The sequence below is a fragment of the Mytilus trossulus genome, chromosome 11 (genome assembly GCF_036588685.1).
Source record: "Mytilus trossulus isolate FHL-02 chromosome 11, PNRI_Mtr1.1.1.hap1, whole genome shotgun sequence".
NCBI lineage: Eukaryota > Metazoa > Mollusca > Bivalvia > Mytilida > Mytilidae > Mytilus > Mytilus trossulus.
Genome location: NC_086383.1, coordinates 15,403,727 through 15,475,815, shown reverse-complemented (window position 1 = coordinate 15,475,815; position 72,089 = coordinate 15,403,727). Strand labels below are relative to the sequence as shown.

Genomic DNA, 72,089 nt, shown 5'->3' with positions numbered 1-72,089 from the left:
CGGTCTTCAACAGAAACAACCCATACTGTATAGTCGGCTGTAAAAGGACACGACAAATAAATTATGAAACAACTCAAACGAGAAGCTAACGGCCTAATTAATAACAAAAAATATACGAATAACAAATATGGAAGACATGAACCAACGACAACCACTGGCTCCTGACCTCGGACAGGCACATGAAGAATGTGGTGAGCTCCACGTGTTTGTTAGCGATGTTCCTCTTTGTCTGGCGCAGTGGTGTAACAGCACATCAGAAGATCAAAACAGATTTTAAAAATCCGTTGCAATTGGCTTAACTTAAATGATCGACACGAAGCACAAAAACAATTAACATAAAAACAATTGAAACAAAGCACCGATAAAACAGTTACTGAATATAAAAAAGAAGATGTGGTATGATTGCCAATGAGACAACTATCCACAAATCACCAAAATGACACAGACATTAACAACTATAGGTCACCGTACGGCCTTCAACAATGAGCAAAACCCATACCGCATAGTCAGCTATAAAAGGCCCCGATAAGACAATGTAAAACAATTCAAAAGCTAGTTTGAAGCCAATTTAAACTAATAAATAAATCATATGCTCTTAGAAGAAAGAATCAATAAGTACACATCCAACTGATTAAAGACGTCATAAATAGTCATAAACACATGACCTTGTAATGATTGTTTTATTTATCACCGGCCATACTTTAACTCAATCAGATATACTAATTTCCAGAAAACCGTATGCTCCAATTTCATATTATCAGATAAAACCATTTGCGGAAAATCCTTTACTTCCTTATAATATTTTACGAAAAAAGAAAACCAGAGAGAAGTTTTCCGCCATGCAGGTGAAGGTCTGTCATGTCAACTTTAAACATAATATTGCTATACCCACTTTTGACTAAGATAGGCACTACTACTTTTAATGCTCCATTCAGGACCACATAAATAATTTGAAAAGAAAATATATACACATGGAAAAAAGTATTGCGACACCTTGATTTTTTAAAACTTGAAAAATCAGCCTCTTTTGTTGGATGAAATACAATACAATATGTGTATAATATTATTGAAACATAGTTTATGATAAGTTAACATTGGCATTGAAACGAACAAAAAATATTTGAAAAAAATGATTTATATAACCACAATTTTAATACCATAATGGAGTGTGTTTTGTACAAAAAAATGCATTTTACAACTTTTACTGTAGTCGAACTTTACAATGTCAGACATTACAAAATTTATCCTCAGATGACTGTTAATATCATGGTTGTTTGTTATACGCCAAAGAATTAGTACTTTGTGCGCAGCCTCCATTCAAACGGATAACCGCATCTAAACGTGTTCTGATTCCTGCCATAAATCGACTAATTTGTTGCTAAGGTAGCAGCACCATTTCTGATGAAGGGCATTGTTTATTTCATGATGTGTTTGAACTGGGGTGCCCTTTCGCGCACTTTTCGCCCAATAGTTTCCCAAATATTCTCGATATTCTTCATCCTTGTGAACCATCTGATTGTAGAAAAAGTTGGTTGGTTTAGTACTCACGATGAGAAGTGTCACAATGCAGACACAACACACTTGGTCGCCGTTTAGTAATTTTGTCATTTCCGGAGTTTTAATTTCCGTTGAGGTCAATCACACTATGGCTTCACTTTTGGCAATGAAAAGATAATCAGCAATCGATCATTAATGTTAATGATTTCCAGTACAGTCGGGTATGCCGATGCCTGTACACTTACTGATGCCTCTCCATTTAACCTTCTTCTTATGTTTATTCTCAAGCTAACCTTTCTTTTGATCATATAGCTCCTAACTGTTTTACATATTTATCTTTGATGTTAGTTCTAACTGTTGAACAATCCTGATGGAGGTTCATACCGAAAGGCACATCGGACGCAAGTAAATTATCAGATAGCAGGTACATCAATACATTTTTGCTTTATTTGTACGCTTCCGTATTGAGGAAATGGTAAATTAAATATTTCTTTTCCGTGAAAGTACATTTTGGGGTCTACGCTAAAACTAGATGTAGATTTCTAAACATTGAAGTGTCGGTTGTAGATTACAGAATATAAACAATATATGTACATTAGCGGAAAATAAACATTATTTGTACTTGCCGTGAAACAGGAAAAATGCTCGGGAAGCCTCGCTTTTCGTCTTGTTTCTAAAGCTCGTACAAATAAATTTTATATTCCGACAATGAACATAACTTGAACATTCATTTTTATTTCGTACGTTCAATATATATTTCACAGATACTAAGCCATCGAGAGGTACACACACGGTCTTCAACGACATCATTGGTTCCTAAACAATACGTCAAGTTGTAAATCGTTCAAAGTTTTATTAGACTGAAGTTATGAAAACAACTAATTTTTAACATCTCCGAAGTTTATTTATCATCGAAATTGTACTCACCATGATCAACTTGACTGATGTTACATGTGGAGCAGGATATGCTTATCCATTCGGTGCGCTTTAGATAAGGCGTGATTTTTGTTTGGGTGTATGCTGCTCAATCGTTAGTTTTCTGTGTAGTGTTTAATAGTAGTCAAAATAATTATAGTATTGCCTTTCAATACCAACATTGTCAGGAAAATATTTTGGAATGTTGTGAAAATAATTGTATAAAGTTCGAGATTGCATGTTAGTTACGTAAGCGCGTCACTGATGTTGATATCCTGTGGTTTTGGTTGTTGATATCCCGTGGTTTTGGTTGTTGATTGAATATGTTCGTTGTTGTTCTGCGGTTTGCATGTTGTGTCGACTACTATATTATTTGTTTGTGCGTTTCTCTGTTATGGATGTTTCGTGTGTTTGTACTGTATTTCTGTCACGTAGTGTTTTAGCGATATTTTTTTACATTGCCATAATTTTTGTTAAGGTTGATGAAGTGTGTTCCTCCATCTTAGATTTAGAAGTAGCAGATAACAAATATTGTAAATGTGCAAATTTTGAAAGTAGTAAGTAATTCATTTGTAAGACTGTTCATGTTAATATAGATAATTATATGTTTTATCATATTTGTGGTTGTATTTTCTATAAAAACAACTAGTATAATATTTTTGTTTGATTAATGTTTTATCAATTTTGCCACATAAAGGGAGATAACGCAGATAAAGTAAAGAAAGTGTTGTGTTGTTACATATCTTAATATGTAGTACGAAAACAAGGTCCGGTGACCCCATTGTTTTCTTTTCTGAAACAAAGTCCGGTCATCTATTCTCTTTATTATATTTTGGAAAAATAGCATGATCAAAACTACATTTTGACAAATTATCAAACAATTCTATGAATTTGAATTAAGACACCCCATTCGCCTTAAGCACAGATAAAATAGATGGCATCAACAGCAATCAGTGTAAAAAGAATGCATTAAACAATCAAACGATATGCTTCATCTTGATATAACTCGCCATTGAAGTTTCTGCGCCTTTTACAAAATATACTACGGTCAACACTTTTATATAAAAAGAAACATTCAATTCTTTAATGCAAGAAGATGAATATCTATGGTTGATATGAAAGAAACAGTTTAAAAAAATAAACAGTGATGTCTAACAAACAAATAACGTCATTTGAAGATTTAAGTAAAGTTATTATATGTTCAAACCTCATTTACTTGTTCAATTATAACGCAAAATGTTAATTGTTACTAATTTGTCCATGTATATTATATTACCTAACGGATTACAAAATATCTAATTTATTAAATGATGTCTGATTTTTCGAAGTGGTTTTTGTAAACTGAAACTTCAATAGTCACGGTGGGTAAGGTTGTCCTGCGAGAGAACGTTCTCTGCTGGTGATTCTGTCCTGACTGGTACTGGTGGGTCCTGATTCTGTGCTGGTGGGTTTGTTTAATTGTGTAATTGATAGAAAATATACTTAGTATCCCCATGGGCACTAATTGTGCCCCTTTAATAGCAGACTTGTTTTTGAACTGTTACGAATCACAGTTTATGACTAAACTCAGTAAAGACCCGTCGAAATAGACCACTTTCGAGTTCATCCATCACCGGAAAAAACTCGTCAATTATACGCGCCTTTATCACCGTCATTTGTGCATTTAGGGGCGTCGTCACTTCCATTCCAATGTTGAGCGAGTGGTTGGAAAACTATAATTCTATATTGTACGAATTATTCGGCAAATTGAATTCTCAAAATTGACAACCAGCACTGCTGTCATTAGGGAATTGTCATTAAGTACCTACAGAACAACCATTATTTCAATTTTATCCTACACAATGACGATCACTAAGACGCTTGATGAATGTAAATAGTGCAGGGATACAGGCGACCCCTCTATCTGGTAAATGACGTCATAAAGGTGCGTATAATTGACGATTTTTTTCCGGTGACGGTAATTTCAACAACACTTACCGTTATCTTGATGATAATTTTTCGTTAAATAATCAAGAATTTTCTCAATATACCGCTGAAATTTACCCCAAGGAACTTACTTAAATAAATCAAATGTATTCGGTAATAACTGTCCTTTCCTGGATTTAGATATTTTGGTTTTAAACGGGAAACTAAACACTAAAATTTACGACAAAAGAGACGATTTTTCGTTCCCTATTGTTAATTTTACATTTTTAGATGGTGATGTTCCTTTGGCACCATCTTACGGTGTTTATATTTCACAACTTGTTCGCTATGCCCGTGTCTGTTGTGACGTTTTTGATTTTAACGAACGCAACCTATGTATTACTGGTAAATTATTAAATCAGGGATATCGTTACCATAAATTACTTAAAACCTTTACTAAATTTTTCCATAGATATAAAGATTTGGTTTTGAAGTTTGGTTGTACCTGTAGACAACTTATTTCAAACGGGATAGCACATCCTCATTTTTACGGAAATGTTGTTAACCGTGCCCAGAAATTTAGAAATGATCCATGTAAACTTGTTGCTCCTTTAAATACACTTATTCTAAAAGGTTACCTATTCTACACTGTAATAATATCATTGAATATTGTTTTTATTGGTATAAATATTGATTTTGTTATCAGTAGATTAAAAGCTAACTAAGTATTACTAGTATGTTATATACATAATATACATTTTCATGGATCAACAATCTGTCGAAACCTGTAACTTGGCATTGCACAAGGTCATTTTTTTCTTTGGCTGTTTATGACGTCTTTACACTAAATCCATTGTATGTTGGATGTGTACGGATTGAGTGTTTAGTCTTAGAGGCATGATTTTTTTATTAGTTGTAAGTGGCTTTGAACTAGCTGTCAGATACTTGCGAGTACTCTCAGATCTGTTCATTGTGTCTTTTTGTGTCGGGATGTATAAGTACCCGGCCACGTCCACTTGTATTTTTTGTCTATCTGATGAGTTAAGCCTTTTTCAACTGATTTTTTATAGTTCGTTCTTATGTAGTACTTTTATACCACTGTCCCAGGTTAGGGGAGGGTTGGGATCCCGCTAACATGTTTAACCCCGCCACTTTATTTATGTATGTGCCTGTCCCAAGTCAGGAGCCTGTAACTCAGTGGTTGTCGTTTGTTACATATTTGTTTTTCGTTCATTTTTTTTTTTACATAAATGAGGCCGTTAGTTTTCTCGTTTGAATTGTTTTACATTGTCTTAGCGAGGCCTTTTATAGCTGACTATGCGGTATGGGCTTTGCTCATTGTTGAAGACCGCACGGTGACCTATAGTTGTTAATGTTTGTGTCATTTTGGTCTTTTGTGGATAGCTGTCTCATTGGCAATCATACCACATCTTCTTTTTTATATTAGCATATGTTTGGTGAATATTTCATATGAGCAAAGTTGAGTCTATTTTGTTTTAATTTGATTTTGAGAGGGAGCAAGATCTTTTCTGTTAAGGTGTGTTAGTCATTTTAAAACTTTTGTTAACTGTTATTTTGAAAATATATGTGCCGTTAACCGTTATTGACTAATTAGATGTTATCTGTTTTCTAAATATTGACATTGTTGTGAACTGTTATTATAAAAAAAAAATGACCCCTGCTAACTGTTTTTTTGATTTTTGAATTCACTGTTTTCTGTTTTCTTATTTAAGATCATTTAAATTCCTGTTATCGGTTATAAATAATTTAAATTTACTGTTATCTGTTTTGAGCAAAATAAAAAAAATAAATGACCTGTTAATTGAACCCCTCTTGCCCCCCTTTTGAGATAAGAAAATATGCATATGATTTGCGGAATTACAATCCTTTTGCACGACCGTCAAAATACGGTGTAAAATATCCAATACCTATATAAAAAATTATGTGGTATGCTTGCCAATGGAAAAATTTTCTTCTGAAATCATATGAAGTAGGTGTTATCAACTATACGTCATCGTAAGACTTCAACAATGACCCGACATATTAAAATGTAAAAGATTTTGCATAAAAATGGAGAGCATACATATAGAATAAAGGACTTTTTTTACTAAGTTAATCACGGCAATCAGGTGAGCCTGAACACTTCTTAGATGAGTTTAGATAAAAAATTCAGTATAACATAAGCATCCTGGATATTATTTCTCTGACACATTTGGACGATACTGTAGATACCTTTCTTTTTATTCAACCAAATGAATCACAGCCTTGTTTCTGCGCGTAAAAATCGTGTGTCCTCAACAGCTAAAATCAAATCCTTTGTAATAATTTAGTGTTTACTAAATGGATGACAATAATATTGTGGCTTTGTTTGTTTGGAAAAAGGGAGAGCTAGGTCAAGGTGAAAGTTGCTAAATTAAGCTTGGAATAGTTTTGAAATTCTAAAATTGTCATTAAAAAATAATTTGATGCAGATGATCAAGAACGATTTTATTACTGCAGATGATAATTTAACCCTGAAAACATTATTCTCCAGGAGGGGAAGGGGGTTCCCGTAATATATAAACTTGTACTTTAAAAGAAAAATGTTTCGATTAGCTATTAAGCATCCTTTGTTGTACCTTTAAGCCTTTTGTGAACATAAAAATATTGTCTGATCTGTTGTCAGGGGGAATTTTCGAAAGTTCAATAAAACACTAAAAATATTTCATGGAAGGGCATACTAAAATTTGTCAGTAAATGAAAACTATATAACCTAGATAACACGCACACAAATAAGTTTGTTTAAGTTAGGCTTTTTAAGATCAAAGTAAAGTCTGTTGTCAAGGATTTTTGATAAAGAATTACGGGGGGGGGGGGGGGGGGGTAGTGAACGATGTGTCCTACATCTCTTCTTCTTTTTTTCTAATAAAATAGAGAATGGAAATGAGGAATGTGGCAAAGAGACAACAAACCGACAAAAGAGTAATAAAAAGCCGAAGGCCACCAATGCATCTTCAACAAAGCGAAAAAAATCCCGCACCTGGAGGCGGACTTCAGCCCTTAACAAAAATGTGTACTAGTTCAGTAAACATGAACGTCATACTAAACTCCTAAACATATAAATGAACTAAAATTTAAAAAAAAACAAACCTACAAGACGAACTAAATATATTTCATAAATACAAATAAAATATGCATAAATTTTAATTACAAATGAGGGTTAAATGATTGAACGAAAAACAAAATACCAGTAAGAAAAACACCTTTAGTTAAATATTTGTAACAGTACGAAGCATTTAATTTTTGTGTTTCAAACACACCTTCTCTGAAGTAAAGACTCATTACAAAGGTATTTCACTTCACCCATTTATTTTATTTTTTAATACTGTCAATTATCAATGTTATTATATTAAGGACCATAAGGAACATATCTAAAAATAGAAGTTGAGGGTTTATTTATTTATATACTGACGTCTGATGTAACTGATGTATAATTAAAAATCGAAAAATAGGTGGTTTTATATTATCAAAATGTTGAGGTAACTAAAGGCCTAACTACACTGTGAAACTATTTTTTGGATCGAGCAGGCGTTAATTGTTTTTGTTGTTATCTGTTATAGATAAATTCACTACATCATAACTGTTTTCTAGGACCAATATTTGTTATATGTTTGTCTTGTTTTACTGGCGTCATTTTGTCGGGCTGTTCAATGCAGTTCTTATAAGAATTCTTCGACTGTTTTATCAATCCATTATTGATTCAATATAACGACCTTCAGCCTCATTTTACCTTCTCTCAACCATTTAATTAATCAAGAATTTACGAAATGGAAACATCAATCCATAATGATATTCACGTGCTCTAAAAACCTCATTCCAAACATTAATTCAATCGCCGTCAATCGAACTTTTCCATTCAAATTTAGCACTTTTTATTATTATGATAAAGGTGGCAATGCTGCTGCAGCCAGAATATTCAATAAAAATGCACGTGGATATCAACTATTATTTCCGTGCAATGCAAAAAATGCCACTCCTGTTCTATATTATCTTCTGATAATAATGTAAGGTCAACAGTAAACGGGAGAGCTTTTTCGCTTTTTCGCTTTTCCTGTGACATTACATGAAAAACACAAAGCCTCATTTATCTGGTTACATGATCAAAACAAAAGTGAAGTATACAATATATAGGACAAACAGGACGGGAGTTTTGTAATCGAACACAGGAACGGCTCTACCATTTCCGAAAACCTAAGAAATTCAAAAGTATAATTTATCAACATTTAGGTAAACACAACTGCAATATTAAATTCATTAGATTTTAACCGATCGAAACGATCCAGAGACAGCAAGGACAATCGCATAAACAAATTGAAGATTCCCATAAAATTATCGAACTGTCTTGCACTAAACGACTTCAAACAGTTTATCCCCTGTCTTATTGACAATATACTTGGACAAAGGAACATATCTATTACTTCTTCTATTGCTATCATGAATATTAGACATACTTTAGACATGTTAACATTTTGTGCGTAAAGTTTGCAGTTCAGACTGTTTATTGCTAACATCAATAACCTTTAGAAAAAGTGTTAAATCCTTAAACACTGTAATTCTAAATTCTGAATCTAAATCTTTATTATTTACACAGTTTTGGGGAAATAAACATAATACAACTCAAATATCCATTGCATTCTTCATATGTATTACATTTTGATATATCAACGTTTTGGAAGTGTTAACAAATTAAGCTTGAGTATTGGTTGATATGCAAATTACTCAAAATAGTGAAGGGATGTAAGAAAAGGAGTTCAGAGTAATTTACTAGCAGTAAGTCCATTATTCATATGTAAATTTTCCACATTAATGTTTCAGTTGTCTTCTTGAAATTGTTACAGAACGATATTTAAGCCTGTTTAATCTCTTTCAATAATTTCAGTGCATAGCCTAACACTAATCAATCATCTGTACTGACTTGGCTTAGAACGGTTCCAAAGAACAAATGGTAAACATTTCCGTTGCTGTTTGTCGATGTTATAAATTACAAATCCATCTTAATTTATGACGAAACTAAGTAAATATACGCCCGAAATAAAGATCATATATATTCTGTTAATATAATTTTAAAACTTTTTTTTATAGACCCAATCTTTCTTTCTATCCCTCCGACTTTATACAGATTCAATTGCGTAGGTTGAAAAAAAATCCGGAAGTAATATAAACATGTGATGACGTATGTTTTGCACATGGTATGCGTGTATGAAATTCTAATGGTCATAGTGCATGTAGTGGTGTGTATTGGTTATCAATCAAATCTGCTCACAATTTTATTACATGTGGTTAAAAATGTATCTATAATGTGGTATTATGTCGTCGACCAAGTCATGCAAAAGAATACCAGTCCAATATGGAATGAAATCTTATCAAAGACTAATTGTTAATTTGAAAGCTTTTTATGAGACCCATATGGCGAAATTTGGGGTACTTTACTATAGATCTTTCATAGATGTCATTTTACCGTATCCTGACTACAGTAATTAAAATATGATTATATATAATTCTTAAATATAGATGCCAATAATATGCCAATTCCTATGTCGAATCAACAATTTGTCCGCATATACAGTTGGTTGCAGACCAAGGATTACATAAACAGGATAAAGTAAATGCCGGTTAACGCCGCGTACACATATTTCGTTAGTTAACTTCACATTTCGTGTTTACTAGTAAATGCGCTTTAACTGTAATTGCGTTAACGCGGTCGACATAGAAATTTCTAATGTCTACACGAGTAAACGTGCATTTATTCGATGTATGTTTTGTCAGTCGTAAACAGCGTTTATTCAGATTTTACAAGTTTTATTTACGTGCACCTAAAAGGAAACATGGTAAACGTGTGTTTACCTCAGTATTTTTTTTACGTGCACTGAAAAGTAAACGCACGACTACTGTATGCGTTAACTAATTGTGTAAATTGACGTCTTGGCGTATCATCAGCTAAAACATCAAAACAAAATGACAACCATGAATAACTATTTCAAGACTTGATATTTAGGTGTATCATAAGCCAAAGATCAAGACTGCATGACTATCAGAAAGTACTATTTCATGACTAGGTTTTTATGTGTATCATAAGCCAAATATCAAAACTGCATGACTACCATGTAATACTGTTTCAAGACTTGATATTTAGGTGTATTATAAGCCAAATATCAAGACTCAATGACAACCATGTACTTCATAAATAAGTAAAACATCCTATACCAAATGCTAAAGCCCAAATTTGAGTTATATCGTTAGGTCACATGTTTACCGTATCATGTAAATGTTTTTACCGTAACATGTCAACATTTTAACTTTAACATGTACATTAACTAAATAAAGATTTATGTAACCATGAACATTCTACTTACTCTGATCCGCCGGATAACTGAACCGCCGGTTAAATCTGAACCGACGGTTAACGGAACCGCCGGTTAACTCTGAACCGCCGATTACCATGGTTACCGTATCTACATGTATAGATATAGGGTGCAAACATTAATCCACCATTCTGCCTCTGATGAAGGTCCCTTTGGGACCGAAACCGGTCAGGCTATGAACATCACCAGGCGCTATTAATTATGTGTTTTTGCATGAACTATATTTTTATGCTTTCACATTTATCCCCGCTGATACACATAATTAATATGGCTTTTACTAACGAATACTCCATTTGGAGTTAATGTTTTTAGATACCTCTTATGTCAGAACACCTCTCCTATATTGCCTTTAAAATAAACTCCACTTGTATTTGTAGTATATGTATTTTTTTCAACTGATTGTTATAGTTCGTTATTATGTTGTACTGTTACACCACTGTCATAGGATAGAGGAGGGTTGAGATCCCGCTAACATGCTTGACCCCGCCACATTCTGTATGTATGTGCCTGTCCTAAGACTGGAGCCTGTAATTTAGTAGTTGTCCTTTGTTTATGTGTAACACATTTGTTTTTTGTTCTTTTGATGTACATACATTAGGCCGTTACTCTTCTCGTTTGAATAGTTATACATTGTCATTTCGGGGCCATTTATAACTGACTATGTGGTAAGGGCTTTTTTGGAAGGCCGTACGGTGACCTATAGTTGCAAATTTCCATGTCATTTGGTCTCTTGTGAAGAGTCTCATTGACAACCATACCGCATCTTCTTTTTTATATTCGTGTACATTTGTTCAGTTTTTTGATTTGTTAGAACGCTTTGTTTAATCTTTATATTTTACGTATATGTGTTTAAAACCGTAAGAACTAAAACTCACTTTTAATTTGAAATATTAATTTTTATTAATTGCAAAAAACAGTTCCAATAACTTAAAATAGCAGATTGTCCATATTTTCTTTTCAAAAGTTAAGTGTACAAATATCAACTCACAAAACTATTTTCACTCTGACTGAAATTTCGTAGAAATGTGTAGAAACTCCAAACTTATCCTCTCACGAATGTAAACTAAAAGTCTTGTATGTTTTACAGTTACAGGATAGATATCCATGTTGTACTTAAGGATGTACTTAGGTGAGGTTAGGTGAAAATTAATAAATTCAGAAGTTAAAATTGATACTATAAGCTAGTAGAGCATCAATTAAGGATAAAATAAGCTAAACATATTGATAGGTCATGGACACCTTTCTCGAGATATTTGAGAATTAAAATATATGGCGGGAAAAGGCTGACTCAGACTTTTACCTTATATTTGCATTGGTATTATTGGGTCTCAAAACAAAAGAAAGAAGATTAAGAATCTTCTAAAATTTTGGTAAATGACCTTTCATGAGCTATTTAGTCTTATTTGAAAAAAAAAAAATTGGTGTTATGGGGCAAACTATTTTACATTGTATTGTATGGAACAAACCCAAGGATTCTGAACATTTGACACAAATTCCAAAACCTCACCTAAGTACATCTATATACTATGATTAATTTCAATTAATTAAAGAGTTGTAATATCATCGTATATATATCAATCGAATATAGACAGTTGGTCATTTTGATGTACCTTAGCATGTCATATGTTAAGTCAGTGTATCAAGGATGCGATGCCAATCTGCGTTGATGCGTGTTCTTTTTTTTACAAAAATAGAAAACGCGCCATTTTTGTTTACGTTAACGCGGAAGTAAACGCAAAAGTGAACGCTCGTTTACTTTTCATGTTTGCTTAATATTTTAATTAAAGGCAACGTTTACATCAAGTGCATGCGAATAAACGCCGTGTTATCTTTTCCCGCTCGTCTACATGTAATGCTGGTCTGCACCCAACTGTAGATGACTTGTACATGTTTTTGACTGACATGTATGTCCGTGTACAAAATGAGCATTGTCTACTTTGAAACCTTTTGGCCTTTTTTACTTGAAAATCGGAGGCGTAACCGTACAAGAATTGCTATATGAAATAACTAATAAAAATAGTAAGAAAGAAAGATTCAAAATAGAAATAAAGATAAAAGATAATGTTGTTCACCTTGTTGGTTGAATTTTCAGGTTTAATAACTGTTATCTTAATTTGGCTTTCTTAAGTTTTCGGCCAAATTCTTTTAAAACCATGATGATTTCATCCTTCCCATTTATTAAAAAGTCCTTAGAACTACAAAACAGTGTTGTAAATATCCGCCTAAGGAAGTTTTGAAAGACACATTAGTTTTAGATCAAAGACGCAAAAGGTATGGATTATCCACAAATTTGATCAAATTTATATTTTCAATCTACAAGTAAGGTAAGTAATTTAACCAAAAGGGCCAAAGTCATGTAGTGCAAATCATAAGTACCTAAGATTTTGCCATACTGTGGAATCATTATTATTCGTTGGATACCAATTTCGTGTTTATTTATTGGAACAGATGAATCACGAATTCAAATGTTAAACGAATAACATATACTCAATAAGCTCTGTCTACAGAGATTGGCAAAACAACGAAATTAAATATCCACGAATATTCAAGTTTTCAGCAATCCACGAAAATTGAAACCCTCGAAAATAAATAAATCCACAGTATGCAATAACAAGCATTCTATAAAACGCAAACAATACATGATCTTCCAATTTCTGCTTTTTCGATCAAAGAAAATTGACGTAACAAAGCATATATCCATGTCACAATGTCATATGAAGCGTAATTGCTTCATTCATAAAATCGAAATTAGAATATCGTACATTGGTTACTATTATAACACCGTCAAAACTTGTGTAGATATTGGAAAAAAATCATATATGTAAGAATTTTGGTAAAAGCAATACTCGGGACATTCTTATTGGTTTCTACGTTCAGCCCTTCTGCATTTCTAATAGGTTTTTGTATCATACTGTTTTGGTATTTGATCATCCCAATGCACTCTTATTGTAGAAATGTGCATCTGGTGCAGTGAAATTGGTACCGTTTTTTTTTCTGGCAATAAATGTAAAAACGTACATGACAAATCAATACCAGACAGGGATAACGGTTTAGAGACACAAAAACAAATCAATTAATAGACATAAAAAGGAAGAGGCAGACAAACTATTCAAAAAGGTCCTTCTTTCGTATAGTGATATAAACATTTTCAGGGTTAAAATTGTATTTAGAATATTCGTGTTAAACTATCGTTTTAATTTCGGCCAATGGAAGAACCAACAAAAAAGAGGGGTCTAGGATAAGGAACTTACTGTATGGTGAAGAACATCAAATGTTCTACGAGAACTTTAATTTGAGGCAAATGAAGATTGTATTCTTTTCTATCATTGATCAGTTCAAATACATTACACTTATTCGTATAACGCCTAGGTGTAAGATGAGGACATCAGCACGACGATGCTGCGTTAACAACACGTTAAACCTTACTCCGACCGATCAATAATATTTCTTTTTTCTGTCTGCATTTAAATATAAACCAGACGAGATAACAATATTTAATAAAAGAATCATAAGCCCATTAAGAACAGAAAAACACCATGGTTTTGAATATAAATGACGAAAAGCTAAAAAAATCCACAAATACTTAAGATTGAGCAATACGAACCACACAAAACAAAAGGGGGTTTAATTAGGTGTTCAGATGGTAAACAGTTCCGGGCCGAGTAAATTACCAACTGCATATTTTACTTCACTGTTATTAAAGTGGACCAAACTTGAGATAGGACATAAGTTTGACTGAATTTCCCCATTAATGTTTTTTTTTTGTATTTTCTAAGAAGTTCTAAATTATCGCTATTTTCCTAGATTATGCTTTGATCTTGTATGTTATAATGATCCATATCAAGTTACTAAATCTAGAAACCACAGGCCAGTAGAATGCGATGACGTTATAAGCTAACATCATAGATGTAACCTAAGAATATAGAGATAGACAAATTATCTATGGTTTTCAGTTTAGAGAAGTTTCCGGCTACTTACCAGCTTCAACTCCTCTCGTTTAAGGAGGTAGACCTAAGTTAAGGAAAATAACTTAAAATTATCAATATGTTTGTGTCAACCACTTTCATTAATACGTTCGAAGATTCTAGGTTACATAGATGATTTTAAATCTAATTCAGGTAAAGTCTTAAAATAGATTGATGAAACCTGACTTTTGCAATCGCATCACTGATTTAAAGAGTTATCTCCTTGAAAAAGGTCTTCACCCTTAAAAATCAAAGATAATCTAAGATATGTGTCTCTGTTTGATTGTCACCTGAGTTTGATTTATGCAGATGCTTCATCACATACATTAATGTAATTAATTTGATAGTATTGACAATTCGGTTACCTATTTCTGAGTTAAGGAGGATTATACTCTGATGACCGTGCAAAATGTGTTACATCGCAAAAGTCGTTAAGGTTCCTTGTCAAACCTGAATCTCACAAAAACTGCTACATCATAACTAACACGGTGTACTCATGCATTGGGGACGCAATTTGTGCTAACATAGTGTTTTATTTCGTGATGAATAAACGAACTAGAACACATATTGTGAAAGCCAAAACATACGAGGAGTATATGGTTATTTGGCGAAAGTTTACCTCAATGCAGTTGATAAAATGTAAATATTCTACTCAATTAGAAATGAAATTTTTATTTACAAGGTAGGTATAGTGTCCAGCTAGGATCGTGGTTTTTCGAGTGATTTGGTCCATTTTTTCGAGTGTAGTTCGGGTTTTTTCGAGTGATAAAACATGTTATATGTTCAATCAACTGCTATTTCGTAGGTTTTTGAATTAAATAACGAAAATTGATATCAAGCAATATCTCATTTTCACAAATGATCAAACTTTTTTTTTTAATAATATCTTTATTTCACTTTTCTTTTCTGTTGTGACAAATTACTCGACATTTTACAAAAGTTTTCAAAGATTTGTCAGATTTCAATGTACTAACCCATTCTTTCGAAATACAATTTTTCAATATTAAAAGTTCAGAGATCCAATTAGTTTTTTAGGTTAGTTTCTCCAATATAACTTTTTGTGATATGTGCCCATTTTGATCAATATATCATTAATGAAAATAATACCATTTTTTTATTCAATTTAGGTAAACTAAACATTTACCTTTAAATTTTATATTTTTATTACTCCACAACATTTGCTGCCTAATATTTCTAAAATTTATGATTGGTGTATCACTTGTTGGTGTATTATTTGCTTTGTACCAGCTCTTTAATATGTTCAAGTTAAATGAGGGTAGTACATTACTTAAATCAGGTCATGATTTTATGTTGTCTGGCATCATATAAATATAAGTTGTTTTTACCAAATTTATTGAAATAATATGTTGGAATGACTTTACAATTAGCAAATTCCTTTGCCGTCAATCTTTCAACCCATGAAATGTGTAATGCATCTACGAAGTAATAAATGTCTGTCATTTTCAGACCTACTTTTGTGTAATCTTTGGTAAGTGTTGAACGTTTTACCTTTTCTTGTTTATTATTCCATGTAAAGTTGTATAGAATTTTTTTTAAATCTTTTATGTACATTTTGGGTATTTAAACAACCGAAGCTAAACAAGTAAGAGTAGGTAAAATAAGCGACTTAACAACTGTCATTCGACCTATCATTGTTAAATTTCTTTTTTCCCAATCAAGTATTAATTTTTTTGACTGTTTCATTGTTTTTTCAATATTTTATTTTTCACATTCACTTTTATTTTATCAAAAGTAGACACCTAAACTTTTAATTTGTTTTTTGAGAAAGAGTGTTGTGTCATCAGCCAATTGGGAAGTTTTTAAACTATGCGTTTTTTCATCAAGTTTAATTTGAAACCCTTTAATGTTTGAATCTTGTCTTACTCTACAGGCCAAGATTTTAACTGCCATTACAAAAATAATAGAACATCCAAATTATCAAACCTAGGTGCCTTTATATGGTCAACACTCTCCCGTGAATCTTTGTTCTAGTATTTTGCACACGAAATGTACATCGTCGTAACCTTTAAAGGACATCAATGATCTAACGAAAAGCCAGTGAAAATGCCGTAATATCTTCTTATGGTGTTGTATAAGCAGATAAAATTAACGCATACTATCACTTTTTCATAACACACTCCTTGTAGTGTGATACGAGAAATTGCTATCCATGCAAGAAATGGATAATAAGACACAACCATGCATAAGAGAAATGAACTTTGAAACGAGACAGCTGTATCATGTGACCGTGGCGCAGCTGTTTATTAAAAAAAAAAAAAAAAAACCACAGTACTGGACAGCAATGAAGAATCAGAAAAATGCTCTGTAATACACACATTCTACTAAAGGAGGCCTGCAAGACAAAAAAATCCATTTAGAAAAAACCCAAACACAGACACACTTAAAAATTAGATTTTCTACATAGTAAACAATGAAATGAATACTGTTAACCAACCAATTTTCATTGATACTTTATTTCGAGTTAGCCCTTTACTAACCCATATGGCGGCAATTTATTTTCGCGATTTTCAACTTTGTTTGATGTAATTAAATTAGAATTGATCCAAGTTTTATATATTTGCGATTATTTATATTGGCGATATTTTCTACTCGCAGAAGTCGCGAAAATGAATCGCTCGTGAAAATTAATTGGTTTTCAGTAGCTCATTAGGAAAACAAACTATCTGTATTTATGTCTCAATCCAAATTATATATGCATGATATTGTTGATATCACGAGTATATATTGTAGATGTAAGTAATAAGATATGACAAACAACAATATATATATGTTACAGTGAATTTGTTTTATGTAGAATCCCTGAAATATATGAAATTTTCAGGGATTACATGTATGTAGAATCACTGGCCAGTTAAGGGATTATATATAATCACTAAAATTTTCAGGGATTATTTATAATTAATATAAAAAACGTCAGGGATTATAAATAATCACTGAAATGAAGAAATAGTTTTATTTATAAAGAAAATTAATAAAAGTCAAATAATTTATGCTATAAAATCATATAAAAACAGCATAACACTGTATAAACATAAATGGTAAAATGTTAAGCACAAAATATCAAAATGATAAGCCTATTTTTTTTTAAATGTTAGGCACAATATATTAAAATAATATGCTTCACACTGTTTTTACCACAATATCCACATTTTAGAAAACATTTTCCTTCACAAATCGAATCAGATTTTATGACCCGCCTAAGAGAAATAAAGTGTTCAGTAAAAACATCTGTAGGTACCCACACACAATGGGAATTTGCAACGTCGACCTGGTTCGAGCAAGATACCATGTTTTTTTGGCCAGGCGATATCCCTTTTCAGACTTTTGGTGAACAATCACGATTATGTTTTTTTGAATTCCCTTCCCTTTTTTACCCTGTGGAATTCCTATGAGAATATTACACCAAATACCTGCTTTCTCTAAAATTTTGTTCTAATTGTAATCCTTAGTTTTTCTATACATTTAAATGCGTAAGTTTTCTCTGTTTTAATTTCTTGTTCATTTGAACAAAAAAATAAGCAAAAAAAAACCCACAGATGTTCTATAATCTTCTTCATTATTTGTTTTACATGTACAACAAATAACATGCTCTGTGGATTTACAAATATAACATGAATATCCATTTGACGCTGCATTCTAGTAAACAAACAATACATGTAAAGTTATCGCTATAAAGCGAATCTTGATATTATTAATTTTGAAGTCTTCGATTTTATCTCGAAACCCTGTGTTGGTTGTATCTTTATGATCATCCTCTGTGTTTGAAAGCAAAATTATTTCATCTGGCAAGGAATATGAAAGTAAAAAATGATCATTTGTCTTTTTTTTTTTATCATACAAAGGATCCTTCAATTATTCAAAATCCCTGAAATTGTATGTAAAATCACTGGTCATTTTCAGAGATTATGAAACGCGCGCCTGGTGTATAATATTATAATCCTGGTACTTTTGATAACTATATTTATTACATTTGTTGCAATGAAATACATTGATTTCCCAGTTAGATAAAAACCGATAATTTCACATGTGAAATAAAAGTGGTTATTTCACTCTCTGACGTCATACAACAATAGGCGTTGTCAAGACGTCGATAACGTCGAAACAAAACATGCGTAGGAAAAACATATAGTTCCTTACATTTTGTACATTAATTTCATAAAAAAAGCAATTTGACAATGTAATAAAAAGTATAACTAATCGCCGTATTTGAATATCAAAAATAAGACAACTTGTGACCAAACGCCGCTATGGATTAAACTCGTGCTGCGCACTCGTTTAATCCATGCGTCGTTCGGTCACGCGTTGTATTATTTTTTGATATTCAAATACGGCGATTAGTTATACTATAAATAATTACTAATGATTTTAGTGATTCTACATAATCCCTAATTATACCTATTCACTGTAACATATACAAATGGACACATATTTATAACATGTAAGTGTTAGAACACCATTATCAAACTGACAAATGCATTGGTTAATACTTGGAAAAGTACACAATATGAACCTTTGTTTATTGTTTTGAAACGTAAATACACTGACACATAGCATTTCAAGCTATAGGAAATTTGTATAATCACTCAAACTCGAAAAAGCCCGGACTGCTCTTGAAAAAAACCATACATAAAGAAATGAATTTAGTCTTAAAATGTCGCTTTCAATGCAAAAACAAGAATTTTTGTAAAGTATCTGTATTTCTAAGGACATAAAGATTCCATGTATGAATTTCTTTCAACATTATCAGTGTTATGTGTAAAAAAGTGGCTTTATTCTATATTTTTGAATTAAAGCATTTTAATGCTTGTTTCAACTTTTTGTAACGAAAAATAATGTCGGATTAATAATATTTTTCTTTATCAAACACTATCATGCACAATATAACTTTGTATATTAAACTCAAGCTTCTATATCACTTTTTGTTGGAAAGGAAGTCTGTTTGTTTAAATATTTGTTCATATTCAATCGAAAAAAATTGGTCACACTCAAAATAGCCCGATCAAATCACTCAAAAAACCACGATCCTAGCCGGACATAATACCTACCATGATTTAGCTCAATTGTAAATACATTGGATATGTTTTCTACTCTTTGTTTAATATGAATAACATTTTCTAGATTTGTTAACCCTAAATAGATAAGCTTTTGAAATAAAATAATTCCAACCCTTTATCAGTCAATTAGAAAGTCTCATTAATTGTATTATGAATACCACATTGGGGTAAAAGATGTTGCCGGTAAAGTATAAACAAGTAATTATACTTGTTACCTGTTCAAAATTAAGGAGATGAGGTATGTTTGCCAATGAGACAACTTTCCACCAAAGTTCAAATAAAGTGGATATCAGCAATTATACGCAAAAAAACTATACCGTATAGTCGGCTATAAAAGCCACCGACATAAAAAATATGAAACAATTCAAATGACAAATCTAACTATCTAATTCATTACAAAACAACGAAAAACAAATATGACAGACATGAACCAACGGCAAACACTGAATCATACAGGCTTCTGACTCGGGGCAAGCACATAAAGAATGTGACGAGATTTAATATGTTTGTAACCTGGTACGGTGGTGTTAACAGCACAACATAAGAACAAACTATAAAAAAATCAGTTGAAAAAGGCTTAACTCATCAGATCGATACAAAGTAGAAAACATCAAAAGAGAAAAACAGACCGGCCGCTGCATGATATTTATCCATCCCTCATCACTAACAACAAAAAGGACACACGGTACAGATCTAAGAGTACTCGCCGCTACTGACAGCAAGTTCAAAGCCAATAACAACTTATAAAAAATTATGTATCTATAAGTGTTAAATGTCAATATAAAAAAATCAGCCAACATTCAACGGATTTAGTATAAAGACGTCATTAACAGTTACAGAAAACCTGACGTTGGTACAGTTAAGGTGGATGGGGTGTCTAAATTATAATCCATAGAATTTTTTGATAATTTTCCAAAATGTAGTTTATTACTTGCTTGTTTCAAAACATTAATTAAAAGAATGGGTCACCGGACTTTTTTTCACACTACAGGTTGTGCAAATTTTCAGATTTAGTATAGAATATGCATGGAAAACCCAATTTTCCTCATTAAAATAAAAACTACACCATAGAATTTTTAGATAAAATATGAGAAGATGGCTGCAATATTATTCTTTCAGATAAGAAAAAGAAAAATGGGGGTCACCGAACTCGTTTTCTTGCTACATAATAAATTTCTAACACATTCTATTGTAAAATTAACACAATCTGAATCATCTGCCCTTGCATTTGAGTTATCTCCCCTTATTTGGCATAGTTGGAAAAAATTGAATCAAACAAAAGTATTCAGTTAATGGTAAAATACAACCATAAATATGATAAAACATTGCATTTTCTATATTATAAAGAAAAATCTTACACATGAATTACCTACTTATCTCAAAATTTGCACATTTTATCAAAGATATAGACCTTGTTTTCTGGTATTTCAAAATTCAAGATGGAAGAAGACACCCTATCTACCTTAATGTACATATATGTATAACGAAACTATTAGTATATTTTAATTTAATTTTGAATTACAAAATCAATATCTTTAGCAATTAAAAAACACTATTCAAAGATCTAAATACAGTGTTGAATTGGTAACCTTTTAGAATAAGTTGCAATAAACGATTATTCAGTTTACACGGATTGGTATAAATTTCCAGTTTTTTAAGCTGTTACAGTATTTGGCACCTAGTGTTACATGTTTTACAAGTGTAACTGTATTTCAAAATATAAAGATTGCCAGTTAAATATTTTGAAAAATTTCAGTCTTCTGTAAGACAAATCAATGACACTATTGTATATGAAATAAAACTATTATAACCTATGAAACAATTAAAAAATGTTATAATCAGTTTGTCCGTTTATCATGTTTATCAACATACTGGATAACCAATGACAATAACTTCTGAAACGTGTAAATATTCTGGGCCTTGAGTGATCGACAGTTTGACATAACGACCATCTGTATACCGACTGCGCTGGAATATTAGATGCTCATTATTTGCAGCGGGTCCTTTGTAATTGGCAAATATCGACATATCATCAAGGTGGTTTCCAACAGCTATGTCAAGATCATGAAGTTTGAAGCCTATGTGAAAATAGTATCGAATAGATGTGTAAATGCAAAATTAACAAGCTAACTACATACAAAATGGAAAAAAAACTTCAATTCGGGGCAAAAGGTGACGTAAAAGTAAAATTCGCATTTTCATGTTTTACGGGATTTTTTACACGTATACAACTATATGAAACGAGAACGAGCACCATCATTATAAGGGGTGTAAAAAACTGTCAAAGTAACCTTTTTTTTAAAGTCTAATGCATTCTGGATAATATCTACAAAAGCTTAAAGCTTTTATGTGCTAAAAACGTCTAATCAATAGAAATTTAATCAATGTTTGGACGTTATTTGTATTTTTGGTGTACGAAATTTCCCATTATCCTTTAGCTTGCCTATATATTAAAACGGTCAACAATCAATGAATGATAGACAATGTACTTGCTGCCTTTCTTTATTTTGTTGCTAGACCAATATCGGTGTAATTTAAAATAAAAAATCAATATTTTCATAGTTCGTTATTATTTTGTATTACATTTTTTATTTCGTTATTTTTTGTACTTAAATTAGGCCGCTAGTTTACTCGTTTTAATTGTCTTACATTTGTCATTTCTGTGTCTTTTAGAGCTAACTATGCGATATGGGCTTTGTCCATTGTTGAAGGCCGTACGGTGACCTGTAGTTGTTAATTTCTGAGTCATTTGGTCTCTTGTGAAGAGTTGTCTCAATGGCAATCATACCTCATCTTCTTCATGGATTACCCTTTATCCTTACATTCAATGAATGCCTTACTTTATTAAAGTAGATTAATAGTGTGATATATTTTGTGTTTTGTTTTTGCTTGATCAATATCGGTGTAATTTTCAAATAAAGTTGAAATTATTAAGGTGCAGAGATTATAGATGTAAATGCATTGATAAGTAAGCACATGTATGAAAATTGAATGCAAAGATAAACATTTTATGTAACAAAAATTAATAAACACGGTCTCTTTCACATTTTGCCTTTCCTAATGCAATCATAGAAACGTCGATTTATTAAAAACGCTGGACAGATATAGTTACAGAAAAACATTCTGCTTTTTATAAATCTAGTATGCTAATATTTGAATCAAAACGGGTATTAATTTCAATCTTATCAGTTATAAAGTTTATCTAAATTTTTACCAGATTAACATAAAAATCGTACCATAAATGTATCTGTTGATAACTTCAATTCTCATGATATTGTAGATGCTTCCTAGATCTACCCACCAATATGGAGACTGGTCCTTGAGCGTATGGATATCCGTATTGGTTAACCCATCAACAGCGTATTCTGCATGTTCATTATTAAATGTTGAGCTTTGTCCACACATCTTGCCAAGCGCCACATTTTGAAATGCTTCGTTCGGTGTTTTACAATCTAGAAGAAAAAAAAATATAAAAAAAAATACTGTAGTGCTATTTCATAAATTTTAAAATCTGATTTGAGTCGATTATGATGACTTATGCATTTTTATTCGATTTTAAGAAGTTGGATTTAAAGATCTTATAAAAACTCTTTGACCGGACTATGTTTATTTTAACATTTAAGGCAACTGTGGTATACCGCTGTTAAATAGTTATAAATCGATTAAGCGAAAACAAATCTGGGTCATAAACTAAAACCGAGGGAAAAACACCAACTTTAAAAGGAAAATAACGGAACAAAAGAAACATTGAACTGCTACAAAAACAACCGCCAAGATACATAGATAACAACTGACATATTCCTGACTTGGTACAGACAGGACAGTTTAAGAAACAAAAAAACCATAGACCAAATGATGTTACATCGATACAGTATGTTAGAAATAGTGATAAGAGGCACATAATCAATCTTTCGCTTTAAACTTAGAAAATCGTAAGAAAAACGGAAAAAGAACGAAATAATATGTTTGGTGTTTTTATAGGAGCCGTAAAACAATGAGACATTGAAGGACAAAAAAAGTGCATCTTGTTCGACAACTTATATTTTTTGGTCAAAAATGAACTACTACGATGTCAAAAAATGTGCCGAGAGATTACATGATACATGTTCCAGGGGAATACAAAATATCCTCTACTGTTTTTTTTATCTGAGTTTTACGTTGATTATCGACATTGACATTAAAAGGGAGTCACCGAATTCTTTTTAAAATCATTAACGGAAATGTGTAAGATAAGTAACATTGAGCAAAATAATATAAATGTAACAAAATAAAAGTATAAATAGGATGTGGGGCCATATATATAAGCGTTCGGTGCATATGTGTTTTGTACATATGCATATTTAGGACGAAATGATGAATATGAACCAAACGTTGTATTGTACCACAGGAAAACATGTCATTATATCCGGACAAATGTTTTTGAACCGAACCAACCAATCTTTGCTCTAACTCCTAAATATTGCGTGCTTGGCAGAGAGTAACACTCTTTTCGATTCAAAACGGACCATGATAGAGCCCAAGATTTATTGCACTCGAGCAGTGATACAGCTTCCATTTGCGCGATGAGGCAACCGCCTTACAAAATGTTTGGCCATTAAAAAAAGAGGTAAGGAGAATTATTGCCGTATACGTAATGGTATAAAGTATGCTAAGTGACGACTGTTCAAAACGTTGGCTGCTTTACTCTTTACTCACTCATTCCTCACTATGAAAGTCTTGAAAAATTTCTTTCATAAAATGGACAAGGTAGATGTACTAGCCATCTTTCCACGAACACGTTTGGAATACTTGTCGTCTGCCATGTTTGCTGTTTACCGCCGGAGTTTGACAGACGCGGTTCCGGTTCTATATTTACCATAACAATCACGTGACAAATCAAAATATCACGTGACGTAATGTCCTGCTCGTCCTTAAGTAACAGACAAAGGATGCCTCGCAAAAAAACTGATTCAAACAAGAGGTCATAACTGTGAAACTGATATGATGCTTGCATTTGTTTTAACAACGAACCTATTACTCTCGGTACACAACATTTTCAAGAGACAGTTTATGTAGAACTCTTTTACCTTTGTTAATATAAGCAAGACTTCATTATTAACCAAGTAATTATCATCCATACATTTTGACAAAAGCTAAACGTATAAACTTAAAAGACAAAGTGTATCTTAAACTTTTATTAAAATTCAACAAATTTTGATTTTTCATAGACAGGATCTTTTTGCCAGTGTGTGACCTATCAACAGTATGATACCTATTTTTCAATTCATAATTTCAATTAACCTTCCATTACCTATTGACGTCTTTTAATCAAGGTGAGGCTTTGCCTGCCATGATCCAAATCATTTCCCTATTGGTTGATAGTTGTTTTGCTTAACATCCAGTGGCAAATATATTGATATCATAATTAACGTGTAGAGAGCGTGACATTCTCTCAAACAGGGGCATCGGATTTAACGTACCCACTCAGACAGGACGGGACTGCGTACTTCCCGTACAAACAAACGGACTCCCCACTTTTGCAATGATGTAGTTGCCGATCTGAACAAGGCCAATAGTGATCAATTGTTCTTCCCGAGATCACCTTAGGGGGCGGGGGGTGCTACTTTCAAGGCGAGCGCGCGACAAAAGAAACAGTTATGAACATGGAAGATACATATACATGAACGTGTATTAACTGATACATTTGCAATAAGAAGGAAAGACACTGTGAAACTTCATATGATTATATTTCTATGTTCAGTGCACCACTTACTCCGGGTTAGACTCATATTTGGTATATAATTTTTAAACAATTTATATTTTGAATAAAACAGAAGAGTTGTTGGATGCGAATACCAGTAAACATAATATCCCTTGCTATCTTAAGTTTGTTGTTAAACTACAATGATCATCCCATAGCTACTTGACAAAACTTCAATACAATATTCCGTACATGTCCGTTTTTATACGTATTTGTTAACGCCAACATTTTAGAAAAAAACTATTTAGAGCAATAACGTTAAATAACGTATACGTTTGTATGGGCTCTTCCTAGAATCAATGCATCATTATAATTAAAGGCTAGATTTAAAAAAAAAAAGATTCATATTTTTCTTGAAGATACGTCTTCTAAGATTCCATTTGATAAATTTCTAAGGAAAGATGACAAGGTACTATCAGTATTCTGAATTCTTACATTTGATAAAAGTATCTTGAAATAATATATAGAATTATTTAAAAAAAACAGAAGAAGCAAGTCTTGTACATCTTTTACAATCCGGGATGTTTGAAACGCTTGTTATGATCTGATCACTTTTTAATAAAAAAATGAGAATTTTATTTCGCTTCAGATTCCTGTGCGTTCATTTCTTATTAAAGTTAATTTAGATTTAGGAACATTGAAGAATTCGTCGTTTGAGAGATAAATATGTGAATTGACGAAATAATGATCGGTTCACTTGATTACCGGTTACTGAATAAATTATTCCTTTTATAGGTTATTAGCAATGATATCATCCCAAATTTAATAACAAAGTATGCAAAGAGTTATAATAGTAGTCTGTGCTTATTAGGTCTTTCCACTTTTCTGTGGAAAGACCTATTGTTTTTCTTCTGATTATTTTTTTTTTTTTTTTTTTCTTCCGCCTAATTTTGTTCTTGCGATAAATATTTGTTTCGCAACATGTCGCTTAGATATTTGGTATATGATATCGAACAGCTTATGCGCTTTTGAAATTTACCCTGCGTAAACGAATACTTTTCTTTGTTGGAGTTATCTACCCAAACACTGTTTTCCTTGTTAGCGCAACTCCTTCGCAACCGTAAAATATTATGACAAATTTATTTTACAAAATTGCTCGTTATATCCTTCGCATGATTTGTCCTATTTTGACCGAAGCGATATGAACGCTCCATATGAGAGTTATTTCCCCTTATGCATTTGTTATAAGTGATATGCATTTCTATCTTGTAAACCATTAGTGCTAGAGACCTAGGATCTTTTGATTTGAGGTCCTTGGTCCAAAAAAATGAAAATAAGGTCAAGGTCAAAGGTCAAGGTCAAATTCAAAATTTTGATTTTGGCTTATTTTCACTCTTTTTCATTAACTTTATAAGATTTCGACAAATTATTTTTACTAAATTGTTAGTTGCGACATGTCGTAACTTAAAAATTTTGATTGGAAGGGTGCGTAGACAATAAATGGGAGTTTTTGCCCCTTTTATATTTAGAATTATGCGTAAAGGGATATTACTCACGAACCATACAGAATACAGACCTAGGGTCTTTTGATATGGAATCCTTGGTTTATGACCTAAAAATTGAGGTCAAGGTCATAGGTTAATTGGACGTTCTAGATTTTGACCTTTGCTTGAAATTCATATTTATACATCATTAAGCCATAGCAACTGACATTTTCAACTGAATTTTAATATTTTCATATCAAAATAGATACTTATTGGCGGAAAGACCATCAATTGTTCTTTGAATTTATTTTTTTTCTTCCGCCTAATTCTGTTCTTGCGATAAACATTTGTTTCGCAATATGTCACTTAGGTATTTTGGTATATAATATCGAACAGTTTATGCGCTTTTGAAATTTACCCTGCGTAAACGAATACTTTTCTATGTAGGAGTTATCTCCCCAAACACTGTTTTCCTTGTGAGCGCAACTCCTTCGCAACCGTAAAATATTATGACAAATTTATTTTACAAAAATGCTCGTTACAATGTATATCCTTAGCGTGATTTATCCTATTTTGACTGAAGCGATATGAGCGCTCCATATGAGAGTAATTTCCCCTTATGCATTTGATATAAGTGATATGCATTTCTATCTTGTAAACCATAAGTGCTAGAGACCTAGGATCTTTTGATTTGAAGTCCTTGGTCCAAAAAAATGAAAATTAGGTCAAGGTCAAAGGTCAAGGTCATATTCTAATTTTTGAAATTGGCTTATTATCTCTTATTTCCAGAAACTGTATAAGATAACGACAAATTATTTTACCTAAATTGTTTGTTGCGACATGTCGTTACACATAAATTTTGATTGCAAGTGTACATTGAACGTAAAAGGGAGTTTTCTCCCCTCTTGTATTAAAAAATATGCATATGGTGATATAACTCATTAACCAACTATAAATAAGACCTATAGTCTTTTGATTTGAGTTCCCTGGTTTGTGACCTTGAAATTGAGGTCAAGGTCATAGGTTAATAGGACGTTCTAGATTTTGACCTTTGCTTTAAATTCATATAAATACATCATAAAGCCATAGGAACTAACATTATTAACTGATTTTTCCTATATCAATATCAAAATAGTTCTTTACTAGTGGAAAGACCTTCAATTGTTCTCTGAACAATTGGTTTTTAATTTTAAATATCGTTTGTTCCAACCTCATGTATTCAACTCAGAAACTTACAAAACCTTTGAATAGACTTATTAAGAAGGGATATAATTACGATACTGTTGTCAAGTCATTAAAAATTGTATATTTTGGCGTTAATATTGAGTCACTGATAAGGTCTTTGCGTCGGAACTAAACACATTTGTTCTAAAAACAGTTGTTGGCATGACACGGGTTATTTTCTTCTCATATATGTTATGATGGTACTAAACCCCTAACGGGAAGGATTGTGCCTGTTGTTCAATTGATGAAATCATAATCTTTCAGTCAGTTTAATTGAAGTCTGGAGCTAGCATGTCAGTTAACTGCTAGTAGTCTGTTGTTATTTATGTATTATTGTCATTTTGTTTATTTTCTTTTGTTTCATCTTCTGACATCAGACTCGGACTTCTCTTGAACTGAATTTTAATGTGCGTATTGTTATGCGTTTACTCTTCTACATTGGTTAGAGGTATAGGGGTAGGGTTGAAATCTCACAAACATGTTTAACCCCGCCGCATTTTTGCGTCTGTCCCAAGTCAGGAGCCTCTGGCCTTTGTTAGTCTTGTATTATTCTAATTTTAGTTTCTTGTGTACAATTTGGAAATTACTATGGCGTTCATTATCACTGAACTAGTATATATTTGTTAAGGGGCCAGCTGAAGGACGCCTCCGGGTGCGGAAATTTCTCGCTACATTGAAGACCTGGTTGTTGTCTCTTTGACACATTTCCCATTTCCATTCTCAATTTTATTCAACGAGCCAAATATTCATACGGCCTATCTCCCATGCGTCATGCTTCAATGCAGTAAAGTGAGATACGTTTAGATCGGTTGGTTATGCCAAGGCATGATATTTTATTGGAGACGCTACATTCCGAACTTTAACGTACAACGACTAACATTCAACAGACATATTGGATTCCGCGAAAAAAAAAGTGCGTGAAATCGCAAATCTGTAAATGTGTTTAAAGTATCAAAACATCAAGAATGCCCTACAGCCAACCTGATCCGCCACTGTGCATTTAGACTGAGTTAAATACTTTTTGTCAGTCGCCGATGTGATTAGATGCATGCTATGTTCACCGAAGAAAAAACAACGACCTAAACAAAACATACATATGTGTATTCACATGCACATAGCTATACACTTAGAAAGATTCACAAATTTATCTGAGGTGACTTTCTTACTTGCCTCTACCAGATTTGATGCTGGGAGATTTTTACCTATACTTGTATTGTTCGATCAGGCAACATCAGTCAGTAAATTCTTCGAAAGGATAACCACAAAGATAAAACAGAGAAACCGTATAAAAAAAACTAGCCGATTGCGGAAAGGTATAATTAATAGATTACCATGCTACAAAGGCTTTTTGGAATGCCTTGTTTGACTAACGAAAAAGTAAAGCTACAAAAATCGTATCTTAGTATTTGGAAACGTAGACAAAACAATTGTAATTGAAATCGACGGAGTCTTGACAATCGTCAAATTTTTTTTTTTTTAGTTCTGACATTAACGATACTGCGCAGTTATACAGCGCATCGATTCTATGGCAGCAGACTTGAAATTAGAACAAAACATAGAGAATATTTCAGCTGAATATTCACTCGTTAGTTTGTATATTAATCTAAAACATTCAATTCTTTAAATCAAAAAAGAAACATAACTTACTGACTTCTCTTCATGTGATCAAATGTACATCCGCAAAACACATGAACCAATACAAATAAGTGATTTTTTGCATGTACACAATGATATAAATCATACAATGCGGAACTTTGCAGTAGTGCAGGGTTAATTTTGCGGGAGGGGGGGGGGGGATAAATAAAACCGGAAGTGCAAACGGTCCTACCTTTAATTCGATGCTCTTATGAAAAATTGAAAAATCATTTACTTTTCTGATCAACAATTAAAGTGTAGTTTTAAAGAATAGTTGACTAACTATGTTTTTATCAGAGTTGTAACGCAATTTATGAGAAACACTATTATTGTCAGCAAAAGTATTTTTACATTGAATATGAATATGATTTCAGTATCATTTTATGAGGCCCAAGATAGATGCAAATTAACTTTACATCTTTAAGCTGCTCAATCCTTCTTTTGTGACGCCGCGTCATTGTGATGTATGATAATGTTATCAATGAATAGAAAGTTGTAATCGCAGACGTTATTGTATCTGTCACGCCTAGATCAAGAATTACACATCGCAACCAATCACATTACCCGCTGTGTTCGTCTGTGTCCGTACTGGTCCTTACGTTCTGATGGTTCGACAGGACAAGTACTGTAAATTACCTTATAAAAAACTGTAACATGCATCGTTATGTAGATTTTTTTCGAAATCACAAAAGGGGCAATAACTAAATTCGTAATTTTGTCCATTTTTGAATAATCGCGTTAATAAATGCAAGCAATAATTTTTAAATTTACAGTATCTCATTGCTACATGTATACATGCATCAATTGTCAATGAGGGTTTGCAAGTCATGTACAACGGGAACGTTTTGTCCCGAGCAATTGGTGCAGTAGAAGTCGTATCTTTTAATGTCAAATCTCACTACTGGGTAGATACCTCTGCTGATTAGTTCCAGACGTCATCAATTCAGTGGCCATTATTATGATACGAATGATATGAATGTAATCGCTAAGGATGTACTTATGTGAGGTTTTGGAAATTGTGTCAGATGTTTTTTCCATACGATACAAGGTAAAATATTTTGTCCCATAACACTCATTTATCTTTTCATATAAGACTTAAAAGATCATTTGCCAAAATTAAAGCAGATGTTTTTTCTTTTGATTTGAGACGCAAATAATACCAAAGCAAACATAAAGTGAAAGTCCGAGTCAGAATTTTCCCGCCTTATTTTAAAAATCGATTGTCTCGAAAAGGAGCTCCATGACCTAACGATATTTTTTAGCTTATTTTGTTCCTTCACAAATGCTCTTCCGACATATAGCATCATTTTTAAATTCTTGATTTTTTAATTCACCTTAGCACATCTTTAAGAAAAACGGTATTAGAAACTGAGGAAATCTAAAATTCGGAAACACCGTTCTATTATCCGTTTTGTGTTTTGTCTCTAGTCTCACTGTAAAGACATTACTTTTTGAAAAACGCCTTTCGTGTAGAACAATCAGTACCGCCAAATATGTTTATTTCGGAAAGACACATAATAACTTTTCAAACAATCCTAGCTAAACTACATGTGTACAGAACAGAAATCATATCTGCTATACGTACAGTATGATGCAAATCTTGATTAACTATCGCCCAACCCCTTCAGACAACCTTCTAACCCCGCCACATTATTTATGTATGTGCCTGTCCCAAGTCAGGAGCCTGTAATTCAGTGGTTGTCGTTTGTTTATGTGTTACATATTTGTTTTTCGTTCATTTTTTTTTTATAAAGATAAGGCCGTTAGTTTTCTCGTTTAAATTGTTTTACATTGTCTTATCGGGGCCTGTAATAGCTGAATATGCGGTATGGGCTTTGCTCATTGTTAAAGGCGGTACGGTGGCCTATAGTGGTTAATTTCTGTGTTATTTTGGTCTCTTAGGGACAGTTGTCTCACTGGCAATTATACCACATCTTCTTTTTTATAATGTTGGAAACACTTTAACTCAAGTGTCAAAACACTGCTTTTTTCTCATAATTTTTCACCAATCAAATAGCTTAATTTAATTTTAAATCCTTTTAGAAATTGGCACTCATATCCACCGTCATACTGATGTTGATGAACTTATCATACTGCTATCCTGATACACGATTTTTTACTTACCGTCCAATATACAGACGACTTTTTCATTCTTAAGGCTTTCACACACTTCACCATCGTTGCATGGATTTCCAACACATGGGTCAAAATGTGGATCCTGAAAAAAAATATTTATTTTATTGCCACAAATTTTATAATAATATCATTTATTTATTATCATATCGCCCTACACTATACCATATATTTAACTGGTAACCAATGAACTGTTTAATGAGAATTAGAGAGTTTAGACTTTAATATATTCTTCTCCAACACTTCCGACGGAGCTTTTCTCAAACCATCAGATTAATATAACCCTGACACAATGGTTAATACCTAATACTGATATAGTTTGTCGGAACAACGAAATGGTCTCTGGACATAAGTTTCGGTTCGTTTCTACAATGTCATCTTAATAACTGGTGATTTCATTTGTTGTTTCCGATTTTGCTTGACAAGGCAGTAATTAAATATGACTATGCTAATCATTCATGAATAGTCCTAGTAACAGGTGGTTTAAGTACGTGAATGTGAAACCGTTTACTCTTTGGTCATGTCTTAAAATGGTGCAAGGCCAAATTCTCTTCTTTCACTCATGTGGTCAACATCTAAAATCAGTTGGAAAATTCAAAACTGATTATGACGTACAATATAATGTTTTAATAATAATATGTTATTTTTGAGGGCGTTCTAAAACAGAGACAGATCTTATCTTTTCTTAGTATTTTTGTCACACACAGGGTGGGTCAAACACAACATAACATAACATATATATATATACTAATATATGAAACGCCATGCATATGACTGCCTTATGTTAATGATCAGCATTATATGAAGTGCTCACAACATTATATGCAGTGCTAACAACATTATATGCAGTGCTCACAACATTACTTGCAGTGCTCACAACATTATATGCAGTGATCACAACATTATATGCAGTTTTCACAACATTATATGAAGTGCTCACACCATTATACGCAGTGGTCCAAACATTATATGCAGTGGTCACAACATTATATGAAATGGTCACAACATTATATGCAGTGGTCACAACATTATATGAAATGGTCACAACATTATATGCAGTGGTCACAACATTATACGTTTTATGTTGATAAAGGTGATGATCAGTGAGGGTGATGATGATGATTGATGTATGTGATGGTGGTGTTTCAATCGGTAAACTTCGGAATCTTTAATCGGAAATTAGGGAATACAGTCATAATTGATAGTGCCCCGCAAAAAATTGTAAGAGTTGTTGAAGTTATGTTATCAAGGCAATTCGGCACTCAGACCACATCTTCCTATATCAATTCAATTGAAAACTATATAAGAAAAAAAAACGCTTGCTATTGTCTGCAATAATTTGTCGGCCTAATTTATGTTCAAACAAACGAACGAAAAACGAACATGTAACACATTAACAAACGACAACCACTGAAAAACCGGGGCTCCTCCTGACATGGGACAAACACATATATACAGAATGTGGCGGGTTTTAACATGTTAGCGGGATCTCAACCTTCCTCTAACCTGGGACAGTGGTGTAACAGAAGAACATAAGAACGAACTATGAAAATCAGTTAAAAAAGGCTTAACTCATCAGATGGATACAATTATAAATACATCTAACTAAAATACAGAGTGGACTTGGCCGGGTACTTGTATATCCCAATAACAAAAAGACACCAAGTACTGATCTGAGAGTATTCGCAGTTATTGACAGCTAGTTCAGAGCCACTAACAACTAATAAAAAAAAACATGCATCTAAGTTTTGCATTTAGGTAAAGATTGAAACAAACTGTGAGTAAAAAAGAATGATTTACTGTTATTGGATTGTAACGATTGTCCTTGATGGAAGAGTCATCTTGACCTAAATTAATTTTGGTTAAGATACATTAAGATACAAAATCGAATCAACTACAAGTCGTAGAATAATGAAAATAGATGCAAATTTGTGTTAAGCATGTTACGGTCCAGATGATAGCAACAACACATATAAGAGGAATGCTATTTGTTATTGAGCACTTCTTTGATTTTATTAAAGGTCCACACATTTTTTGTGTTACAGAAGCACAAAAAAAAACGATACTAGTTATTATGTCAATATATAATTGTAATATAATTACATTAATGGAGAACTACTAGTATTGTTTTACTGTGAATTCTTCTCGCTGTTGTTATTGGCGTTCTAATTCTTCTCACATACAAGCTTGTCTATAGTCTGAGGTTTTCTGTTATTTTTGCTAACAATTTTTTTTCCATATCCCATGTAAAAATCAATGTAAGAGGTTGAAAATTTTATAACTGAATATTTTTTCTTATCTGGAAAGTTACTTTTGACGATGTATCTTGATTGTTTCTGTGGGCTTCTTTTCCCTGTATATGGATCACTCACGGGGTATAATTGGAAAATTGTCGAAACTAATTTGACTTTTATGTATAGCATTGTCCGAAACATTGCTTTGCAATGCCTTTTTTAAAATAAGATTGAAAATCGTTTATGTTTAAGTAAAATTCTATTTCAAATAACATCGCTGAACAATCTTAATAAAAATAAAATTTTAAATTAATAAAAATGCAATGATCAGTATGATTCTGACAGATATTGGGTTCTCTATGAAAAAATACTGGATCATAACATAATTATATATGTGTATAAATCTTTATGTTTTAATGCGACTGTAAAAAATTGAAGAAAAAAAAATGGTCTTGTATTGCTATCACGTTGTCGTCGTCGTTGTCGTCATCAGCATCGCCAAAGACAGATGGTTTTCGGATAATAACTTTTGTATAAGTGAATTTCAACACAAGGTTTACAACCACTAAAGAATGGTTGGGATTGATTTTTGGGGTTATGGTCTCAACTGTTTAGGAATTAGGGGCCAAACTCAACATTTTTGTAGTTTCGAGTCATTAAGTGTATGAAGCTCTCTGAAATTATACAACAAGTTTCCATACCTTAAAGGGATTGTAATAACTTGCTTGGAGGGGTTTGGTTGGGGGGGTGGGGGGGGGGGGGTGGGTGATATGGCTCAAACCGTTTAGGAATTAGAGGCAAAAAAACGGGAAAACAAGTGTTTTTTGGTTAATGACCAATTAAGACAATTTGAAACCAGTGTAAGGAAGGTTATCCAAATATATTGAGGTTATCCAAACATGTTTGATTACCCCCCTTACAGCGCTTTAAAATTATGTGTAAAGAAATTTTTCTCTCATATCAGATTTCAGAAATTAAAAAGAAAATTTCTTCATAATTATTTTTGTTTTGCAAAAAAAAATGGGGGATACATTTTTCTTTTCTTTTTCGGTTTGGGTCAATATGCAACAGCATAGTGTATTGCACAAAATCAACAAAGAAAGGGAGGTATTTTTTAATATTTGGAGGGGGTGGGGCAATTCGCAACAGATCAGTGCAAAAGCCAAAAAATAAGTATAAAATCAAATTATATAACCAATTTGAAGTTATTTGTCTACAGTTATTCTGTGTCAGAAACCTATTATGTGTCAACTATTTAATTACATTCGAAATTCAGACCTGTATCATGAATAGTGTGTCCATTTTTGTCTCAACGGTTCATGTTGGACGTCTGCGGTCGTATCCAGCTGCGTTCGGAGAAGCAATTTATTAAACACCTAAATTATATAATATTAAGTTGTTAACATGATGAAACTGATCACTAAAATGAATTTAGAATGCCATAGTGTGGAATAAATTTGTGGTAAATTGATCCCCTATTTCAATCAATTTTAAATATTACATAACATGACTTTAATAACTGTTCATTTTTGTTTGCGTAATTTCCGCTAAAAAATCGAAGTTTACCGAATCTGAACCACCACCATCTCATCATACATCAATCTCATCATACATCAAACATCATCATCACCATCACCGATCATCACTTTCATCAACAAACACAACTGCATATAATGTTGGGACCACTGCCCATACTGTTGTGATCCTTGCTTATAATGTTGTGACCACTGGATATAATGTCCCGACAACTGCATATAATGTTGGGACCACTGCCCATACTGTTGTGATCCTTGCTTATAATGTTGTGACCACTGGATATAATGTCCCGACAACTGCATATAATGTTGGGACCACTGCTTATAATGTTGTGAGCACTTCATATAATGTTTTGAGCACTGTATATAATGCTGTGATCACTGCATATAATGTTGTGAGCACTGCATATAATGTTATGAGCACTGCATATAATTTTGTGAGAATATAATGTTGTGACCACTGCATATAATGCTGATCATCAACATACGGCAGACATGGCGTTCCATACAAATACACCTTTTTTAAAATCCACATACATACTTATACTTTTCAGTGTAATACATGTACTATATCACTGACAAAATTCTTAAATTCTCGACTTAGCGAAAAGTAAAATCACAAAAGTACTGAAATCAGTGGAAATTAAATCGGATAGTCCCTAATGACATGGCAAAATCGAATGACAAAACACATAAAAAAAAATGGACAACTATTGTCATATTCCTGAAATAGAACTTTTAACTGCATAAAGGGGGGGGGGCGCTGACTGAACAAAAGGGGAGGGGTGCTCCAGTCATGCTTCAGTGATTCCCTATATAATCAACCAAATTTTTCCCACGAAAAGGAGGGGGGCGGACCTCCAAGGGCCCCCCTGGATCCGCCTATGAACTGATCTTCATGAACCCTGTCAATAAACGAAAAACTTTAATATATCTAGTTAAGCGATTTCGACCTTAACATACACAAAGTATATCATATTATAATATATACGAGTCTAAATTGAAAACTACGTTCAAACCTATGACTGCGTTGGATAAAAACCGCAATTTTTATACGTGTGCATGTCAAACAAATTTCGTTGTAGAAGGGTCTAAAAACAGCACAAACAACATTTTCCAAAAGACCAAAAGCGTGAAAAAGTATATTTAAACAAAACGCATTTGACTAACAGGTCGAACAACTGATGTTCTTTAACCCTGTTGTATATATATCATAGAAACTCCTCTTTATATATGACCGCATGTGTATTGCGAGAGTCCAAGAGTTCACACATGAAAATTCATTTTAAAGATTGATTGGACTTAAAAAATGAAAAAAAGCGTCCCCCGATCTTTTCAAAATTGGACAGTTAGTTTATCTTCAGTTTGCAGTAATGATCAGGTTGGTACGTTGGTACGTTTTGTTTTATTGTATCTCAGCTTGCTACACTTTCGTTTTTCACTTGAACTTTTACTTGAATTTGGCCACAAAAAGCTTCTTAAAAAAAATTATTTTGGTGTTTTTAAGATCATATAAGATGCCTTATTGATTTTCTTTAATTTGATTTGAGACTAAAATAATAACAAATTTGAATGCAAATATGATATTAAAGTCCAAGTTAGTATTTTCCCGCCATATTTAAAAAATCAAATATCTCGAAAAGGAGCTCCATGACCTATCAATAGTTTGAGCTCATTTTGGTCATTGATTTCTGCTCTTCCGGCTAATAGTATCATTCTTAAATTCTATTAAATTGAATTTCCCATTAGTACACTATTAGGAAGTATAGTTTTAGTAGCTATTAACGTTATCAAGTATTAATACTATGGACATAAACGTTTCCGTCCATTTCAATGATTATGTTTCTACAAATTTTATGTCATTACTGTAATTGTAAGATTGGCCGATTATTCTAGAGTGCAAATTGTTCAACATAAAACATATAAGTCAAATTACCAAAATCTTAAATACCAAACTAAGTAAGAGAAAAAGGTGGTTCATGCCCAACTAACTGTGTGGACAATCAGGGTTCAGACGAGGCATGGGGTAACACTATTTTCATGTTAGATAGTTTCAATACGGAAAAGATAGAAAATTAGAACTTTCATATTGTGATATTCTTATTCTCATAAAACCATACAAGTACAAAGGTTAGAGAGACGTTAAAAACATGCATACACACTATTACAAAAAATGAAGATGTGATAACATTAAATATATATAATGCCAATATTTTTATGGGGAAATTAGAACAAAGAATTCTCAATTCATCTCTTCATCAACCCCTCTCTTGGTTCCGATTTATCGACGATATTGACATGAAGTGGGACAATACTGAACAAGAACTAAATCTGTACATTCATCATGCCAACAATGCCCATCCCTCAATAAAATCCACATATGAAATCTCTGACTCTAAGATCACATTTCTTGACACTACAACGCAATTGAGGGATGGAAACATATTAACAGATCTGTATTGCAAGCCCACAGACAAACATCAATATCTATCGCCTTTGAGTTGTCATCCCAAACACTGCACCAAGAGCATTCCCTACAGCCAGGCCATACGAATAAAAAGGATTTGCTCAACCAACAATATTGCAAAAAAACGTCTACAAGAACTTCGCGGTCACCTTAAACATCGGGGCTACAAAAGAAAAGACATTCATAAAGGTTTTTCTCGTGCTAACGACATCAGCCGAGATGAGCTTTTACAATATAAAGACAAAAAGGTAAACAAGAGGGTGCCTTTTGTGTTGACTTACCACCCACAATTTGACAACTTATCTCACCTAATCCGCGAAAATTGGAAAGAGATCGAAAAACATCCTAAACTATCCAAGATCTTTCCCGAGCCACCTGTACTGGCTTTCCGTAGGCCCAAAAGCCTTAAAGACTTGCTGGTGAGAGCTGATTTATCCTCTCAAGCAGGCTTTTTGTCTATGGGATCTTGCAAGGGTTGCGGAAACAAACGATGTCTGACTTGCAAACAAATACTGGATACCCAGACTTTTAACAGTCACTCCACTGGTACAGAATACACCATATTTTGCAATGTTAATTGCAAGACTTCAAATGTTGTGTATATCTAACAGTATAAATGTGGTAAACAGTATGTTGGCGAGTCGGAACAGCCGTTTCACAAACTAATGAACGGTCATCGTAGCGACTACCAATGCAAGCCATACCTCCCTCTCAGTCGACATTTGAGATCCCCTGGCCACACTAAGGCAGATCTCAATCGACTGACCATTAAAATCATTGACCACAACTCTGCTTGGTCTAAGGAGGATAGACTCGCTTGGATAAGAAAATTAACAACTTTGGTACCAAATGGGATAAATGAAAAGATGTAGTTCGACTCCGTGTAGTGCTTCACAATCAGGTTATATTACTTATTGTTATTACAGTCTCTGTTTCTTTTTCTTAACCTTTTTCATTTATTAAATACATTTGTTAAAGATACCAATTTAAATTGCTTAATTTTTTGAGGGATGTATAAGTACCTAGCCCCGTTCTACTAGTTATACTTAGTCAAAAATTATTATTACATTTTAACGGCCGTATGTTCGGGATGTTTAAATATTCAGACTCTGTTGTAGCTACTTTACTCTCAATTTCAAACATTTAGATCGTTCAGTGCTGTCTATTTGGTAATTTTACAGACGTTATCATGCTTATACATGTTATACCATCATAATTGTCGTTCCCGATAAGTTTTAGAATTGTGCTAGTTCAAATCGCACATTATTATTTGTATTTAAAGCATATATGTGAGCTCTCTGTTGTAATAAGCCATATAACCTATGTCATGTTAAACAATTTTTTAGAATGGTGCAAGCGTCTTCACTGATGTTCGGTTTGACTTTTTTATTGATTAAATTTCAAGATTTAGTAAAAGTTTAATCTAAGAAGACTTAAAGATGATTCATTTAACATCAGAATCTGACTGACGAAGGATATCTGGTATCCGAAATATTTATCAATAATAACATTTATAGTTACCTTTTTTTGTATTTGGAGTTGTTGTGTACACTTTTTTAGGCGTTTATATAATTAATTTATTGTGTACATGTATCGTTACTCGTAACGATCCAGCACCCTCATGGGGAAAATCGTTGACTACTATTCAGACATTTATATATATAAAATAGAAATCTATGAAATTTAAACACAAGGTTTATGACCATAAAAGGAAGGTTGGTATTGATTTTTGGAGTTTTGGTCCTAACAGTTTTGGAAAAAGGGGCCCAAAGGGTCCAAAATTAAACTTTGTTTGATTTCATCAAAATTGAATAATTGGGGTTCTTTGATATGCCGAATCTAACTGTGTATGTAGATTCTTAACTTTTGGTCCCGTTTTCAAATTGGTCTACATTAAGGTCCAAAGGGTCCAAAATTAAACTTAGTTTGATTTTGACAAAAAATGAACCGGTTGGGTTCTTTGATATGTTGAATCTTAAAATGTACTTAGATTCTTGATTATTGGCCCAGTTTTCAAGTTGGTCCAAATCTGGGTCCAAAATAAAATTTCATCAAAAATTGAATAAATGGGGTTCTTTAATATGCCAAATCTAACTGTGTATGTAGATTCTTCATTTTTGGTCCCGTTTTCAAATTGGCCTACATTAAGGTCCAAAGGGTCCAAAATTAAACTAAGTTTGATTTTAACAAAAATTAAATTCTTGGGCCTCTTTGATATGCTGAATCTAAACATGTACTTAGATTTTTGATTATGGGCCCAGTTTTCAAGTTGGTCCAAATCAGGATCTAAAATTATTATATTAAGTATTGTGCAATAGCAAGTCTTTTTCAATTGCACAGTATTGTGCAATGGCAAGAAATATCTAATTTCACAATATTGTGAAATAGCAAATTTTGTTTTAATTGAGTTATCTTTCTTTGTCCAGAATATTAAGCAAGAAATATCTTATTGCACATTATTTTGCAATAGCAAGATTTTTTTTTAATTGGAGTTATCTTTCTTTGTCCAGAATCAACTTAAATCTTTGTTATATACAATATACAATGTATATTCACTTTTTACTACCAACTGATAAATTTAAATAATCTTTACAATTCAGTGATAACACACAGTTTTTTTTACATCTTAATATTTTATGATGTATTTAAATGAGTATTTATTGTTGCAAACTCCAATAGAATATTTTAATTGAGATTAGTTTTGGAATAAGGGAAAGGGGGATGTGATTAAAAAATTGGGTTCAATTTTTCTCATTTGAAATTTCATAAATAAAAAGAAAATTTCTTCAAACTTTTTTGAGAGGATTAATATTCAACAGCATAGTGAATTGCTCTAAGAGAAAACAAAAAAAATAAGTTCATTAGAACACATTCATTCTGTGTCAGAAACCTATGCTGTGTCAACTATTTAATCACAATCCAAATTTAGAGCTGAATCCAGCTTGAATGTTGTGTCCATACTTGCCCCAACCGTTCAGGGTTCAACCTGTGCGGTCGTATAAAGCTACGCCCTGCGGAGCATCTGGTTTTAACAATACCTTTAGCATAAGTTAATAGAAATCTATAAAGGTTTATGACCACAAAAGGAAGGTTTGGATTATTTTTGGGAGTTTTAGTCCCAAGGAATAAGGGGCCAAAATTAAACTTTGTTTGCTTTCATAAAAAAAAATGAATTATTGTGCTTCTTTGATATGCCAAATCTAACGTGTTAAGATTCTTAATTTTTGGTCCTGTTTTTAAATTGATCTACATTAAGGTCCAAAGGGTCCAAATTTAAAATCAGCTTGATTTTAACAAAAATTGAATTTTTGGGGTTCTTTGATATGGTGAGTCTTAACATGTACTTAGATTTTTGATTATGGGCCCAGTTTTCAAGTTGGTCCGATCAAAAATTGAATTCTTCAGGTTCTATGATATTCTGAATTTAACCATGTATTTAGATTTTGGATATTGGACCAAAATAGGTAAATGTCCAATTTAAAATTTTTAAGTTGAATTTCTTTATAGACCACATTCAATCTGTGTCAGAAACCTATGTTGTGTCAACTATTTAACCACAATCCAAATTCAGAGCTGTATCTAGCTTGAATGTTGTGTCCATACTAGCCCCAACAGTTCAGGTTTCCACCTCTGCAGTCGTATAAAGCAGCACCCTGCGGAGTATCTGTTCCATTCATTTGTTTTTTCTTAATTTGTGTGAATTAACATTGTTTATACAGTAAATGCTAATTACAACACTTGCATACCACAACAAATACTGTATTGGTACATGTATCACTTATATTTGTATCCATATAACAAAACAAAAAATGAAAAGGAATAATTTTGCAATACCTTTTGAGTACTAAATAGCTTTTTAGGTATTTAGACATATTTTAAGACTTATTAAGTAGATGTTGATGATATCTGCTTGACATGCTTCAAATTCGATCAGATTACTTTTGGAGCAGTTATGAGTCTTTGAAGCATGCTCACAAAGGTTCTTTTGGTGAAATCATTTTTATTTTGGTCAAAATTTTTCTTTGCTTCGACCAGCTTTGGAGGAGATATAAAGAATTGATATAAATCAGCACAGAGGTTTACTTCCGATCTTATTTAGCCCCAATAATCATGTCAGACTTAAGCCATTGTCATTACTTAAAACCAATAAATGTATTCTAATCTGAGGAAGAAATTCGACATTTTAAATTTTTTTTTTACTAATGATACTGACGATCCACCACAAAGTAATGTAAATATTATAGAACCATACCAATAGTAAGCAAATACATATAAAAAAAGATGAGGTATGATTGCCAATGAGACAATTCTCCACAAGAGACCAAATCGACACAGAAATTAACAATTCCCAGCTATAAAATGTATCCAAAACCAAAGATGTAGAACATGTTCTATCATAATCATTTGGTAACTAATGTAATTACTGTCTCCCCATGTCTGTATTGAACATAAAAAATATCAAATAAATAACACTCCTAATGCTCAGATCGGTTGTCAACGTGCAACACAGTTATTAACACCATATAGGAAAAACATAGAACTTTATTGTCATAAGACACTGTCAAACATCCAAACACACTATCCACACTCATCTGTGTCCACACTTGTATATATATCAATATATATATATAAAGTGCCTAGAAAATCAACCTAACGATGTTAGAGTAGATTTGATTCGTAACTTCCTCCCCGGCGCCGGGGCTGGAACATGTACTTTATTTCTAACTTCTACGACAACACCGCCTAGCATTGTGCAGAGTATATATATTTATATATGACACAATATTACTATGCACAGTTGTACATGTAACTTTTTGTTTTGTTATTCCAAAAAAAAATCTTGGTATAAATCAAAAAGACAACAATCCAACGAAAAATGGGTCAATATTTAATGTATATCGGTAATATTTAATGCACGGGAAATATCTTCAATATAGATATTTCTGATTGATGTCAAATTTACCAATCTTTAAAATAACGTCTTTAAGGTTTAGAACCACTAATGCAGGCCCGGTCGGAAAGTAGCACATTTAAAAAAAGTAGTTCCTATCCAACGCTGTATCTTTGTCAATAGGTAAACAATTTGGGTAGGCTTGGTATTAAATGAAGCTTGAGGACATGGGATTACTAAAGAACCTTTGTTGAAAGTTTCTTTTACATAATAAAGAGGTAAATAACATTACAATAGGAGGGCACATTTGCCCTGTTGTTCAGATCTGAAGTACAGGTTTTTGTACTATCAAACATTCGGAACTAGTACTCTCTAATACACCAGTATCAGTCAGACATTATGTCAAAAAAAATAAGAATACAACAAGCACAGTGTTAATAATATAACTAGGTTAAGAAAAGGACGGTTCCGTTGAGGAGGTGTTCCATAATTGAAAGGATAAACATATAGAAGAAGAAGTTGCGACATAATAATGTAGACGTAAAATATAAACTTTTATTAATATAATAATGAAAGCCGTAACGGTTAGTTATTTATTTTTTTACTAGTTAAAAATAGATCAGATCACTGTTATCTTAAAATATTTCTGGTTCCACTTTTAGATAATAATTTCCGTTACAATGATATCTTTCCGGTATACTATTGGACGGTTATGCTGATGCCACCACATATCAGGATAAGGTATAGATTTGTCATGAAATGACTCACACATTATTAGAACTTAAGACATTCATGCTTGAAATTGCAAAATTTATCATAGAAAGTAAAGCCCCAAACCACTAGACCACGATCGCACCACGCTCACCGCGATCTAAAAATAAATTCAGATCGTGGTGAGGTCGCGGTATGAGCGGCACGAACATGTAAATTTTCGTTGCTTTCACGATACTACTACGTCCTCATTACGATTCTACAACGATCCCGCTACGATTATACAACGTTCTTATCGCGCTTATTCTGCGACCTCACTACGCTTATCAAGATCTTTCTACGCGCTTCACGTTCTCACTTCGACCATACCACGAGTTATCCGATTGCAACATGATCTTACCACGCTTCTACTGCGATTATAGCACGTTCTTACCACGATTCTACTACGTTCTTACTTTGTCTTCAGCAATAACGTCATCATTGTGTTCCGTATCAATACAGTTCCATTCCTTGTATGTCTGATGAATACGTAGATTTCTCGGAATCAATACAGTCATGCCACAAAAATCTACTAGAACACGTGGGCGTGGTGGTAGGGTTCGATGTAGAGGAAGAGGGTGCAAAGTAACGAATCCTGATCAAGCAGAGATGTCGGACCGACCAATCCAACCTAAATTACAACCTGTTGGTCCATAAAGCTCAAAATACGATATTTTAGTGAACGATAGCAGAGATGACACCGATATAGGAAGATGTGGTATGAGTGCCAATGAAACATTTAAGTAACAATTTATAAAAGTAAACCATTATAAGCCAATTTATGGCCTTCAACACGGAGCTTGGCTCACACCGAACAGCAAGCTATAAAGAGCCCCCAAAAAATACTAGTGTAAAATCATTTTAATGGGAAAAACAAAGGTCTAATTTATATCAAAACGAGAAGCATGGTTGAGCCGTTAAAGGAAATGGATAATAACATACAGACAAACAAAATCTAGGCATTTTTTTATATATTTAATGTGAAATGACAATGAGAATGATGGTCGTAGTATGAACGTAGTCAGGTCGTAAGAAGAGTGTGATGAGGACGGCAAGGGCGTGCTAGAATCGTTCTTTGGTCGTAGTCGTAGTTGAAGCGTAGTTGGGTCGCGGTGAGAACGTGATGGTCGTAGTGAGGTCGTAATAAAGTCGCTGTGAGATCGTAGCGCAGTCTCTCCGAATAGAATCACGCTCTCGCTACGATGGTACAGCGACCTTTGCGATCTTACTACGATCTTAGTGCGCACTCACTACGCTTCTACTACGACCTGATTTCGCCACGACCGCACCACGATTGTTTTGAACATGTTCAAAGTTTGCCACGCTCATCAAAATCTTGAAGACCTCACAACGACCGTGATACGACCTTACTGCGATCTACACAATCGTACCACGATCATCTAAATTTGCATTTTTTTCACAGATCCTAGTGACGTTACGCACGGCAATACCGTGTAATCAACCAGTCCACACTTATAAATAGCTTTTCTATAAAATGATAACAGTGAAGTTATATAAAACGTATATCCATAGACTAGACAGGTATATACTATTCCGAAAAAACTACAAGTCATTTTATCATATTTTACTAGAGTCTAAAATAAGGACAACATATTGACAAAACATCAAAAATATTCATGTCAGACGTAACAAACTATACGCATAATAACTTTAGAAGGGGTATTTGTGTTCTTCAATATAGTGTTATATCCACGAAAATTCGATAGAATGATATGCTTTATATATAAAATATAACAATATTACTGAATATGCGTTCCTGTTACGACCAACGCTATTTATTGGAAAAAACAAATAGTGTTCATTATGGTCAGATTTTGGAAAATGTTAAGTTATCAAAATTTGTAGGTTTAAAAATATAAGATCATATGATATTTCGTTTGTGTAAATTATGCTAACAAAAGTACATACACAGACCATATCAAAATCGAATTTTCGCAGCACTCACACCCAGGCATGGGGTAATCGTAATCAGTAATCGTAATCAGCTGTAATCGATTACATTTTGTCATGTAATCACATGTAATCAGTAATCATTCATTTTCTGATTACAAGTAATCGGAATGTAATCGATTACATTGCAAAAAACAGGTGTAATCATGATTACTTTTAGATTACTTTTAGATTACATTTATATGATTACTTGATGATTACAAATTTTAGAGACATATTTTTTTTTTTAAATAAATCATGCTGGCACATTAAACTTAGGTTTACAATGTTTTACATTGTCCAATTGTCATTGATCTTTATTACTGTTTGAAAAAGTTTTGTATAACTATGGTTAAGATTTGAGATTGATTTAAGATTTAAACTATTTAATTAGAAAAAAGTGAAACATGTTTATTTTCTATACTTCAGTGATCACACTGGTTTAAACTAGAATTTTCTTAGTATTAACTCTTGCATTGAAATCTACTCACTAGTTATTTTCACTCTTTTTATTGGATATTTAAATTTTCTTTGTTGAAAGATTTTATTTATATTATAAGTCTATAACTAAGCTTTTATCTTTAATTTTTGAATTGGATGTTATGTTGAAATTTATATAAAATGTCTGCTTTGAAACACTTTGTGTTTCCCGATCATGAACCAAATTCTGGGACTGTGAAGGCAAAGTGCAAATATTGTCCAACATACATCTCTGGCAATGCCAAAATAACATCAAACTTTGTGACACATTTAAAGGTAAGTTAGTTTAAATAATTATTGAAATGTTGAAATATTATCATGATTATTATCATTTCTTGAGAGACCAAAATTTAGAGCAAGGGTATCAGGTCTACAATTTGTACTTTATAAATATTACAATATTTTATGTTTTCATTGCTTCAAACATTTATATAAACTTTGAAAATACTTCCAATTTTTAGTTTACACAAAATGTTTTTTTTTAAATGTTCAATATTAAAATATGTTATATAATTGTGCATGTAATTAATATTAGCAATTCATAACATTATTTAATAATGCAATTAACACAACACATTTTTATTACACCTATTGATTGTCATAAAATTTTAAATGGGGATTAACACCTGTAAAAACATGTATACATGTCAATTATGTCCTCAGGTCAAACACAATAAGACTACAATGTACTTGATCATTAATTAGTCACTGTCTGTTTAATTCTTTTTATAAATAATAAATAAATAACCATGTTTTTGTTTTCTTTTACAGAGAAAGCACAGAGACATTTTCATTCAAAGTAAATCTGAGGATGGTACACAAATATCGCAAACAAATATAAGCAACTTTACAAAATCTACATCAGTTTCAAAATACTCTGCCAATGATGCTTCTCAAATGCAGATTACAGATGCTTTGGTTTCATTTGTAGCTGGAAATTTAACACCACTCTCAGTTGTAGAGAGTCCTGAATTCAAGACCTTTGTCGAATCATTGAATCCAAAATATCAACTTCCTAGCAGGAAACATCTTTCTACCAAACTATTACATCAGAAAGCAAGCAATATTCAATCAAATATAAAGGAAAAATTACGCTCAGCAGAAAGTGTGTGTCTGACTATCGATTTATGGTCTAATCGTCAGATGAAGGGATTCTTAGTATCACTTTACTTAACTTGTATATATTTATGATATTAAAAAAATTCTATAGATTTAGTTTGTTGATGTTATGTAAAATATACAATGTAATCATAAGTAATCACAAGTAATCATGATTACAATGGAGAAAAGTAATCTAATGTAATCAATTACATTTGAAATTGGGTGTAATCATAATGTAATCGATTACATAAAATAAGCAAAGTAATTGTAATGTAATCGATTACATTTCAAAGTAATCGACCCCATCCCTGCTCACACCACATATGTAGGATTTTGCCGCTTTTTACAAATTGTCATTTGCGACGTTATTTATTGAAAATTTAGATTTGTTGCATGCTAAATAGTGCTTTTCCGTAATTGTACTTTAACTTTACAAAACAACCACATACTTTTTGATAATTTGCGTAGTCAAAACGACTTCGTTTTAAAAGAAATGAAATGTCTTGCAAGTTTGTCCACTGGACGATTTTCATACGTTTTCAACGTTGTCGATTCGGTGTACGTTATTTATGGTGGATCATCTGTATATATATCCTCAGATAGAATTTTCTCGATAGTCAGTTACTATCAACAAGACCACAAAGTATAAAAAAAAATCCGGTGACTGGGGTTGTTTGTTTAGATGAGGTTCTTAAATTGTGAAAAAGTTTTGTATCACGAGAGGATAAAAAATCATCTTTTTCAAATTTTCATATTTGGGAAGCGGAAACTGCGATTTTTTTTTTATTTCTTTGCAATAAAATTCATATGCATAGAACTTAAAAGTGAAAATAAAATTGGGCATGAAGCGTGGCTATATACCTATTCGTATCATACAAAGCTTGTAAACATATGAGATGAATTATAATTAACCTTTTTTTTCTGACAATCTTTTTATTTCTTAATCTAATTGTTCCGTTATTAAAGAAAGCAAAGAGAATTTTATAAGCCAGACCCGTTTAATTTGTAATTCCCGACAATTTTTTTTATATTAAAGCAAAAAATATATCTTCCTATTTTTCGAATCTAAATGGGGAAACATTGCATTTTATTACGTTTTATGTCAATTGGTCTCTGGAAGACAGTTGTCTCATTGGCACTCATCATACCGCAAATATCTTATAATTTCATATAGGCTTATGCAATTTCCAAATAAAATGTACGATATATTTTGTTGTTTGTTGCTTACGTTACTTTCAGTGGGAAATATTTCATGCCTATTCACTACAACCAAACATTAAAAAGTATCCATATAGATGTGCAAAACAAAAATTGCAAGCGAAATAAAAAAATAATCTCAAATAATCATTAATCGCCGTAAAACGTAAACATTTGACGTTACCATTTGAGACGCAATATCGTGCTTAACGTCAGTGCGATCGTGGCCTAGTGGGACTGTGGTATAATGGGGCTATGAGTTATTAGTTTTAAACCTTAAGACGAGTGATAATAGGCTGGATCAGGAAGACCTCTGCCATTCTTTTTTTAGATGAGGCACCAAATGGTATTTTATTTTATCTATTTTTCAATTTTTATTCCAAGCATGAGTTAAGAGAACTTATTGCCAATTTCCAACCGCATCATTTCTGTTTAACTACTTGTTTATTCCGTATAAACAAATAATTTTGAGAAATCAGAAATGAAAACAGGTACCAAGAAGTCGAAACAAAAACACTTTCGTTTCTTGTAAATATATAAAATAAAAAAAAATCCTTAGTTATAATAAATATTATCTATAAGACTCGTATAGGAATCGAAATATCATATTTGACACCAAAATGTTCTTAAAGTAGAATTTCTTTGATAAGATTACATTAAATATTACCGTCATTTGAAGTATTTTGTGTTGATGGCATATCTTCGGTGAGATAATGTTGATTTTCTAAATGTTTTTACATTCGGAACGATAAAAATCATGATACATTGTTGAATACTCTACAGTGACATCAACATACATGTATCTATATATTTTTTTCCTATTTGGTTTGTTCTCTGGTTGACGTAAAACTGATATTTCCTTTTATTCATAGTATTTATGGCAGGAGCCCGATTTTATTATACGAAAACATATTTATTTAAATGTTACCAAATTACTTTATATATACCCGTTGAATTTTAAATTTAATAACCAAAAAAAACAACATTACTCGGGAATATAGGATTTTTTGGTGTGTCTAGCATTCATTTATGCATGCCCTTATTCGAATTTTAGACTCACCCCTCTGTAATGATGAACTTCAACGTAGACATAACCACTTTCATTTTGAAGATAGCTTTCCGAAACATACATTGGTTTCAAATTATTAAGTTCACATCTAAGAGAAGCTCTGTTATAGTTGTAAGAATGGCATCGTGTTCGCCGGATACATTTTTGGAAGCATGCCCTTGGTGATATGTTTTCAAATGTACGATAAGCAAATCCACGCAACTTTACATTTCGCTTATCTGGATTTATCCGGAAAGTTCCTGCTGATGTACATTGCTCAGCAGAGATTTGCAGGATTTGACTAAGTAACAGCAGTCCTTGGTAAATACTAACATGCATTTTCTACAATCACGATTCTAGTGGAGTCCTCTCAAATCGTCAACTATTTAAACCGTACCTGAATATGAATATATATTTCAAGTGAGAGTCTGTGATATAAAACAATTACTTGCAATTCGCGTTGCCATATGCAGTTAAAATCACAATTAAACCTTTTGTGTTTTAGTGCAACAATATCCAAAAGAATAAACAATTCACACAAAACGAAATATGTATACAACAAATATCAATACTCTATGACGTCAAATGACACAAATGAATGAGTTTGCTGTCCATCATTTGTTTGTATTGTTTAAACTCATACATACACAACAAACTACTTTATTTCTTTGCGTTTTTGGTTCCAACACAAACAATCATATTTACGTTTGGTTTCGTCGTGTTGTTTAAATCAGTTAAAAGTCTAATTCGGTAGGTCGTGGAAGAAAGAAAGTGACCATTGGAACAGATCCATCGTTATCGTTGAAAAGTAAATTCCGAATGATTAAGATAGTGTGAGGTATATAAAAGAACGCAATTTATCAAAATAAAAGATTTATATTTGTATATGTTTAAATCATGTAAATGATCATACACGTTAAAAAAAAAGTCGGAAAATTCTTATTTTATACAATTTATGTGTTGTCTCTAAGTCCTATATATTAATACATTTTCCGTATTTAACAGATAAAAAAAACAACAACAAATATATTAGACGAAATCCAAGGTTCAAGATTTTTTCATACTAGAGCGTAATGTCGACGTCTGATACAAAATTTTGATATATTTTTTTTTGTTTGTTTTAGTATTATAGATGGACTTGCGGCTTAATTAAGACACTGTTATTCGGTTGTTGCGGTTTATTATTGTTTATCATATATTTAGTACAAAATACAGCTATTTTGTATATCTAATAAAGGTTCTTTTTTCCAGTCTGTATCACCTACCCTGTATCGCATACCCCGTATCGCATGACTAAACCCGTATCGCATACCCCGTATCGCATGGTAAAATCCGTATCGCATACCTTTTTTTTTTTTTTTTTTTTTTTTAAACTGAAGTCAGTTTATTTTGGTTTTTTTTGCTTAAGAATTTTTGTTCTAACAATAGGTCATTTTTTTAATGACATCACGAACATCAAGTTTTTTATATTGTATGTGACGTCACGAACATCAAGTTTTTACAAAAAAAATTTTGGCACACTAAATGCAACTATAAAAAATACAAAACACTCAAATATATACAAAAATAAACAAAATATTTTCAAAACAACAGATTGTAAGGTAACCTAGGTGCTTCGTATAAATAATTGAGCAGTTATTTTAAAGCTTTGAAACAAGACAAAAGCAGAACAGAAGGTAACCCATTGCTATGGATCAGAAAACAGTTCATATAATATAAAACTCTTCTGTTGAAATATATGATAAAGCGTATAATACATGGCAAAATCCGTATCACATGCCGTATCACCCTCGACCAATATCATCCCTCGGGCCTAAAGGCCCTCGGGCTGATATTGATGTCTCGGGATGATACGACATATGATACGGATTTTGCCATGTATTATTCTCTATATATTATATACGTTTTTTTCGATTATTGTTAGTTTTCTTGCTTGAATTGTTTAACATTTGTATTTTTAGGGCCTTTTAATGTTTGCTACATTCATACATTGATTTTTGCTCATTATTGAAGGCCGTACGGTGACAATTAGTTGTTTGCTTCTATGTCATCAGGTCCCTAAGTGGGGAGTTATCTCATTGGCAATCTTACCAATACATTTTATTTTGATAATATAAGTTATTTAGCAGCACACATTAACAAAAATAAAGTTAATTTACATGATTACTTGTAAGCCTTCATGGATTGTTATAAGTATTGAACATATTGGAAATAGGCTAATCTTCCAGATCAGGAAAAGAAATTCAATTGGACAATTTCTTAAATGATAAACAGACCGTCACGTTTTACAGTAAATATTACACTAGAAGCATGAGAGAAGCAGGGTTCTATGAAACCCTTCACGATTTTTCTTTTTACAATAATGCTATTTGAACGCTTTTGGAAAAAACATGTCAAGTAATAATCTAACAACATAATTAACACAGTATCAGAGTACTGTAAATTCAGAAATTATTGCGATGGTTTATTATTGCGAAAAATTCAAAGTTGCTTTATTCACAATAATATTAACTAGCATTTTGAATTTTGAAATGAGTTAAAAAGGATTTTTTTAAATAACGCGAAAATTAAAATCGTATTTTGGGTTAAAATGACAAAATCACAGTAATGAATAAATGCAAGCAATAATTTCCTCATTTACAGTATTACATAAAACAGCTTAGTAATTCCATAGACAAGGAATATGCTTACTAATGCACCGAACCAAATGACGTAAGCAGTGGACAATTAAACACAACTCGGTGAACGTATTTAATCATGTTAAAAGACTGAAATATCATTATTGCCTAGTCGAAAGCCTTTGTAAAACATTTATTACTATTGCATCATACTAAGCTTTTGTTGAAAATAGCTCGTCAAAAGAGTTTTGTAATAGTCACATACATCATGATAGCAAATCAATTTACGTTTATTAATATTTGAACACATAGGTAAACAAAATACTAATGCATCATGTGCTTGCAAAGTACTTTGTTTAAAAACAAGAGAAAAGAAGTCTAAAATCCAATATCATCTGAATATATGATTATGTCGTATCCATATGTATGATCTGGGAATTATTTTGAAATAAGAAACATTATATCTATTTGTGTAATTCAAAATTAGTTGTTCTTTGCTATAAAACAGTAGCTATAGTGCCTCACAAGATTTTGTGAGTTAGACGAAAATGACATTAAAACGATCGTATTGACTTTTATGTCCGAAAATAGGCAGATTGGACATAATTATTTTAACTTTATTTAATGACTCCTTTAGTTTGGGATTAATTGTAAGTAATATATTTCAATGAGACTAAACTTGAAATGATTTTTTTTGTTAAGATAAACAATAATGTTACCTGGCGTATCTGTGCGTAAAATAAATATTGGAATTTCTCTTCGAAAAATTACTTGTTTAATGGAATAAAAATATGTAAACTTTCTCATTTTTCTCCGAAAAAGGCTTTAAAAAAATTATTTATTTACTGTGTATACGGAAAATTTTGTGAAAATAGAAGAAGTGGCTATTCTTACCTTTCATACCTTTACTTTCATTGATAAAACATATTACATCCCAGCTCCTTTGTTCTAACAGGGTCGAACTGAGTCGGATCACCCCTACCAGACCACCCCAGTTTGAGTTTCTTTGTTATGCATGCTTTCATTTGTTCTGTAACATTTTGGCGGGAATGTCAAATCCACTATAAAACTTATAATTAATTATACGGAAAAGACTATCTATCAAAATTCACGTAGAAAAAAATCAGTGTATATGCTGGGATTCGAACTCAAGACCTTTAGCATATCACCCACGACACATACCACTACATCAGGATGACTGGATACGAACAAATAGTAATTTGACAAGATCCTTTTTATAAGTGCGGCGAGTCGTCAGACCTTTATTCAGTGGGGTTAAAACCTTTTTCGTTAATAAATGAGTTTTCAGACTGATTGGTCAATTTGATTTTACACTTTTTCAAAAGTTGGGTGAATCGGTAAACAAGAGTAGGGTGATTTGTTTATAAAGTGGCGATAGAGTGTGGGTCGATTGACAAGTCGGGCGATTTGACATTGTTTGATATCTACTCATCGTGTGTGTGGGTCATACAGGATATACATTATATAGTTACATATAAAATATACTGTAATGGTTGTGTGGCGTTCTAAACTTGATTTTATGAATTGTAAATGATTTTTCGTGTAATCTGAAACAGCTGGGATGTTAAAAAGTTATCCCACTCGGACTTGGTGTGTCAGTGTTAGATCACCCTCTGAACTCCGGCCATCGGGGTGATCTTACACTGACAAACCGCGTCCTTGTGGGATAACTATTAAATATAGACTCGTCCAGTGTCCAGCTTGAAGGTCATTTAATCAAGTTACTGTATACATTCATGCACGTTCTGATTTAATCAATAGTCATGTATGAAAAGCATAAACATTTTGAAGGTAAACTAATAATAACTGAATCCAATTAAATTGCGTAAGATTCAGTAATAACATTTTGCCGCGTTTCAACGAATAGTGGGAAACATTTGTATTAACGATGCTTATGAATTTTCGAATTTAGTCACGTGAAAATTTCTAGCTGTCTGAGTTATCAGCAATATGAATATATTGTTTTGTTTTAATATAGCCTATGTATTGAGGGGGAAAAGGTTAAGATAATACTTACTTTCTAGCTGTCTTGGTTATCGGCAATATAAATATATTGTTTTGTGTTGTTATAGCCTATGTATTCAGGGGAGCAAGCTTAAGGTAATACCAAATTAATGACAGGTCCACATCATAACAAGTAAAAGGGTTAAACTGGGTAGGTAGAAAATATCAGTTATTTTAAATTCATTATTTTTCAATAACGAACAAAAAATTGGTCAACCAAACATTTTGCTTTAATTTCATAAACATGTCGTTCTATATTAGTATAGTTTTTTTTATCTTTCATTTGCGTATTTAAAGCAATAGAAAGTTTGGTCTTCAAAGGTCTACATTATTATTGACTTTATACAGACAATTTGGTCTTTTAAAACATTAAATGTTTCAAAAATAATACGTGACCACAAAGTAAAATAATTTCTCAAAACAATGAAAAAAAAATCATTCTGATTGGTATGGTTGTATTGCCATGAAGTGCGTTGAAATGATCATAGGTTTAGCAAACATCGAATCACATCACAAAATGTTATCACATAGTTATGCTTGAAAGAATTAATTAATTAAAATACTATTTTGAAGTTAGTATGCCATAGAACTGTAAAGCGGGTGTAACTTTTCATGATTATGGGACAACAAAGTATTGCAGTAAACAGTTGTGAAAATTGACAAACAAGTGTTTTCATGGTTAAATGATTGCTTTTCCTGCATGAAGTCATCTTTATTGATTATATATTAGATTCAATGCAAAGGTACATTTAACAAAGAAACAGGCTGGTAACAACCGTTGCCGGAAAGTTTGTATACAGTAATAGTCAGGTGAGTTCCGAGGCGATAACCGAGGACTTTGACCTGACAACGAGTGCAGACAAACTATACGGCAGTTGTTACCTTTGTTTTGTATATGACTTGTACGACGCTTCAAGAAATAATTCGAAGCTGTACATTTTTCATTAAGAAGAGGTATCAAAATTAAACAGATTATAAACTTAAATGACCATATACTGATTATTTAATGAATAGCTATTATTTATTTTGAATTTATTGAATCGTAGTATTAACTTGTTGACTCTTCACATTAAATTATCCGCGATAAATGGTTCAATTAATTCAAAATAAATTATTGCCATTCATTAAAAATAAATTTCTATCAAAAATGAGGCTGAAAGAACTTTTTATAATATTTATATTAATAACAATAACAATGTACACAACTGCTTTATTGATTGAATTTAATAATGAAAGTCTTTGCGATCAATATTTTAATACCTTTATTACATTTCTAAGCATAATAATGATCCATGTTAATAGGTCATGATAATGTGAATCTGCAAGATAAAAATGTTTTCGGTCGTACAAAAACATATTAATACACTTATGTGATCCGAAATAGACAGTAAAGTTACCGTGTCGTATGAATCCACAGATTAATATCAGTTTAAAAACAAATAACTGAGCAAAACAAACCGAAAGGTACATCTTATACTCTTCGGTCAGCAGGTCGTGTTCTGATGTTGCACCAGTCGCGTTATTGGTTCAAGTACACACAAATTTATAAATTTAATTGAGTAGGTCACATTCGAGGAAAAGAAAATGGGTTATTTCCTTATATGCGGTATGTACTATTGAGGAGAATAGAACTTGATTAATGGTGCACGCATGCTAATATTCCATGAGGTACGAAATTGTCAAGGTACGAAATGGTCAGGGTACGAAATGGTTTTCGTCACGGTACTAAATGGGGTACGAAATTGTCAAGGTACGAAATGGTCAGGGTACGAAATCGTTTTCGTCACGGTACTCCATGGGGTACGAAATGGTATGGTAACAAAAATGACTATGATTCCCCTTTTTAATATGCTATCACCTTATAAAAACTTGTTGGTGTCTATGTGAAATTCATTATCAACACACAACTCTTTTTTGTTGGCGTCTTTATTTCATTAATTTATATACTTGAAAGAATTTTGTTATCAGTTGTTATGTATGTTAACACAGTTTTGTCTGATGGATCTCAATATTCTTGATACGTTTACCTGGTGTGTATGGTTACCTACCCAATTTTAAATTATAAACTGTCAATCCACAATTATCTGCATACTAGGAAAATGTCTATTCCATCGCATACATATAACTGGTTTTTTATTCGTTTAATCTGGTTGGAATTTGAATGTTTCATCGATAAGGGCTTCTCCTTGGACATAATGATGGAATTCGATACGGTTTTTTTTTCATGAAATATTTTACAATAATTGACACATGTCCATCGTCAAAGAGTAAACATATAGCGTTCTTTAATCAGCTACCCAATATCAAGGAAATAATGTTCGGAAAATAAAGCTCTTGTAGTAAGTTTTACGTATCAGCTCGGAAGAATATACTCAATGTTAGGGCCCTATCGGAATGTTGCTTTTAAACATTGAAAAAGTATTCCTAATTGATGTATTGTCTGACACTCAGACCAATCAATGTGTTCGTAGATTGTAGATGTTTTTGTGTTCTGTTAAACTGTTCCTTTTAAAATTGTTATACGATGATAACTGATGTTCCCATATTTTGACTTCTTTATTAGTTGTGACTGTTTATTTAACGCATCATGTATATATAACGGAATTTGATGAGACTGTTATCAAAGTGAGAAGGATATCGTTATAGAACCAGGTTTAATCCCCCATTTTCTACATTTGAAAATGCCTGTACCAAGTCAGGAATATGACAGTTCTTGTCCATTCGTTTTTGATGCGTTTTGTTATTTGATTTGGCCATGTGATTATGGACTTTTCAAATTGATTTTCCTCTGAGTTCAGTATTTTTGTGATTTTACTTTTTAATTTTTTTAATCACCCCTTTAATTGTTCTGAACCGATTCCGAATTTCTAGACATCTGTGTATAGTGGTGTTTTGTCAAACGCGTATACAAAACTGCATAGTAAAAGTGGAACAGTTTTATTCGTAAAAGGAGTTCCTATTTGAAATTGCATGGTCAATATTTACAGAATTGCAACCTATAGTGTTCTGTATTATATGTTGATACTGTTTATTGTCTTGTCGTCAGCTTGATTTCATTGCAATGGTGTTGACTATTTTTTTTAAATTTGTTTTGTTATTGACCCTGAAAAATCTGTTCTAAGAAAATAAGAGTTGTATTGTCTAATAATGGAATGACAAAAGAAGGTACGCCTTGAAAAATGATTGAATGGAACTGATATAAAGTTATGACAGTTTGTAATACATGTAACTTTCTCAAAGCCCATACACGAAACATTCAGCCCTCATCACTTGGAATTCATCTTTGTTTTAAATCTGTTTTGCGTTTCATAGGTTCTTATATTTAATTAAGATTGAGTGCGGTGTTTCCATAAATAACATTGAGAATAAAAATGGCGAATGTGGCAAGATACAACAACCCGACCATAGAACAGACGACCGCCGAAGACCATCAATCGGTGTTTAATGCAGCGAGAAACTCCCGCAGCCGAAGTCGTCTTTCAGTTGGCTCCTTAACAAATATGTAGACTAGTTCAGTGTTAATGGACGTAATACTTAACTCCGAATTTTACACAAGGAACTAAAATTTAAAATCATAAGACTAACAAAGGTCAGATGTTCCTGATTTGGGACAGGCGCAACAATTGCGGCGGGATTAACAGTGTTTTTGAGATCTCAAACATCTATTCAAAGCATATGTCTTATATGTAGATGCTTGATTTCGTTACCATAGATATTTTCAATTTTGAACATTGCATGATGACATGATACTAGAGAGTATTTGGTGATCAAGTGAAAATATATATATCAAAATTCTATAAATATTTAATAGGGTACAAATTTGCCAAAAATTAATTATAAAAAATAATACATGTATTATATACAATTTCGATTTGCATCTAATGAACACACACATTATTACAGTTTGGGAACCACTAATAATTCCTTTAAAAGACGATTGGTACATCAACTACAATATAGGCAAATACTTTGAAATTATATTTGTTCCATATATTTTGTGTCGTTCTTAAGCACATACAAAACAAAACTAAGAAGTCGTCTCTTTTTTGCTTAAAACACTATTTTGTCTTAAATTTCCTTTCTAGATGCTTGATTTCAATTTCAATAAATACACACTGATGGTAATACATAAACCTAAAATATTATTCATCAACTATTATAATATTCAATATATCTTATATTAGCTTATTGTTATTAATTTAACATAAACATTAATAAATAAACTAAAAATATTGATTATCAAATAATTAATATTCAATATATCTTATAATAGCTAATTGATATTAATCTAAATTAGACAGTTGATAAAACATACAACATATTATATAGTTATATGTAGTCCAAATCACATGGCAAATCAATTACATTTTTTTCAAATAATTGAAATTGGTAAAACTGTTGAAAGAATATTGATAAATGTCTAAAAACAGACCAGCACAACGACTTAAAACAAGCTACTGTTTTTGTAAAGGTAGTTTTTTCTGATGAACTCAGGAAAAATTAAGGTTATACTTGAGAAAAAAAAAATTAAACTGTAGAAATCGCATAAATTTTGCAATTGTTTAGTTTAAGTACAGCTTAGTTAAAAAAAAATAAAGAATATAAGTCACCGACGAGTTAAAAAAAATGTTTCTTTAATGGCAAAATATGACTTTTTTGCACCAAAGGGAGATCATCAGGAGCTGTATCAATGATATAAACATAAAGCATGTGGAGAAAACGAATCGATTGTGTGTGTACTTTTTGTACCGTATCATAAAGTAACAACTGCATGTTCTAGATTAATAAATAAAATTTGTAATGTAAAAAAAATCTGAAATATTTGTATAATTTTTTTAAATTATAAGAAGGTAATGACATGAATGATATTCCATTACTCTGTTTAAATATTTGTAAAGCTTTAAACAGTTTAGGTTTAATAAATTTATATTAACAGCGTCAGGAACTGGAATAATTGATTAATAGTTTATCATGCAAACATTTTGTTCATGATCAAGTCTGTATACGTGTGAGTAAACCTTATTTAACGTAAGAACGTAAGAGGCAAATTGAAAATAAAGAGTGTAAACGTTTACATGTCTTAGGTCATCATAAGAACACAACATACATCATTCCCAATAGAAAGAACATTTTAAAATATAGTGTTCGACACACAAATTGTTTCAAATAAGAAAATAATCTTTAAGTTTAAACACAACATGTTAATACAACAATATTGGTTTAAGCATCTCAGCACCCTTCCCAAAATGAACGAAGGTTACAATACGAAAATTTAAAATTAATCAGTTATTTAAGAGGCAATGCCAGAGAAAACCAGGCAGAACTTGGAAATTTTGTTCAACAGCCTTTTTGAGATAAATGTGTTTTTGTAATGTATCCACCTTGTTTTGTTGGGAAATGACATTTTAAAAAGTCATATTGGGTTATTATGCATAAAAAAAATGAATTTAATTTTTCAGTAAATTTGACTGCTTATATAGGGAAATAGGGGTATTAATTTCTCAACAAAAACAGCCTACAATATAACAATTGATATATATTCTAAAAGATGACCATGAATACAGCAGGAAATGATAATAACATCTTTGGTATCTGTTGATATGTAAATGTTCTAATGCAGTAAACTGTCAGGAAACAGCAGTTTATTTTCGTCTTTTTGGTGTTTAGACATACCAAAAGTGATGCTCTTCAATTTAAAAACCGATAAAGGTTGTAACCAGCTGGTAATGTTTTGACAGAGAAATGAACTTCTGTTGTATATTTGTATACATAATTGAACATTTTGATAAGATTTAAGAAAAGTACATAACTTTGTGGTGTTCGGGAAACTTATTTCCCTCACCAGGAGATTGTTGCATACATGTACGGGTGATCACTTCCAGACAGAGGTAGTTACAATATCTGTACGGGAATGAAGATTATTTATAAGACTGAAATTATTGTATTATTTGCTGGAAATGTGGAATATGAGGAATTTAAAGCCATTCGTGAATAGTTTTTGATGATTCAGCTGGACAAATGCTGGAAATTATACAGTTGTATCCCACCTTAAAACAGACTCAGTACATGGTATATCATGGACACCAAAAGCAAACTATAAAGATCTAAATGCCATAATTTTGTGCATCTTGAAAACTGGAAAGGCGGATCACTTTAAAGCAGATGATAGTGATAGTGTTTAAAAGAATTCTTTGCAACAGTTATACCAGTTGGAACAGGTAATAGTTTAAATTATGAAAGTTTTAAATTACTTCTCGGATAAATCATGTGGCCCGTTCAATAATTTTAATACATCCCCCCTTTCCCTCATATTTTTAGTTACAATGTGAAATTATTCTCTGCAAATGTATGATCTGTGCTGAAAGCAATTTTATTCAATTCTATTCATCATGTTTAAACATTATTTGAATAGGATAATAATTTAAAATAAAAAAAAAACAAAAAAACTACATGTATCAGACTCAAAAGTTACATAAAAAAAGAAGATTTGGTTATTATCATGATGATTGCCAATGAGAAAATCACATGTACAACTATCCTCCATATACAAAACAGACCATACATGTCTGTCACCTTATTTATTACTTATTATCATTAATATGTACATGTCAGTAAGGTATGTTCATGTGCAAAAATAAATGTACATGTAGGCTAAATGCGACTACATGTACAACTGAATACATTTGCATGTACATGTACATGTAGAATAGATAAATGTATAAAAAAGATGTGGCATGAGTGTCAATGATAGATCATGATACAACTCTCCATCCAAGTCACAATTTATAAAAGTAAAGACAATCCTACAGTTATCAGGATAGTCATATGTACATGTATGTTTATGTCAGATATACATGTAAACAGTAAGCTTAATTTGTTAAAAATCAGGAACGTCAAATTTAAATTTTCTGTAATTTTGATTGCTACATATACAGTTTACCTATATTTTATGACATATGAAAGACACACATATATTGAAAAGTGGTTATCATGATTACATATATATTTATTTATAAAAATAAAACTTGTATATCAAATCTTAAGATAATTAGATTCTTAATCCACTATTTAGATGGGAACTTTTGGGACAGCAATACCTTTGTATCATAAAATTGTTGTTTATTGTCCTTCGTGTCCTTAGAAAATAAATTAGACATGTGATATATACATGATACAATTGCAAGGATTTCAAACTTTTAACATTTAGTTCAAAACTGAAAAAAATATTTTAAAATTAGCACATTTTGAGATCTTGTCATTAGAATTTAGATACATTTGTACATGTACATGTGTGATCCTGAAACGCATAACATATATAAGGTTAATTTGACTCAAATATATCAAGTAAAGTTGTTTAGTAATAAGTTAATCTCAATTTACCTTTCTGCTTTAAAGTGTTCATTTAGATCATTTTATACATTAACCTGTCCATTTAAAAATAGAATTAATCATACAAAAAAGTCTTGTAACTTTGAATGTTTTAATGTAGTAAGATGCTAACAGCTCATTATATATTTTCCACTGGTTCTTAAGATAAGAAAATAACTAATTTGATTTTAAATACAATTTTCCAAATTCAATTCAAAGAATAATTGATCACCTTATAATCTGGTATTTCTTTAAACAGATAAAAGATACATCAGATGACAGACTTACATATAGAGGAGCCTATAATTAGAGAAATGGATCAACTTGATTTTGAAGTTAACCTACTGCATTAATATGAAAATTCATAAGTGAGTACCAGTATCTCTTAAAGTACATTTTTTACGTGTTTATCTATATTTTGATAAAGTACCATATGAGATAAAGTATGTGAAATCTTAAATCCTGTAAATAAACTAGACATTACATCAGTACATAATGTAAATCAGAATAAGAATGCATAACAAATGAATTGTTAAACATTTTAATATGACCAGTGTCAGCTTAATTTAATAACAAATAAAACACAGATGACACACACATAAAAATTAATGAGACCAAGTGTGTATTTTCCAGATATGCAAGAAGGGTTTTAATCTCTCACTACAAATGTATTTGAAGTCCTGAATGTGAAATCTTCTAAAAAATTATACTAAACTTCAAATATGTGTACTTGAATATATGTATATAATATTAAAATTCATCTTATTTAATATAATTAATTTAAAACATTTTCAAGCAAAAAACTGATGTATAAATGTATAGCTTGACTATTCCTTCATTTGTTTTCAGGTGACTGAGCTTAAAGAAAATCACACATGAAACTGTAACCAGTTTGGGAGACTCATACAACAGAACATTTCAATACCTATTAAGATTTTTATGTATATGTTTGACTTTTGGTAATATTTTGGAAGTTACTTTAGTAATTGAGAGACCTCAATGTTGAAAATGACAATTTTGATAGAGGACAATTTTAAGAATATCAACTTAGTTGTTTATGAATCTTTATCTTTTAAAATATTACTGGGTGTCTGAAAGAATATTTCAAAATTTTCTGAAACTATTTAGATATTTATCATGTTTCATGTGTTTATATAGGCAAATATTTATACATGTCATTTATGTTATGCAAGGGTTTATATGAATTTCTAAAAAGATGTATATATATTTGTTGATAAAATAAGTTCCAAATTATTACAGAGTAACAGAAAATGGGATCAATTTATATTAAAACAAATCTGTTATAAGGGAATGAAAAGTCAAAAATTGTATTTTTTAAAATAATTGTGTTAACATTGTTGTGCTATTTAGAAATATGTACACAAAAAAAAAACTTTAATATAAGTATCAATGTAGTATGCCCTTGTTATTTTTTGTTTTGTGCAGTACATGCATTTGAATCTTGATCAAAATTTATGGATTGAATTACTAAACAGAATAAACTAATTGTTATGTTAACACTGTTGCTAAGTATATGTCACATTTAATCAGGCCAAGTTATCCGTCTTATTAACAAAGGAGGTTTGATATGATTGCCAATTTCAAGGCTACATGTACCTATCACAGTTCTCTTTAGGCCATAATCATTGTGATGTATGCAAATAATTCTCTGTTGTCATATTCTGACTTTTATACAAACCAAGTGATGAAGATAAAGGGTGCTTCTAATTCCAAAGGTTTTGAAGAAAATGCTATGGAACACAATAAAAATCAGAAGATGTAGTATAACAGTGGCGGGTCCAGAAATTTTCATAAGGGGGGCCAACTGACTGACCTAAGGGGGCCCACTCCAGTCACGCTTCAGTGATTCCCTATATGACCCCCCCTGCCCCCCTAAATCCGCCTCTGCATAATTGTAATCAGACAACTCTTCATTAAGAGACCATACAATGTAAAAGTTTATAGTAATAGGTACAGCCTTCAATAAAGAATTAAACCACTCTGCATAATCATATTTGATTTTGCATAAACAAATAGCATGCTTATTTATAGATTTTGTCACTATCAATTATATACTTGCATGTACTCATGTATTCATGTGGTGTCTGTCCTTGATTTGAAATCCCCCCCCCCCCCAAAAAAAAAAAAAATAAATAATTATAAATGGAAAAGATCCATGGTGATGATGGTCATGCCAGTTGGGAGTTCAGAATATATAAGGTTGAGAAATAAGGATCTAATCATTTATTATTCGACCGCAAACAATTTTTGGGAATGTATAATGGTATGATGTCGTCATTGTTGTTGTCTGAAGTCACATTGGTTTTCCGGACAGTACCTTCAGTTTAAATTAATGGATATCTATGAAATTTTGTTAAAAGGTTCAATTCCCTTAAAGGAAGGTTTGGATAAATTTGGGGATGATGGTCCTTGGAACACAACAGATTGTCTTGAGGTGCTGCACACATGTGCCAAATATCGAAAGATTTTGTCAAAGGGCAAACAGATAATGCTCCCGACACAAAATTGTAAACAAAAGTCATCTTTTAACTTTGAGGTCAAAGGTCAAAGTACAGCAAAAAATTGTAATATAGGTATCTGTGGCATTGACTTATGATCTATATGCCAATTCAGTGAGAATTTTCTTGCATCTTCCAACTAAGTACTTTCATGGTGAAAATTTAAACAAAAAAGGCCTACAGGAAATGAATAGTGTACATTTTATGCTTGCTATGGTAACCAAAGGAACAAAGTAACGACAAGACTACAACTTTTTTCTTTATTTTTTTTCATCAAAAACTCACTAAAACATGATAAATACAATAAAGATGCAAAAGTGTATGGTATTTTGCCACTTAATCCATGTAATACCATTTTGGTTTGCCAAAGCATAATTTCTCAATATTACAATTTTCCTTATTTTTACTGAATTGTTTTAAAAAGAGCAAAAAAGATACCAAAAATTGTACTTTCATTATTTTTATGCCCCACCTACGATAGTGCCTCCGTTCGTCTGTCCGTCCGTCTGTCCCGCTTCAGGTTAAAGTTTTTGGTCAAGGTAGTTTTTGATGAAGATGAAGTCCAATCAACTTGAAACTTAGTAACATGTGCCCTATGATATGTTTTTTCTAATTTAAATGCCAAATTAGAGTTTTGACCCCAATTTTACGGTTCACTGAACATGGAAAATGATAGTGCAAATTTCAGGTTAAAGTTTTTGGTCAAGGTAGTTATTGATAAAGTAATCAACTTGAAACTGTTCAGAAATTGGGCATTTTGCACGAGACTGTCTTAACGAATCCAAATGTTCCTTCTGCAAAAAAAGCGGTCATGTCCGTAATGATTGCGCTGATTTTAAACACCATACTATGATTAAGTCTTATGGTAATTATGCTAGCGAAATTCTCGAAGGTAGAGAAGCTCAAGAAAACGACAAAAATGAAAGTCAGTCCATCAACCCATTAGTGGCAACAAACCATCTACAAACACCTAACACATACTACACCAAATCAAAGGGAACAAATGTAATGTTGGGAGCTTCAAATAGTTTGAGAGTTGGTAAATTTGAGGACAATTTAATATTAGCCTCTATAAATGGTGCCACTCTAGAAAAAATAGATGAGTCTTTGGGTGCGGCTTTTGAAAATCATCGTGTGAAAAGCAATGGCTCAAATGTAGGCAAGGTCATCATCAGCTTAGGTTGTAATGACTTGAGTAGAAACAAGCACGACAGTGATCAGGTGAATGTGTACGCAACACAGGCTATTGTCAAAGTTAAACAAGCATTTCCGAATGCAGATATTGGTGTGTGTGGTATTATTCCAAGAAAAGGTAACAGTAACCACATTCACACAGTCAATGAAACAGCTACACATATTAATAAATTCTTGGAAAAATTGTGTCTCAAAGATGAAATGCTGACCTATATTGATGTAGAAAATATCTTCATAAAAAATGGAAACGTGGTTAAGGCGTATTACGATAAAACAGATGCTAGTGGAGTTCACATCACAATTGAAGGGGCCCAAACAATTCGTGTCAAACTACGTGAATTTCTTCACCCTAAGATGTCACCAAACCAGAACACTCCTCGTCCTTGTGACACCAAGCGCAAACTTAGTAACATATCGCTGACGCCAATGTCTGCAGAGAAAGACAGTAAGCAAAGTAAACCAGGTTCCCCAGATGATTATGAGTAACAATACACAAACCGAAATTTGCTATTTGCTACTTTTTATGTAAACAAAATAAAAAAAAAATCAACCCGAAAATGTTATATGTACATATGTTTTATTCTACTGATTTGCAGCTTTTGAATTGTTATTTTAGATTATTTTTCTATCTATTGTACTTCAAACTGTATCGATGTATCTGTATTGTTATTATTGTAGGTGGACACTTTGAAATGTGTTCACCAAATGTGTATTGTTATAATTGGTCAATGACTCGTAAAATTGAAAGTAAACTTAAAACGGTGGCCTTGACCGTGACTTTCAATAAATCAATGAGACATAGCGGTGTTAAAATGTAGATCAAATCGTGAACTTTAAAAAAAAAACAAACACTAAAGAATGTCGATCCAAATCATAACTTTGAATGTAAACGGCTTACGTGATAAAAAGAAACGTAATTTAGTTTTCAATTGGTTAGCCAACAAAAAATATGATTTAATTTGTCTACAAGAAACACATTGCACAGTAAATGATGTAACGAAATGGCAAAATGAATGGAAGTTAAATGGGGGCAATAAAAGTGTTTGGAATTGCGGAACTAGTGATTCTCGTGGTGTCTCTATTTTGCAAACAAAACATTGTCCGGGCGAAGTCGTGTTTGATAATATTAACCCGCAAAACAGTCGAATAATAAAATGTAGTATCAAAACGGAAAGTGCGATTTATCATATTTCAAATATATATGCCAACAATAGTGGCGTCGAGAGGAAACGGCTTTTTGAATCGTTTCATAATTTTTTTGGTAATTTTACAGACGATAGTGTAGACCATTATAATATTTTGGTAGGGGATTTTAACTGTACTCTTGACAAAACAATTGATAGAAATCCCTCCCATAATCGTGATGATATAGGTACAAAGGAATTACTTTTTTTATTGTCACAATATGATCTAACAGATATTTGGAGAGACAGATATCCAAAAGATAAACGGTATACGTTTCAGAGAGGAAATTCAAAGTCTAGAATAGACTATATCTTTTGTGATAAAAGTCTGTCAAATAAAGTTTACAATGCTGGTATCGCGCATTGTCCTTTTAGCGATCATGATCTTGTGTCATTCAAATTAAAACTTGATGAAATACAAAGAGGTCCGGGTATATGGATAATGAATATAAATACTATAAAAAGTGAAGAATTTAATAATGCATTTAAAATTTGGTGGCAAACCTGGAAAACTGAAAAAAGTAGGTTCGAAAAAATTCAAGATTGGTGGGATGTAACAAAATCACAAATAAAAAAGTTAACAATGGAAGTAAGTAAAATATTAAACAAAAATTCTCAAAAAAGTTATATTATTAACCTTGAAAAGAAATTAGAAAAGCTTAAATTAAATAGTACTACTTCTGGGGAAATTGAAAATAAGATATCAGAAATAGAATTACTAATTAAAAATTACTATGAGAACAAATCAGAGGCGTCTAAAATAAGGGCGCGTGTAAAATGGGCGGAAGAAGGGGAAAAATCGTCGAGCTACTTCTTCAACCTCGAAAAACAAAACGGAAAAAATAAATTATGGAGTCGAATTAAAACAGACAATGGACATTTTAAATATAATATAGACGAAATACTAAATGAACAAGTTAAATTCTACTCAAATTTATTTAGCTCCGAGGGATGGAATTTGGAAAGTGCTAAAGATTTAACCAGTCACATCGAAAATAAACTAAACGATGACGACAAAAAAATACTTGACCGTGATATTACCGCGGAGGAAATAATGAAAGTTCTAAAAATTATAAAATCAAATAAATCCCCAGGGGAGGACGGGATCATATCTGAATTTTATGTAATATTTTGGAATATCATACAAGAAGAATTTTGTACGTTATTGCAAGAAATATTTAATGACAAAACATTGTCGGATTCGCAATATAAAGGAGTTTTAACATTATTATTTAAGGGCGGGGAACGGGAAAATATACGAAACTGGCGCCCTCTTACACTACTGAATTGCGATTATAAAATTATAGCTAAAATACTAGCTGAAAGATTAAAAATAGTCCTTCCTAAGCTTATACATCCCGACCAAAAAGGGTTTGTAAAAGGTAGACACATAACGGAAGCGAATAGAATGATACAGGATATCATAAAATATATTGATGATGAAGATGAAGAGGGTATAATTGTCTTTTTAGACCAACAAAAGGCCTTTGATAGGATGGAATGGGGATGGCTAGACTTCGTTATGAAGGAATTTAATTTTGGGGACAATTTTCGTGGTTGGGTTCAAATGCTATTAAAAAGTGCAAAGACTTGTATTAAAACAAATGGCTACGTCTCAAAATATTTTTCAATTTCTAGATCAGCCAGACAGGGGTGTCCTATAGCCCCCTTTTTATATATATTACAGGCAGAGCCCTTGGCCTGTGCAATAAGGGCAGAAAAAGACATTCAAGGCATTATATTGCCTGGGGAAGAAAATGGGGAGCTAATAGAAACCAAATTAAACATGTTTGCAGACGACACCCAATTATTTAATAAAAATGAAAGTTCTGTAAAAAAATCCTTTGAAATATTAGACAAATATGAAAAGGCATCGGGTTCTAAAATTAATTACGAAAAAACTAAGGGAATAAATATTGGCGCAAATAAACGCAGACGACCTACTTTTAAAAAGATAAGCTGGACAACAGATAACATAAAAACATTAGGTATTCACCATGGTTATAACATTGACAATGACAAAATTTGGAAATCAATATTAGAAAAAGTACAAAATTGTGTACACGTCTGGAAAAGTCGAAAATTGACTTACTCTGGAAAAGTCCTTATTGTTAAAAATTTAATTATATCAGTATGTGGTTATGAGTTAGAAATAAGAGGTATACCCGAAAAATACAAAAAAGAATTGAATAAGATAATATGGAATTTTATTTGGGATGGGAAAGTGAATCAAGTAGACCGGAAGGTTTGTTGTTTAGATGTTAAAAAGGGGGGCATGGGAATGGTAAATTTAGATAGTTGGATAGAAAGTAAATATATCAAATCTTTATATTCGATATTACATAAGCCATTATCTAGTTGGAATGCAATAGGTAAATTTTGGTTAAAAAAATGTGATAAGAAATTTGAGGATGAACTATTTCTGTGTAAATGTTCTGACCTTTCAGGTCTTGAAATAAAAAACATACCACATTATTACAGAAGCGCTTTACAATCGTGGTCAAAACTGACAAAGATCACACAGAGTATATTTAACGTAATGAAAGTAAAGAAACAGCGATTATTTGGAAACTCAAATATTTTATTTCAGGGCAAACCTTTATTTTATTCTTCCTTTTCAAGAAGTCAGATCAAAACTCTTGGTGATATATGGGACGATAATAACAAAGAATTTAAATCGTGCAATGAAATATATAGACAATTAAAAGATAAACGTAATTGTATTTCGGAATATTCACGAATTAAAAGTTCCATACCACAAACATTCATGCAGATTTTAAAAAATAACGATGATCAACCTGCTTTAAAAAGCAACAAAATAAAAATTTCTGAAAACCTTGAATTTTTAAATCCAGACAATAAAATCATTAATATCAAGGATTTGACATTAAAATATGTTCAATTAAACATTAACATAATTGAGACCCCTAAGTGTCAAACAAAATGGGAAAATTTGTATAGCGAGTATATAAATTGGGAAAAAATTTGGCTAAATCTAAGTAAAATGAATATTAATAGAAAAGTTAAAGAATTTCAATGGAAATGTATACACAGGATTATATATACAGAAAACAGACTGAAAATAATGCGCATGTCAAATGGAAAATGTCACTTATGTGATGAAATTAATAATATTGAAACTCTTGAGCATTTATTTTATCAATGTAACAATGTTAAACCATTGATAGAAACGGTTGTTAGAAATTTACAACTTTGTAACTTTATAAACGACGAGGTTCTCGTTGAAAAGGATATTTTATTAGGAATTTGTACAGAGAATTCGAGTAATTTCATTGTTAATGCAATAATACTTTATTTCAAATGGGCTATTTGGAAAATACGTAATAAATGCAAATTCGATAACATTAAACTGAATGTGCAGTCTGTACAGGTTATGCTAAAAATGCACATGAAAAACGAATTAAAATTTCTTCTGCTACGCTCGGATATAAAGTATATATGCAAAACGAAAATTAAACTCTTTATCGAAAATTTTTAGGAAGATGTACTTAGTTCAACTGCTCTAAACGAAAGGTGTGTTCGATTCCATATATACGTATCTTATTGTATATTGTGTATAAAGTAGTGAACACTATGTTATTATAACAGAAAGAAAAAAACAGTATCCTTTATTGTAATTATTATTTGAATCTATGTCTGTGCATATTAGTTACATAAGTAAATTACCACATATATTATCCTTCGTAATACATTTGTACTCACCACATGTGCTTTATCCTTTTTTATAATCCATATATATATATATATTAAAGAATACTTTCAAATTCTGTTCAATCACATCAAAATTCTTCAAGTCAAACAATAACTTACTTTCGCAATCAAATTTTAATGTATTTCCAGTTTAAATCAACACATGTTTTGTTCAGTGAACCGGATATACGATAGTGATGTTATGTATACAGTGATCCTATCAGGTGGGAAAATCAATTGTAATTAAATATAATTATGTATGTAAAACTATTGTATAAACTCATTTGATATTTTCCCTGGTCAAGTGAGGATGTTAAAAAACAGGGGCCCCTAAGTATGCAACCTGGGCTACTTAGGTATTTATATAACAGGAAATGATTGAATAAAATAATTGTTATCGTTAAAAAAAAAAAAAAAAAAAAAAAAAAAAAACTTGAAACTTAGTGTACATGTTCCCTTTGATAACATCACTATAATTTGAATGCCGAATTAGAGAATTTATTCCAATTTCATTCCAATTTCACGGTCCACTAAACATAGAAAATGATAGTGCGAGTGGGGCATCCGTGTACTGTGGACACATTCTTGTTTTAAACCAACATAGTACTAGACTTCCATATCAGTAGTAATTCATAAATGTTGTTTTCCTCTGGTGATGGATAATTGAAAACGGTTAGAAACTGGCTTTTCTTAAATTTTCTCAATTTTTCTTATTTTAGCATTTTTTTACCTTTTTTTTTTTTAAATCAAAAAGATACCAAAAATTTCATTTTCATCATTTTTCACACCAAAATAGTACTAGACTTGCATATAGGTAGTTTATTCATTAGTGTTGTTTTCCTCTGGTGATGGATAAATGAAAACGGTCAAAAAACGGCTTTTCTCAAATTTTCTCAATTTTCCCTATTTTAGCATTTTTTTACCTTATTTCTTGAAAAAAATCAAAAAGATACCAAAAATTTTATTCTTATTATTTTTTACACCAACATAGTACAAGACTTCCATACAGGTAGTTAAGTCATTTAGGCTGTTTTTCTCCAATGATTGATCATTGAAAACGGTTAGAAACTGGCATTTCTCAATTTTCCTTATTTTAGCATTTTTTTAACTAATTTTTTGAAAAAAATCAAAAAGATACCAAAAATTTTATTTCCATTATTTTTTACACCAACATAGTTCTAAACTTCCATATAGGTAGTTTAGTCATAAGGGCTGTTTTTTTCCAATGATGGTTTATTGAAAACGGTTAGAAACTGGCATTTCTCAATTTTCTCAATTTTCCTTATTTTAGCATTTTTTTACCTTATTTTTGGAAAAAAATTAAAAAGATACCAAAAATTTTATTTTTATTATTTTTTACACCAACATAGTACTAGACTTCCATATAGGTAGTTTTGTCATAAGTATTGTTTTTCTCTGATGACGGATAATTGAAAACAGTAAGAAACTGGCCTTTTCCCCATACATTTCAATGGAAAATAGCGGTTTGAGCCCTTATATTGAATTTCATTAAAAAAAATGTCAAATTCACAAAAAATTGAAAAAAAATTATATATTCCCAGTCAGTATGTTATACTGAAAGGGAAAAATATAAGTTTGACCAAATTAATTTTTTTTAGTTGAACAGTCCTGCCTGGTTTTCTCTGGCATTGCCTCTTAAGACGATAGTCTTATCGCGACCAAATCTAATAAAAAGATGGATATATATATTATATATATATATTCTTTATGCTTTGAAAATATTAAAACTAAACACAAGTTTTCAAGGAATCAATGCAGCACTTTCAGCTGTTTAAACAGTGTTAAAATAATTAGATAAATAAAGACTCATATTTTCTTCACTTAACTTTTTTCTCATTTGAATCGTGATATAACAGTGTCGGAGGTCCTAGTTTCATATACT

General features: G+C 31.9%; 2 protein-coding genes and 1 long non-coding RNA gene across 6 annotated transcripts; 2 read left to right on the top strand and 1 right to left on the bottom strand.

Annotated features, from left to right (window-relative positions):
• Positions 1-19,052: 19,052 nt before the first annotated feature.
• Positions 19,053-49,941, bottom strand: LOC134690777 (uncharacterized). 2 transcript variants are annotated; one of them, XM_063550823.1, is made up of 4 exons: positions 49,580-49,941; positions 31,906-31,999; positions 22,995-23,210; positions 19,053-21,836 (listed from the first exon to the last, which is right to left on the bottom strand). In XM_063550823.1, exons 1-4 carry the CDS (start codon positions 49,904-49,906, stop codon positions 21,622-21,624), a joined length of 852 nt encoding a protein of 283 aa, XP_063406893.1. In that variant the 5' UTR covers positions 49,907-49,941; the 3' UTR covers positions 19,053-21,621. The 2 variants fall into 2 exon arrangements, 1 of the variants encoding a protein (XP_063406893.1); XR_010102024.1 differs by lacking the exons at positions 31,906-31,999; positions 49,580-49,941 and adding an exon at positions 29,794-29,871.
• Positions 45,767-47,627, top strand: LOC134690776 (E3 SUMO-protein ligase ZBED1-like). Its single transcript, XM_063550822.1, has 2 exons — positions 45,767-46,497; positions 46,993-47,627. Exons 1-2 carry the CDS (start codon positions 46,363-46,365, stop codon positions 47,410-47,412), a joined length of 555 nt encoding a protein of 184 aa, XP_063406892.1. The 5' UTR covers positions 45,767-46,362; the 3' UTR covers positions 47,413-47,627.
• Positions 49,942-59,666: 9,725 nt separating the features above from the next.
• On the top strand, positions 59,667-62,996 carry LOC134690775 (uncharacterized). Of its 3 annotated transcripts, none has more exons than XR_010102023.1 (3): positions 59,667-60,197; positions 61,838-61,946; positions 62,428-62,996. It is a non-coding gene; the product is annotated as an uncharacterized LOC134690775 (long non-coding RNA). The 3 variants fall into 3 exon arrangements; XR_010102021.1 differs by lacking the exon at positions 59,667-60,197 and adding an exon at positions 60,255-60,428; XR_010102022.1 differs by lacking the exon at positions 59,667-60,197 and adding an exon at positions 60,944-61,037.
• Positions 62,997-72,089: the final 9,093 nt, after the last annotated feature.

Coding starts and splice junctions, on each gene's coding strand:
- LOC134690777 (XM_063550823.1), bottom strand. CDS start 49,906: ATGCATGTTAGTATTTACCAAGGACTGCTGTTACTTAGTCAAATCCTG. Junction 32,000..49,579: donor AAGTTCATCATTACAGAGGG/GTGAGTCTAAAA, acceptor ATTTTTTTTCAG/GATCCACATTTTGACCCATG. Junction 23,211..31,905: donor AGTCGTCTGTATATTGGACG/GTAAGTAAAAAA, acceptor TTTTTCTTCTAG/ATTGTAAAACACCGAACGAA.
- LOC134690776 (XM_063550822.1), top strand. CDS start 46,363: ATGTCTGCTTTGAAACACTTTGTGTTTCCCGATCATGAACCAAATTCT. Junction 46,498..46,992: donor ACTTTGTGACACATTTAAAG/GTAAGTTAGTTT, acceptor TTTCTTTTACAG/AGAAAGCACAGAGACATTTT.